The 60,948-nt window shown below is 38.4% G+C and overlaps 4 protein-coding genes and 1 long non-coding RNA gene across 8 annotated transcripts; 3 read left to right on the forward strand and 2 right to left on the reverse strand.

The window, feature by feature from the left end:
- The first annotated feature begins 7,102 nt into the window (after nucleotides 1–7,102).
- On the forward strand, nucleotides 7,103–10,426 carry LOC111343485 (transmembrane protease serine 3). The gene is made up of 4 exons (XM_088733342.1): nucleotides 7,103–7,325; nucleotides 8,200–8,397; nucleotides 9,055–9,228; nucleotides 9,523–10,426. Exons 1-4 carry the CDS (start codon nucleotides 7,271–7,273, stop codon nucleotides 9,972–9,974), a joined length of 879 nt encoding a protein of 292 aa, XP_088589468.1. The 5' UTR covers nucleotides 7,103–7,270; the 3' UTR covers nucleotides 9,975–10,426.
- Nucleotides 10,427–10,840: 414 nt separating this feature from the next.
- Nucleotides 10,841–26,980, reverse strand: LOC111343887 (beta-mannosidase). 4 transcript variants are annotated; one of them, XR_002696115.2, is made up of 23 exons: nucleotides 26,664–26,977; nucleotides 25,193–25,506; nucleotides 24,720–24,754; nucleotides 23,015–23,082; nucleotides 22,643–22,881; nucleotides 21,557–21,659; nucleotides 21,103–21,171; nucleotides 20,055–20,196; nucleotides 19,470–19,563; nucleotides 18,927–19,006; nucleotides 18,258–18,306; nucleotides 17,209–17,350; nucleotides 16,448–16,627; nucleotides 16,169–16,266; nucleotides 15,545–15,613; nucleotides 15,437–15,471; nucleotides 14,434–14,494; nucleotides 13,920–14,021; nucleotides 13,441–13,542; nucleotides 12,722–12,904; nucleotides 12,420–12,569; nucleotides 11,515–12,073; nucleotides 10,841–11,435 (listed from the first exon to the last, which is right to left on the reverse strand). XR_002696115.2 is itself a non-coding variant. In XM_022951088.2 (22 exons), the coding sequence occupies exons 1-22, from the start codon at nucleotides 26,941–26,943 to the stop codon at nucleotides 11,987–11,989; spliced, it is 2,682 nt and encodes an 893-aa protein (XP_022806823.2). In that variant the 5' UTR covers nucleotides 26,944–26,977; the 3' UTR covers nucleotides 10,841–11,986. The 4 variants fall into 4 exon arrangements, 2 of the variants coding, with proteins under 2 accessions (XP_022806823.2, XP_022806834.2); XM_022951088.2 differs by having other exon boundaries at nucleotides 10,841–12,073; XR_015991756.1 differs by lacking the exons at nucleotides 10,841–11,435; nucleotides 11,515–12,073 and having other exon boundaries at nucleotides 12,560–12,569; nucleotides 12,722–12,860; nucleotides 26,664–26,980.
- Nucleotides 26,981–27,078: 98 nt separating this feature from the next.
- LOC111343476 (telomerase reverse transcriptase) lies at nucleotides 27,079–40,883 on the forward strand. Its single transcript, XM_088732511.1, has 6 exons — nucleotides 27,079–29,197; nucleotides 29,841–30,706; nucleotides 32,256–32,470; nucleotides 33,762–34,124; nucleotides 35,317–35,529; nucleotides 39,037–40,883. Exons 1-6 carry the CDS (start codon nucleotides 27,101–27,103, stop codon nucleotides 39,387–39,389), a joined length of 4,107 nt encoding a protein of 1,368 aa, XP_088588637.1. The 5' UTR covers nucleotides 27,079–27,100; the 3' UTR covers nucleotides 39,390–40,883.
- Nucleotides 38,753–40,435, reverse strand: LOC148723381 (uncharacterized). Its single transcript, XR_015991486.1, has 2 exons — nucleotides 39,996–40,435; nucleotides 38,753–39,538 (listed from the first exon to the last, which is right to left on the reverse strand). It is a non-coding gene; the product is annotated as an uncharacterized LOC148723381 (long non-coding RNA).
- Nucleotides 40,884–44,886: 4,003 nt separating the features above from the next.
- LOC111343192 (guanine nucleotide-binding protein G(i) subunit alpha) lies at nucleotides 44,887–60,738 on the forward strand. Its single transcript, XM_022950351.2, has 9 exons — nucleotides 44,887–45,181; nucleotides 50,901–50,943; nucleotides 51,388–51,529; nucleotides 52,604–52,761; nucleotides 53,904–54,032; nucleotides 56,954–57,083; nucleotides 57,839–57,992; nucleotides 58,492–58,704; nucleotides 59,857–60,738. The coding sequence occupies exons 1-8, from the start codon at nucleotides 45,064–45,066 to the stop codon at nucleotides 58,680–58,682; spliced, it is 1,065 nt and encodes a 354-aa protein (XP_022806086.1). The 5' UTR covers nucleotides 44,887–45,063; the 3' UTR covers nucleotides 58,683–58,704; nucleotides 59,857–60,738.
- The last annotated feature ends 210 nt before the right edge of the window (nucleotides 60,739–60,948 follow it).

A 60,948-nucleotide genomic window follows, 5' to 3' on the forward strand; every position in this document is an offset into this window, starting at 1 on the left:
CATGCATAAACGTTCAACAAGTTTCTGAGTTTTTGAAAGCGATCTCTACTGAGTAAGCCCCTTTGTCATGATGTCTGCCAACATATCATTTGAAGGACAATAAACAACTTTAACTTCATTTGAGGCTATTCTCTCACGAATAAAGTGAAATGCGACATCAATGTGCTTTGTTCTGTTATGAAATCTTGGATTCCGTGATAGCTCTATGGCACCTTGATTGTCTTCCTTTAACACTGTGGGTGAGATAGCTTTACAACCTAGATCAGCCAATAGCTTTCGTAAGTAGATGGCTTCCTGTGTTGCTCGACTTAGGGCAACATATCAGTCTGCTTCGGTAGTGGATTTAGCGACTGTAGCCTGTTTCTTGCTGCACCAACTGACTGCGGTTCTTCGTTCTCGGCAGTTAAAGATTCTGACATGGAACATTCTTCTGGATGAAATCTGTCTGGTGCTTTTCTCTGTCTGGTTGGACCAAGGCTTCTCACTTGTTGCGTAAAAGTATCTTCATAGGTTGTCCTAGTGAAGGTAAATACTCTGGAGACTCTGTGATAGTGATTGGAATGGTAGGAACAGTGGAGACTTGTGGCTCATCTCCGACGTCATCGGGTTCTACATTGCTTTTTTAGAAGAATGTGCTGTTGGTAACTTCGTCAAATATGTGAAACTTGTTCTCATGAAAAATGACGTCTCTGCATCTTGTGAAACGTTTAACATCCACTTCATACACTTTGTAGCCTTTACTCTCCGATGGATATCCGACAAATACTGCTTTGCGGCTCTTGGGCCGGATCAAGCTTCTCTCGTAAGGGATCTGGGGTGTGGACGAAACAGACACTTCCAAAAACTTTCAAATTTGACACAGTTGGTTTCTTCCTAAACCAACATTCAAATGGCGTTTTGTCCTTTAGTGCATTTGTGGGACTCTGGTTGTGTAGATATACAGCCGTGTTTACAGTTTCTGCCCAAGACTTCAATGGCATCTTTGCATGAATGAGCATGGATCTTGCAGATTCAATTAGTGCGCGATTCAGCCTCTCTGAAACGCTGTTAAATGCTCTGGTGTGTACGGGTCGGTGAGCTAATGTGCAATCCCCTTGTCGGCACAAAACCTATTAAAGTTCTGGGATGTATACTCTCCACCATTATCGGTTCTAACGGCTCGTACTCGCAAATCAGTTTTATTTCCCATCGTTGCCACATATTCCACAAATTTTGATAACACTTCAGACTTGCTCTTGATGAAATACGCTGTGACATATCTGGTGTAGTCGTCAGTAAATGTAAGGACATATTTGCTTCCACCAACAGAATCAACATTCATTGGGCCACAGAGGTCACTGTGTACGAGTTGGAGGGGCTGATGTGTTTCCTTTTCACTTTTCTTGGGGAAAGGAATTCTGTGCATGTTCCCTCTTGCACATGCTTCACATTCTTTGTTCACTTCACCACTTGAGCAGCTCATGCCTTCAACAAGTTTTCCTTTTATAAAGCGATCAATATAGGAGTAATTCAAATGATCAAACCAAGAAAACCATTGCTCCAGCAATTGTGATGGCGCACTGGCGATGTGAGCCTCTCCATCTGTGTTTACCATGTTGAGTTTACTGTCGACCAAGTGTCTAATGGTGACTCTTCTTTCATTCTTGGATATGATACACTTTCCTTCATCGAATAAAACTTCTGCTCCCATTTGCGTCCTAGCAGGAACAGACAACAAGTTCTTTGATAAATTGGGCACATACAGTACTTTGTTTAAAGTTAATCTAACTGCATTTGATTCATCATAGCATGAAAGGTTCACTTTTCCTTCTCCAAGGGCTTCAATTGCTCTGTTGTCGCCAAGGTAGATCTTTGAGGGCTGCTCATACTCGTAGAAATCGACGATTAAATCTCTCTCAAAGGTCATATGCTTTGTAGCACCACTGCCAATGTACCAACGAATATCTCTATTCCGACGAGTCGTGCTGGAATTCAAGGCTATACTGTCATCTTGCTGCTTGCAATCATGTTCTGCAATGCTCGAGTGACCTTGTCTTCGATTGAGTGGACAGTTCTTAACGAAATGACCGATTGCAGCTACACTACTCAACAGACACTAATATAGTGAACTATTAGGTTTATTTTGCATGTTTCGGCCGAGCACCAGCGTACAATAATGAAGAAACACATAGAAGCCAAAGAAAGGGCTTGAAGAAGTAGACAGTTGCCTAGGAGCTAAAAGCCTAAGAATTTAGAGACTGAAATTCTAGATGCAATATCATTTTTAACATAGCCGTCCTTGGTTGAAACACTCTTCCCTCGCCCATGCCTCTGAAAAACGCGATCACCCACTCCACTATTGGCAGCCTTGGAAACCCCACCTGACCTAAACGAGTGGGTGCCATAAACAGAAGGGTCAGTTACTACACTACGTAAACTCTTTGATAAATGATCTCTGAACTTAGAATAACTAATTGGCTTGTCTTTGCTAACCATCTTATAAGACGACTTGGTCTTGACCAACTGCCTGAAAATTAATTCATCCGAATGAGGATCGATGTTCAACCTACTCAAATACTGTTGAAGAATGGAAGCTGGACAAGCGCTGCCCCTGAACTCGCGATAACAACTTCATCTCCTTGCCTAAGCTGATCAGTTTTACTCTTCTCAACCTTAATTATCATGTGGTCTTCAAGAAACTTAATATGACTTCTTCGTATTCTTGTGATTTCCTCCGACCTAAAAAATCCTGCATAACAAAGCACATAAAGACATACATTTCTAAGTTAAAGGGTATTGGACAAATCAGAACTATCGATTACATCCATGAGAATTTCAATGGAAAGAGGTTCTTTTCTATTACCCCTTTTAGTGCCTAAAATTCTCTTGGCGGCATCCCGCACCCTGTTAACCAAAGGGTTATCCGTTGGGGATACGAGACCCACTGACTCGTGAGCCCACTTGATAGTATAAATATATCTTATTAACCAAGCGCGAGGGCCGTACTGGGAGAATGTCGGCCCGAGGTCTTGACAGTACGGACCGAGCGCAGCGAGGTCCGTACAAAAAAGACCGAGGACCGATATTCTTCCAGTACGGTCCCGAGCAAGCTTGGTTAATAAGAGATTTATTACACGACTGAAGTTCAAAGGGACACAAGTGCGGTATCATTCGGGACCATTCGGGACAGTGCCCAGTCCAATACTGAGAGAATATTGACCGGCAATAGAGCATTTTGATTGGTTGATTTTAGTTATTGGCCCTCTGACTTCTCGAGTCGTGTAATAAAAAGCAGTATCAACAGAGGCACTCGATCTGGTGGATTCTAAAACATGTTTTAAATGAATAGCAACGTACATAGGATTAGCAGGGAAATACGACAGCTCCTGCTTGCGCAAGGCGAATTCCTCCCACTTCCTGAAGGCTCTGTCATACATGTTTACCGTCCCAGGAGCTCTCGCTAACAAAATGGTCGTCTGGAGCCTGGAGCTAAGGGACTGTAAATCTGGATCCTTAAACGAAGTATCTTTCCAGAGGCCCTCTTGGAAAATCTCTATACAGAAAAAAGAAAACACAAAACAAAGGAGAAATCAGAAGCAAAAAGATAACTTTATTGTGAGTACTAAAGTAACTAACAAATCTGAAAATAATGCTGCCTCCCATTTAATACAATTCCGAGGAACTCTTGCAAATAATAACAAACAAATAATGCGGGCAAACGTGAATTCAGACCGTGGAGTAACAAAAGACTCCGACTAACTGTGTACAAAAGATGCTAGCCGTTGCGACATATAGAGCAACAGCCACTGTCATGAGTGCAAAATCCTTCTTGATTTCTCCTCTCAGGCAACTTGAAACTAACACGCAGTGCGACAACTGCAAAAGACAACTCTCTTGCACCAAACATGTCATTCTTAGCTTTACCTCTCACAAAGAGTTGCTTAAATTTGGGCAGCACAACCCAATCATGAACAAACCAGTTCCAGTGTCTTCCATCCTTACACAGTAATACCCAAAAATACGAAGACTTCCACATAGAAATAACAAGTGTACCCTCTGCATTACACAACTTTAAATGATCAACCACTCTCGCAATTTGCGAAACTGGAGGGAGTAACCAATTGTTTTCAAACTCCCAGTCTTGTAAAAAAGCATCCACAGCCTCAGTACCTGGCTGGTAAAATCTGGAATTGAAGCGGGAAAGCTTAGCATTATAACTACATGCGAATCTGTCAATGGTATGCGGTCCCCGTGCATCGAACATCCAAAGTTTGGAAAACATCATCATTAATTGTATAATCATCAATATCAATAATCCTACTTAAATGGTCAGCAAAAGAATTAAAATCCCTGGGAATCCTCTTCATCTCGAGTGAAATTCCAAAACTAACGCAAACGTGAAAAATTCGAACCGCTAAACCCTGAAGCTCTGTAACCTTACTGCCAGAATGAACGATGCTAACAACATTTGTGTTATCGGTAAACCATGCAACCTGCTTACCTAAAAGACTAGGAGCAAAACTGATCAAAGCTAACTCGATCTACAGCTTTAAGCTCCCTCCATGTGGAGCTGTTATTGCTTTCAATTGTAGACCAATTTTGTTGAAAAATTTTGCCTTCACTATGAATGAAGGATCCACAAACGTAATCAGAAGTATCCGAGTAAACTAATTTAGCTGGCTGAGACAAAGGCAGCCAAGGACAACGGCGAATAAGAGAGTCGACATTCTGACTCCAAAATATTAATTCGTTACAAGCTTTCTTCGTCAATTCCACAGTAGAATTCCACGACACTTTGGTATTTACAGCAGCACATAATGATCTAGTCAGGATTCTTGTCACACTGCCCACACAAGGCGTTAATGATATATTATTACACGACTCGGGCAGTCAGAGGGCCAATAACTAAATCAACCAATCAAAATGCTCTATTTGCTGTCCAACATTCTCTAAGTATTGGACCGGGCACTGTCCCGAATGGTCCCGAATGATACCGCACTTGTGTCCCTTTGAACTTCAGTCGTATAATAAATCTCATATTAACCAAGCTTGCTCGGGACCGTAATGGAAGAATATCGGCCCTCGGTCTTTTTTGCACGGACCTCGCTGCGCTCGGTCCGTACTGTCAAGACCTCGGGCCGATATTCTCCCAGTACGGCCCTCGCGCTTGGTTAATAAGATATATATCTGGCCTACAACAGTTGCCAAATTTCTCACATTCACAATCATAGAGTCTCCCTTGAGGACAGAATCAATATTCGCCTTCAACTTTGAAATTCTCTGTTCGGTAGCAGAAATAAAACCTTGATTACTGTCCAAGACAGTACCTAGCCAGGCAATAATCTGCACTGGCTCCCATATGAACTTCTCTTCATTAATAACAAAGCCAAATTTTAACGAATCAGTTCGTAACAGGCGCTCAGTACGTTTTTTTAATTAGATTTGGTATAAAATGTCCACAAAATCTATACGAAATGCCATACTCCTCTTATCGAAAAAAACCGAGTGTTCTCACCTTATGGGAAAACTTTCTGACAGTTATTACCCAACTTTTATTTTGAAAGAGCTGCATTCATTGCGTAAAACAATGGAAAATCGGTAGTTTAGGGGAAACCATATTTTTCGAATACGGATACAGGCCGACGAAAAAACTTTTGTTCATAGGTTTGTACGTGTGAGTGTGTTTCTGGCTCGATTCGGGAGAATAGCAATTGATTTTATTGAAATTTTTGTCTCCCGCCGTCGGTAAAAGTTTGACCTCTACAACTGAAAAAAAGGCAGATGTATGATTTATTCACGATATGATTGAAAATATTCACTTTATTAAACCTGCGGCACTTCTAGTATTCATAATATCGTTGGAGATGTTTTCACATTCTCTTAATAACACGTGACAGTGATATGATCTGTTGTGAAATCAATTTTAGAGAATTTTGTATTTATGAAAAAGATAAAAAAGAGAGGGAGAGAGATATATATCCTCGTCCTTTACGCTCATACAAAATCATTTAAAAATCATTTACCTAAATCATTTACCTAAATCATTTAGGTAAATGAAAACTTCCTATCTAATCTGTGCAATGTATCGTTGTTCATTTATTGCCCAAAACCGTGCGGCCGCAGATAAGTACTACTAATCACCTTATTTCCAATCAACTACTTTTAGTCCAAACGCTCTCGGTTGGATTCAACCTCATCTATTTTTAGCCTCAATTTCGATGTAATTGATCTCATAAAGTTGTAAATTTTGCAAGGGTTGGGGTAAGAAACATTAAGTACGAGGTCAGGCTTCTCACGGGACGAGTTATGGTCCCTTCCACCGTGCTCAGCAGTTCAGTGAAAAGTCAGTCCTTACCAATCTATATCCATAGTACCAGGTGTTTGTTATCCAATCCAAAACAAACAAATAGGCAAGTTTGAAGCCCTCGACACTTTCAATACCGAAAATTGTACATTGAGCTTTCGAAGAGATTTCAAAGTTATTTCTCGATAGTTTGGGTCAAGGCACGATATGAAAGGAAGAGCTTATTTCTTCAATTCAGTAAACAAACATTTCATTCAAATAGGAATTAGGTACAAATTAAAATCAAACATGGATGAGTGCTACCTTTATTAAGTTCAAATGGGAAAGTCTAACAATAACTGCTTTTATGATATTTTCGTTGCATATTCTGCTCCGCTTTTCAAGCTGCGTCTTAATACAAACCTAGGCTTCTTTTCAGTATCAACCAAAAGTCACAAGAGAGTTTTAATTGATCAATGCCTTTGCTATATGCTCGCTCCTGGTGGGTCGAGTAAAAAAAAAATTCGGTCATTAACAATATCTGAAAAGAACTTACACACGGAAGATCTGTCATGAAAAGAGCTGTAAATTTAAAAGGAAATGGGGTGTATTTCTCATTAGTATATCTAAGAAGGCCAAACACCGCCAGGAAGGAAAAAAGGACAAAAGCTGTTCGGCTTAATGAAAATTGCCAGATAATGTTTAGCAGTAATTGTTAACGTGGACGGTCTGTAAATTAAAAATCTTTTATATTTACTCGGTTAATTGATGGAAATTATCTCAGATTATTCAATGTTTTTGGATTGGTAATTGCTCCACACTATAATCGCTCCTGAAATTACTTTTTTTTATCATTTACATGGTTCTGCTTGCAGCTGTTAAGTTCATTGTTGACTCAGTATATTAAAGCTTCAATCGCAAAAAGGGAACTGGCAGATTTCCTCGATTGCAACTGGAAACCACAAGATTTTACCGGCTGAGGTCATTTCTGCAACAATCACCCTTGTCATGAAACAAGTTTTTCCTCTCTTATTTTCCTTCTTCTTTTGCGAAATCTCCGATGGTGAGTAATCTACTTTTTTCTTTTTCAGGACTCCGACATAAATTTCTTCCTGAGGGTGAATAATAATACACGGTGAAGTTGATTTTACGAGCAGATGGCCCAACATGACATTAATTTTCGACATTCATATTACTGACCCCTACGATCATTTCTGGGACAAGGACTTTAATTCCAAACTATTGTCACTTTAAAATGATTTAACCCGTCGAGGAGTTCCGCTCTTTACAGATGCAACTCAATAGTTCAGTTTATCCAAACATACAGGGGTTACGGTAACTTTTTCATAGTCTCGAGGACATGCCGCATAACTGTTGTATATCATGTCACAGAAAATTCAGTTGCCGACACAATCAATGCCACAATCTTAAAATGGCACCGCTTACAAAATTTCGGCAGTAATTGGGTGTAATACCGGTACCACTGCTTTCCTGTATTTTTTAACAAAATAAGGCTCGATGGACGGGTCTGTTAGAAAATTTTATACATAGATTAATACTTTTCTTAGGAGTCGTAAAACCAGTGGGATGCTGTTGGCAAACCACCGGCACTATTTCTACTGAACAGATGCAAGATCTTTTCCCTTTTTGAAGTTTAAACGAATGGTTCCTTTTGAAAAAAGATAAGAAAAAAAAACATGATAGAGCCCAGATCAAATATCTGAAATACTCAGATCAAACCCGTTCATCTCGTCCAGTCAGTTTCCAAAACAAACCATCCAGAAAACTGGAGCATGGTTGTACTCGATTTAATGTTGTCAGGTAACCGTTAATACCTGGCCTAAGTTTTCATATTCTAAGACATTTTTGACTTAGATCGACTTATCTTTCATGCACAAAAGATAACCCTTTTAACGTTTCGCCGTTTTCAATTCCAGGATACAGATCTTGTGGTAAAAGATTTTCTGATCTAAGGAGTGACAGTGCGAGCCTATTTCGTCGCATCGTGGGAGGTACCCAGAGTGCACAGGGCGCATGGCCCTGGCAAGTTGCTTTGCTCTTCAATCAGTCACAGTTCTGTGGAGGCTCCCTCATCTCTCCTCACTGGGTCGTATCGGCTACTCATTGTTTCCACGGTAAGTAAACTCCTGCGCATGAGGTATTTTTGTGCTCTCTAAGATAAGAGTTACTTTATTATTGGAGGTTTGAATATGTACTTTCCTTCCTTAGCCGAAAGTCATCCATAATTGCATTGGTTTTGCTTTACTTTGCTTTGTTACTGGTCCAGAAAAACTCAGGCCATTCTCTCAACCAATCAGATGCCAAACTAAAACTAATTGCGACTTGCTGACTCACGTTTTCCCGCGCTTTAGACAGATTTCTCATTTTACAGTTCGTTCTCATCGGTATTTTCCTTTCCTTCGATTGGTCGTTGTGATCACTTTGGTTTTACTTCTACGACACTCCATCGAAAAATGCTTTAATAGCTATTGTGAAATATGGACTCTCAGAGACATCAAAACGGCGAAGCCCGTCACGCAAGTAAAAAAAAATTGGAACAATGGTATTAAGGCTTACTTTTCGTGTTCCTCACTCCACAGTTGTGTATGCGCAATACAAAAATGTTGTCAGCGCGCAGCTGACAACATTTTCTTTTTCCATCTACTTTCTTTTACAACTCGCGTGAGAAACTTAGTCGAAAATCAGGGGCTGCTCGTATTGTTGGTGATGTCGGACCTGTAACTGTTTCACCATTCTCTGATTTGATTTTCTCTCAAACCTTTCCCCATTAGATTCATATACCTCTACAAAGCCATCAGACTGGAAAGCGGTCCTAGGTGAACATCATTTGGTTGACAAAGAAGTATTTGAGCAGAGCAGGGACATTGAAGCGATTTATCTTCATCCAAAATACAAGTCAATGTTCCTTGAAGGAATTTACGATACGCCACCCGATTATGATGTGGGTGAGTGACATAAGACTTAAGGCTCCCATACACTCTTAAGAACCGGAAATAAGGACGGGGGGGGGTCAGGGAATTTTGGTCGTGTCATATTAAAACTTTCCTTACACCCCTTAGGTTCTGTAGCGGTCTAATGACCCCCTCATCGACAGTTCATTTTTATAGTCGTCCCTTTATACTCCATTTGCGACAGCTTATTAACCCCTTCCGTTCACTCTGAAAACTATGTGATCCTCACAGAAACAACTGAGTTATTTTTGTTTCATATTAGTTGTTTGTTTGTTTTTACTCGGGCAGCCCTACTTCGTCTGTCAGAGCCTGCCATCTATGACCACTTCGTTTCTCCGATTTGCCTCCTTCGTCCGACGATGAAATTCCCCTGGGGAAAAGAATGTTATGTGACTGGTTGGGGCCACACCCAATGGAATAGCGCACAACCTGACATTCTGCGCGAGGCCAAGGTACGCCTGGTCCCACCGAAAATTTGCAATAGCGCCAAATCCTACAATGGAACCGTTCATAGCAGGGCTCTTTGCGCTGGATTCGAGAAAGGAGGTGTCGATGCTTGTCAGTACGACAGTGGAGGTCCTCTAGCATGCAAGCACCGCGGGCGCTTTTATCTTACAGGAATAGTTTCCTGGGGTCATGAATGCGCACGGCCGCACAAATATGGTGTGTACGCTAACATGTTTATAGTCACCAAGTGGGTGGAGGAAGTGATAGGCAATTATGGCTTCGTAGAGATCTAGATTGTTTCATGATCTTAAGATCCAAATTACTCCCGTAACGATGAAAAATTCTCCGAAAACTTATTTTAATCAAATCTGGCAGGAATCACCGTACCTTTACTCCTATATCAGCATTTTTTTAACTCAGTTATTTTTTCGATTTGCTTCATTAATCTTTTGTATAATTATGCTTAAAAGGAACATTTAAGACGAATGACCTGTTATCACCTTGTCATGGAAAAAAGTATCAGTTTCTTCAACGCTGATCGACTGTCTTAGCGTTAATTTATTTTTTCCCCTTCCGTAAGAATTATTCATCAACCATTGATTAAGTTTTATGGATTTTTACCAATGACGTTTGCTAGCGGTGGTTAGCTAAAATAAAAAGACACAGGCTGACACAACTGGCTTTCAATGACTTAGCTACTAGGGTTTTTTATTGATTCATGAAGAAATAAATGTTGATACCATAATCAACTTCATCATTATCCTTCAAATACCCCCCTCTCCGCGCGCCACATGACGGAATATTCCCGGGCAGAAACTGGGGAATACCCAGCACAAGCAGTAATCTATTAGCTTTCCATCCCAAATCCTGCAATCGAACTGCCCTCGCTACTCGCTCTCTATTCCGTGATAGACAGTGAGTCACAGACAGTGAGCGAATTGCCATACGCCCGGCGGTTACACAAAAACATGACCCTGCTTCGCCCTCATAAACAGTCACACGAAAGAATTTCGAGCTCATAATCTATTTGTTTATCAAGAAGTTACGATGGCGGAGTTACCAGTTATATTGCTTACGGTCGACGAGGGCTCCCACCGAATGTCTGCGAAGGATGGCGCGCATTGTCGAACACTAAGTACCAAAAGAGCAAATTCCGGCGTCCTGTTAGTGCTAAAACATTTATTGGCAATCATAAACCTCACAATATAAAAGTCTTTTCATTAAAAAATGCTAATTAACTAACAATGAAAGCGATGTCAGAAATATTTGTTCATTTGGCAAACACATTCCCTGAAAGAGATGGTATAATATTTAATAGATATTTTTTTTCACGTACGAAATCGACAACTGAAAGTCTGTTTTGAAACGATCAGTGCGTTCAAAATACTTGTACTGCTAATGCTTATATTAGAATCTTTTGCAGAGTCCTAAAATTCTCAGAAACAAAGGAGAATCATATGAAATATCTGCTACACGTAACATTAGCGATTTTCTACAAATTTCAATCAAAACACATCAAATTTCAATCCATATTTCAGGGATTGCTAAGCAACATAGATGCACTTCGTACAATTTTATTCAATGGTGTTATCCAATTCTGCGGGTTGAGTTTAAATTGGTTACATTCATTTAGCTAAGTGTTGTTTGAGCCGATAAAATGCACCTTTAAATTAAAAATAAAAAAAATAAAAAAATAACGATCTGTCTTAACAGGCACAAACCGCGTGGCCGTCGATCTTCCGTTAACCCCCAACCTCGTTCCCAGGGCTTTTTGAATATTTTGGCGCCAAAATATTCAAAAAGCCCTGGGAATGAGGTTGGTTAACCCTCAACGCGTTTCACAAAGATTTCGCTCCAAAAGTGCCTCTTCGCCCGAGTTCTCCGAGTGGTTTTTCTCGCACGAACGCCGCACGAAAAATGGGATGAACTAACAGCTTAAACTTTAAGAATAACTAGTGACTGCCAAGCAATTACTATTCAAGTTCCCGCTCAAGGGGAAAGAAAGTATCACAGTCTCTGCAAATCGCACGACGAATTATCGTAACATCCGACGACTTTTTTTTAAGTATGTAGCAGATGCAAGTTCAAGTGTTCGCCTTTTTTTTTACAAGTTTTGTTCAATTCCATTTTCATCCTGTTGTTTTCTTTAACTATCGATACCTGGTTGTATGGACAGCTGTTTACTTGAATGAAAAATTACAAAATTGAGTTTTCACAAAGGACGACGAGTTGAAAACTCACCGACTTTCTAGATCTAATTAATAACATCTATGTCAGGGATGGCAAAATTATATAACTAAATTATCTAAGCATATAAATCATAAAGAGACGTGATGTAAAGACTTTTCTCTAGTTCGTCTTCAGTGGTGTCTTGCCAACTGTAGAATATCACCTGAATTTGAAGACAGTGCAGCAATTGTAAGATCTGTACCACCAAAATAGTCTTGTTTGTTAGTTTGACCGTTTTTTTTTCCCCTCACACTTTTTTCGCGTTTTCTCTACGCTATCATTCAACCTCGTTCCCAGGAATAAAGAATAAAAACGTTCTGGATGCGTAAGTGCGCTGGATGATTCAATAGCAAGTAAAATAAGATTTATTCAAGTTCATACCGTCTTGGAAGGTTTGCATGGATAAATGCAAACCTCGTTCCCAGGAATAAAGAATAAAAACGTACTGGATGCGTAAGTGCGCTGGATAATTCAATAGCAAGTAAAATAAGATTTATTCAAGTTCATACCGTCTTGGAAGGCTCGATCAGAAGAAAACCGTTATTTGAGAAGCGTCCACGGACATCTTCGGCTACAAGCCACACATAACAAGCGGGAGACTGGGCCTCAATATACACACTATACTCTCCTTTTTTGGGCGTTCGCGCAACTTTTACGATCTGCCAAAAAATTAACAACAAAAATTAAAAGAATAAAAGTTTGATACTCTTTTTGGGGGCTGCGCTGTTTATCACATTGATTTTTTAAAAATAAATTATTAATAATTTATAATTCGTAAAAACTTGATTATCTATAAACATTCATCGTTTACCTTCAATCTTGGATCGCTCATACCCAGTGCTTCCGACAGACTCGTCGGATAAAAGACGTTTGTCGGTCCCAGATCTTCGCCTGTGCTTGCGTCCATAGGTTTCACAGTAAAGACGCAATGTCGAGCACTTTTACATTTGCTGGAGTGTAAGAGAGTATCCACTTTATCTTCATAAACCAATTTCTATGAACAACCAGCACGGATATGTAAGTCAGACCAGGCTGCCTCCTGAGGCTAACCCACAACTGTTCAGTTCAGCGGTCAAACGTAGGGCATGCGCGAAGGGATCAACTTTAGGCGCCCGCGCGCCAATTTCCCGCGCAAAAATTCTAAGGGAAACATAAGAAACAACCACTGAGTCGAAAAATAAGCGAAAGAAAATTGAAACGTTCATTGAAATCTGCAAGTAGGGAAAACAGGGAAAAGGAAACTCGCGACTCCTTGAGCACAACGCTTATTCAAGTACGGGTATCCTGATGATTTACCATTCTGTTTTGAGCTTTACCAAAAAAGTCATACGCTCTTAAACACCGTGATTTTCTGGTTTGTGTGATTGTTTGTAACTTGTGTGAGACAACTTGCTTCTAACAGCCTGAAAGCACGCCACTGACGCCACCTACTTGTTACAGCGTTCGCACATGCGCAAACGTTTGACTGCCACGTTCAACTATTCTCTTTCACCAAACACCACAAGAATGGAAACAGCCAACCGAACTTACCGAAGTTTGTTGATCAATGTTAAATGCGACCTCTTTGACGTACAGTGGTGTGAAGGAAGACCATGACCACGCCTTCAGAGACACAGCACCTTGCGAGATTGGCTGAAACCACAGAAGGCATCGACTAAAACTTCACAATTCAACAGCAATAAAGAGACACTTCAAACAGATCCCTGTGGAGGATAGAAAAACTTGAACGACCCGATCCAAATCACATGACCTTTAACCCAACACGCATGAATATCGACTTTTTTTGGTACCGAGCAAATACTGTTTAAAAGTTAGGACGGTCATTCAAACGGCAGCAAACAAGATTTTGGATGCTCATTTGCGATTCCATTAATTGGGTTGCAGTATTTCAATCAGAGAACGTCACAATTGGCCCAGATTTCTCTTGGGATTGACTGAGTGCAAAACTACACAGGTGTTCTTTACACATATTAAGATACTGTGACGACAAAACATTTGCGCATTTTTACCTTCATAAGGTCGGATACTACATAGAGCCTGAACTTGCCACCCTCCTGGTATGGCGACGCCATAACTGGCGCAAAGAAATCTTTCACAAAGTAATGAAGCATCTATAAACAACAACAAAAAACATATTGGGTATTTTATCGAAACGAGGTCTTATCTGAGCCGCGATAAAAACTTCGAAAATTCCTCATATATGTTTTTATTAATAATTAGATCCTTCTATAAGCCCTTTTCACAGTTTCGCAGAAAGTTGACGTTTAGTTGATATATTTTCTTGATTCAAGACTGTATAGAGCGCGGTTTGGATGGACAAAGGTTAATTCTTGTTTAAACAACCGGCCCATAGGCTTTAACCCTTTTACAACCTATGGGGAAACCGCACAGCTGCTCAGTTATAACTTAAGCCTGTATGGTTCCAATCTTAAAATTTCCGTTGATATCAAAATGACTAGCGGTGCGCACACGACGACAGTCATGGATAATGGTGAAAATGAAAGTGCATGATGTTTGTTGTACCTTCCAACGACCTCCATATTCCAGAGATGACCAAGTGGGAGCCTGCCAAATACTGTTCAACCTGAAACCGTCAATAGAAAGTAAAAAATTAGTTGTTGGTGAAGTCTCTTTACCATGCCGACTTCAGATGTTTTCTTACAACAAGAAATAATAAACAAAGGTAGGCTAAAGGGAAGACAAACTGCCTTATCCCCCCCCCCCCCACAATAAGATATTACTCATCCTATTCACCTAGCCGCTTGCAAAGCAAGAAACCTTGCGGTTTGGATGACAGCATAAAACAACCCACCCGCAAAATTTATCTTTTACAGGCAGTGCGAAACAATGCAGATTCATCACGTTCCTATTCATACAGCGTTAGTGTTTTAAAATGTTCCCCGAAAAAAGGAGAAAAAAAACAAGAGAGAGAGAGAGAAACAAAAGGAAGTCTTCATGTTATTTGCCGTCATTGGGTATCACCCAAAATTAAAGCTAAAAAAAAAGCGCATTTCCTTTGATTTTAGCAACATTGCTTCTAGTGAAATTATTTCAATAGTTAGGGGGGCAGGGTTGGCGTAGTGGTGAGAGCGCTCGCCTTCCACCAATGTGTCCTGGGTTCGATTCCCGAACCCGGCGTCATGAGTGGATTGAGTTTGTTGGTTCTCTACTCTGCTCCGAGAGGTTTTTCTCCGGGTACTCCGGTTTTCCCCTCTCCTCAAAAACTAACATCATTTGAATTTATCTAATTTAGAGTTTATTTGCATTTACACACGACCCCACAAGCTGTTCAGCTTTAAACATTATCGTGTCTAAATAAAGGTGTTATCATTATTATTATTATTGTAACTTTGGCCACGTGTCTTAGGAAAAGCCATTTTGTACATAAGTATTCTCATCGTGTCAAATTTTTTTACGTTGTGGATCTTCTACAAAAAACAGTTGACTTAAAATTAATGTCTCTTACATTCTTTTCTATCAACTTTTAATTCAAAAAGGCGATCAAATTAATAAAGCAATCACTTACTGCCAATATATTGTGCCCATTGTTCTTCCTTCACCCTGATGAGAAAATCAAAGGGCCAATTATCCAAACAAAGTTCCGTCAAATAACATAACTGCGATTCAAACCCACCTTCACTAATTCACTCTGTAAACGTCTGTAATGTTCAGTCTCTGTCTTCATGCACTGAGCTTGAGCCACCTTGAAAAAAAAAATGCAAAAGTAACCAGTGTGTCATTTATTATGAGGGATTAGGTGAGGGTGAGTGTGTCACGTCATTTTTTCTCATTTCCACCCGTTTCACGGTGCCCGTCACATAATGCTATTCTTGAAGAATAGAGGGATGTAGAGCAAAGTTAATTGACAGTTGTATGAGACACGTGGTGGATTAGCGGTAATAGTGCTGGACGCTGAGGCAAGAGGTTTGGGTTCGAGCTCTGCCCGAGTCAAGGCGTTGAGTTCCTGGAGAAAAGACCTTATTCTTACTGTCCTTCTCCATCCAGGATTGTGAGGACTAGCGAACTGTCAGTAAAACCAAACGACATTTCTTGGCGTAGAGGGGGGGGGGGGGGGGGACTTAGACGATATAGACATAATCTCGGTCGATTCACGCAACAAAACGGGGTTAGTACTTCACAATTATGCCCCCTCCTGACCCCAAAGACTAAACCCCAGGGGCGCGTGCGCCAACGATAGCTTTCGATAAAAATTATGTAAACTGACTATGTCCAATGGCAAGAAATGGGATTATTTTACCTGGATAATAAAAAGAGTGTCCAAAAATCTTTTCAAAGGCTCTGTTGAGTTGGGAAGTTTATAATGCTTCTTAGCTTGGCTCAACATCTGCTCATTACCTGAAACAAAACATAAAATTAAATCATAATAGCAATCACGATAATGATTATGATAATGCTAGCGCGTTTATGTCGTACACACGTCCATTAACTTAACTTCTCATAAAACTTCACAAAAACTTCGTGTTTTGTGACGAACGACAAGAGTCAGAGGAAAGCCTCTTCACGGAAAGATACAAACCGTCTGCATGATGTTGCCTATGATCCATGAACGAACTATTGTAGGCCCAGTCCTCTTCCACTGACACCTGCGCTAGAGTCTCAAAAGACGGGTAGGACTGGAAACCATACTCAGATGCAAAACGGGGCTTAGGGTAGCCGCTGACATTCCAACAGTCCATCTCGTAGTCGTAGAAGTGCACTGAAACAAAACGGTTACGTAACTAATGATTGTTCGTTTGGTAAGTAAGAAAAAAATCCAAAAAGGAAAAACCACTGCATCACAACAACATGAGCTTGCGAGACAATCAGAGATCCAAATGACAAGTTATTCAGTTTTTAATAAAATCGCGTAAGGCTGGAGAATAGTTTTTGATTGGCTTTCAAGCCCAGCCCCTAACATTTCAAAAAGTTGTTCTAAGTTGACAAATGTCACTTTCAAATATAAACTGCGCACTTTAAAAAGGTATTTGTGAAAAAATTTAATTGAAATACTTACGAGCCAGAAACTCATAAATAAAAGACACAAATAGCGCAAAACATCAGATGTCGCCCATAAAGACAACATTCGGTCTGACGAAGGGCTAACGCTCAAAACGTCAGATTTTAAACCCATTATGGTGACTAATTTACGTTATCAACTCAGTTGATAAAACCAAATGACCTTGTTACCCCCACCGACACAACACCACAGTTTCTTTAGAAACTGACCCCCTTTATTCATAAACACAACCCGGCATTTGTCAAAAACATGTTTTACGAGTTTCAATAAAAAATACTTACCATCTCCCCAATAGGGGCTCCCTGGATTCTTCGCCACCCATCCCTCCTTCTCGGTATCTACTCCATTCGAAGGAGACGATGAGAGAAAAGGTCGGCTCTTGTCTTCGTTTTCCAGCGTCTCCATAATAGTATCTATATACAACTATTAAGAAAGTATCTTTGGTCAGCTTGACGGCTTTCTCAAGTCACACCTCCCCTCCCTACAGGAGACGATAAGTGACACCTGATCTCTTGTATGCACAACAAAAAATAGACACGGAATTTATACGTTGACAATGGTCTTTTGCTTAGCACAACACAGAGGGCTATATATGCCCTTGGGAAGTTTAAGGCATGCAAAATACGCCTAATAATAAAACAGCAACTTTGGGTTCTTGATTGCTCCCTTCACCTCCCATGCGCATGATGATACACAGCTAACGGCAAAAACGAATTATTTCATAACATACCGGCGACTAATTGGATAAATCTGGATAACACGCATGTTCGGTTTCGTTGTCATTGCCCTTTCTTGCTAGTTAAAAAGATCAATACCAAAAGAAAATTTGAACGGTCTTCCCTAGACTTTTCCCATCGTTGTGCATACTATTCAGATACGATTCAACATGCACACGAGCCATGTTTAGCAAATCATTAAACAATAATATTTTCGTGTTTAAAACTGTTTTTTTTTTTACTCAATAGTTTGATTGAATAACTACTTTCGCATGTCCTAAATAACATTTGTTGAAAATTAGCTGCCTGAGCCAGAAATATGTATAAGAAAGGGGGAGAATATTAGTCATTACCTGAGTCAAATACCCCAAGGTTACCTTTAAGCCCTCTACTGAGTACCTCTCTCCCTTCCCCCCTCCCCCCTCCCCCCATCCCGTTAGAGGGGTTGGTAAAAGTAAGTTCTTCTAAGTGCTTATAAGATAGGTACTCTCAAAAGTTACACTACGATCGTCACTCATACTTCACATCATAATTTACCGTAGATACCAGATAACTTTTTGTAGAACACTTATGTGTGGTCATTTGCACCCAACCCACAGACACCAAAAACTTACCTTCCTATAATCATTGGAGTACCTCGTGAACGAGGAGCTGGTGTTGTACCTATTTAAGTGAAGACAACAAAAAATTTTGACTGCCAAGATATCTGAAGTTGGTATTAAATAGTCTTAGTGTCTTTTAATTTCATTTAAAGACATCATCCATATCCTCCGTAAAAAGATTAAAAAGAATCGCAAATGTTTCAGGTTATTCAGGCGTTAAAGAAATCGGCATTTTTCCGATGATGTGTTAACGATTCCTTTATCAAAGAAGAAACCAAAGAAAACCAAAGCTAAAAACTCGTTGACCAATCACAGTGAACTGAAAACACGATATCCAATGAAAATAATGTAAAGCAAATACACGTGACCTGCGTAAGGCGCGGAAAGACTTGTAAGAAAAACAAGAGTCGACGACGAATTAGAGTAAACCTACACAACACAACGACCGATGAGAATGCAAACGAAAGATAAATGACCGAGGTGTAGCGCAGAAAACCGTGACCTCTTGACACCAAAACCACTTGACATCTTGATCTGTATCCGACATGTCCAATTTTTGATGCTATGTTTATACACAAACTTCTAAGATCGTCACAAAACACAACAAACAAAATCAATCATTTCACGATAAAAATGACTTAATTAAATCCATGACCCAATCAAAGCTAATATAGAGCTTACCAGTTGTCGGCCAGAGCTGCTTCATTTTCATTGTTACCACTCCATAGTATAACGGACGGATGGTGCTGAAGCCGACGCACCTTAAAAAACATAAACGTACTAATGTTTTATGAACTTTTCAAAATTTGATAATCCGACAATCGTCCGTTCAGTCGAGTTTACATTTGTTCGTAATATTTTTCGGCTATGTTATCAGAAAAAAAATTTTTGCTTTTGACGCAGGATAAAACTCTAGAGATTGAGCGAGAAGGCATAACGTGGTTTAAACAAAATCAATTAAAAAGAAAAGTTTTTTTCACCCTGTTGCATTGGCAACCGGTGCGTTTTTTTTTTCCGTTCATTTTAAAACAATCCCCTTATCGGTGGTGGTACATCCCCTTCCCGAACAAAAATTCTCTCTCCCTTCCTTGAATGCCCCCTTCTCTCCATCTATAACTCTGGGCTTCTGAAAACCCCTTAGCAAGTTATCTTCAGCCTAAGGCTTACAGCTTGGATTCTGCGAGATTGGAGGAGACTACATTATGCCTAAGCTGGAGAAATTACCTGATATTGTACTTCTTCTTTGACTGACTTCAAGAAATCTTTATCAACCGGGTACATAGCACAGGCAAACATAAATTCTTCCCATATAAGTAATCTAAACAGTAATGAAAAAAATATATTATGTTTTTTAATCAAAGTCTGCTGGGTAAATGATAAGTGCTGTGTGAAAAGAGGAAGATGACGAATAACGACAGTCTCTAATATAATAATAATAATAATAATGATGATGATATACTCAATTTATAATATATATTGCTCATTGCAAGCCTCTAAGCAATTAGCGCTCTAGAAATCTAGACTGCCGCTTTTTGTTTTGCTTTACTTTGCTTTGTCCAGAAAACTCGCGCCACTCTCTCAACCAATCAGAAGCAAAACTAATCACGACTTGGTCGGCCGTGTTTTCCCGCGCTTTAGGCAGTTTGGTTGATTTGTCTCTGAGTTCTCATTTGTTTTTAAGGCTATCTTCCCTTCTCGTCCCTTCCTCTGACTCGCCGTTAGGACTAATTTGGTTTTGGTTTTGACACTCAAATAAAAAGCGCTCTATCTGGTTGATTACACGTTTACTTTTATTTACTAATTCAATACCCTAATTCGTCCGCTATGTCGTAAAATTCATCATGTTGATAGACTCCTCCTCCCCAGTTCCTCACGACGTTCATGTTCGCATCAGCTGCAGACTTGAGAAGATTCCAAAGAACTGAGCTCGTCACACGGTCCTCAAAGGCATCTGGAAAGAAAATGAGATAAGGTCGGCTTTACACCGTCTATTTTCAAAGAAAACAATTTTTAGTGTAGAGAAAGTTTACAGAATCGCCAGAAAAGTGGATTCCATCGCATGCCACACCCTTTCCCTCAGTTACTTAATTCTGTTATTCCCCTTTGTATTGACACATAACAAGCTCTGTTTTACATAAAAGAATGCGCGTCGACCCTTAACAGCCTAACATCAGCGTCCATGTTCTCCATACTCTATATACTTCCTTTCATACTGACAAAGGGAGTTTGTTTAACAATCAAAGCTTCTCAGGTTGGCAATCATTTCGTTGAACTTCATGATCTTATGATTTAGCAGTTTTATTGTTATAAGAAATTAAATGCTGGTCACTCTAAGGGTTAAAGAGTAATGTCTACTTTTCATTTGTCAATGATAATATATAAAAAATAGTGGAATCAACGTCCAATTTTGCACTTCTTAAGTCAAATCTAGGTCACTAATTAGTGGATTAAAGGTTTGTTTTAATTTGCTCTGTTGTGGCTAATATTGTGAACATGGTATCACATCCCAGCATGGCATGGCAGGTCAATGAATGGCAGAGTTTTTCTTACTCAGTCCCACACATGCTAAAATGTGGTTAGTTTTTATTTTTTGCAACACAGAAACTGCCAATATACACTCTACAGGTATCAAAAATTTGTCAGCGGGTAAAACTACAATAGCTCATAATTTTATGCTAAGTGAGAGACATTGGTTGACAGGTAGAAATTGACACGAGATGGGAGGTGTCATTTCACAGGCATAAGAATCACACCCAAGGCACAAGGGTTAAGGGTTGTTATGTAAAATTGTGCTGCTGTTTAAGATTACTGACAACTGATACATTATTACATTAATTTTGAAATTTTAGTTGCATACCTGCAGGAATCCAGTTTGCTCCTTTAAGAAATATTGGTAAATCATTGATCTCAAAGTGAAATCCCCGTCCTGAAACAGACAGAACACAGCTACTAGTGAATCCAATGAAATTTAAGTTATGCAAAGAAAAGTGTGATTGAAGTGTGATTCTTGCAGTCACACTTTTTCACACCAATGAAAATAACACTCAGTGTGATTGTACAGAGGATTGTTGAAATCATAAGATATACTCAGCAGTGCACAGAAGAATGGCAATCATTGGAGATTTTAAAGGTAAACATTATACATAACCATGCGGTTGCAAAAGAAATAAGCTTTCATGTGACTCAATTAAAATTTAGGAATAGTAGTAGTTGACTTAAAATAACAAAGATTATATAATGTATGTTGAAGTAATGTGAAGAGAAATGTATAATTAAAATTGTCTCTTCATTTTCATTTCTGATTTACTAACCTGGAGCACAAGCAATTGGTTCCTGTACAAGTTTCACTTTCCTGAAACCAATGTTACGACTAATACTTGATTGTTCATCACCAGAGGAGCTCAAAAACACAACCTGTTCAACGTTAATGATCATTCCTGACTTCAAGCTGCCTGGTAATCAATTTCAGTATCTGAGTGACTAGACACCCACCCCTCCCCTAACAAAAAAAGTTAACCCCACCTTGTTATCTGTTCACTGTTGTTGGGTCATGGGGTGGGGGTGGGTGGGTGCTCAATTGCTCAGATATTGGGATTGGTCCAAAACTTCTATGCAGCAGTTGTCCATGTGACACCACCCGCATTGAATGACCCAGTTGACTTGATTATCTTCACGAGTTTGATCAGGTTGACCTGAGAAATGCACAGTTTTTCCATGCCTCCAAGCAAGAAAATGCATGAATGTTAAGAGACCATAACATACTTCACTCATGTTTTCTCACCTTGTACTGAAGCTGATCTCAAGTGCAGGGAAGGGAGGGGGGGTGCAACAGTTGCTTTGTTGTTCCTCAAAGCCAACCAATTTGAGTAAATTTGATATTTTGTTAACTAGCTACAAGTAGATAGCCAGCAAATTACAGGCTGGTAGAGTTACCTGCTGTGTGAAAGACAGGGTGGCCTTATTATGGTTAGGGTGGTGGATGTCCGAGTTTGAGACTTGGCCAGGTCATTGTGTTGCTGGACAAAAAAACTTAACTTTCAAACTTGGTCTACCTCTCCACCTGGGAGTGGTTATCAGCAAGGGAAGCCTAATGACATGCTGGGGGGAGTAGCCTTATGATTGAGTGGCTTACCATCCTGGGGAGGGAGCTTCATGCTATGGAAACCATGATAAGCTCTAGCTGAATGGGTCACTAGGCATGAGAAAACACTCTCCCTTAGATCTACCTGCTGCCGGCTGCTGCAACTGAAACCAAAATCAATGATTCTGATCTGCCCTCCTTCACCCCCTCAGCTCTCACTCTGCCCATGAATCCCATCCCTTATTATGCTTCAACTTGCCGTCAATCTGCACATTAAGCATACACATCTTATTTTATTTTTTTGAAGGTTAAGTACCTTAACTGTGTAGAGATTTGGTTTGCCATATCCTTGAGGCCACCAAGGCTTAATGTCATCTTTTTCTGTAAACAGCATCTCTGGGAAAGAAATTTTATGGATACCATGTGACAGTTTGATGACCAGCTTCTGAGAGCGTGACAGCTGAGGAAGGCTGAAGATTATTGTACCTGTCACACCATCCTCAGCAGAATCCATAAAAAGTGTCATGGACAACTCCCACGTGATATTAGTTGAACCTGAAAGGGAGTGCATCATGAAAGCAAGAAAAATATTTTTTTTTTAAATCAAAGTGTGGCACTTCCTTCAGATTCAAATGTTTGAAGGATTATTACTTATCAAATAAATATATCTAAATTCTGTCAGAATAACCTTTTTTAGGTGTTACTGTGATGTCCCTTATAACAGCTGAGTTGTAAGCTTGCAGAGATACATTTCTCCTGCAGAGTAAATAAGATGAGGATGAGTGAAAAAAATTACTTTAATTATAAGTACCAGTAACCCAAAAAAGTTGTTAGAAGGGCGTGGCTCTTCCTACATTTTACAGTACAGGCACAGTATCATAGATAGAAACACATGACAACTACAGATCGCAAATGATTATTATTATTATTATTACTGTAAACACTAAGAGACAAGCCCCACTCACAGATAAGCTGTACCCTGAGTTTGGCAACTCAAATTTTGAAAAAAAGATTTTTGAAAAGAAATCATATGTGGAGTCTTGAAAATATTGCTTTATATTGTTTGCTTCACTGAACATGAATGCTGGTAAACTTACTAGCACTGAAAACAGAGAATACTTTATTCCTTATGTATAATTTTAGCTGTAAGAGAATGGATAACATAACTAACAACTTAAACTACTATTTGATCTTTCTCTGGTATTATTCAACGAACACTTATTTCATTCCTATGAGATTTTCAATTAAATGTTACATAAAACAACAGAAAATCATGACTTTGTTGGTTGAGGTTGGGTTGTTCATAGCTTAGTACATGTAGCAGGCACTTGATCAGGGGAGGGGGTACTGGAAACAAACTCTGAAAATGAAAAGCAATCCCTAAAAGGCTCCTAACCCTTTAACACCTAGGATTGATACACATGTAACTTCTCCTTATAATATCCATACATTATCCAGCAAAATGGTAATGAGAATATTCAAACTTATCAAGTAGATATATCTTATGTATATATGCACGATCCTTCGCAGTAAAGCACTATTTGAGCAATAGTGAAAATCAGACCTGAAAAAAATTTCAGGCCTGTACGGGATTCGAACCACTGACCTCTGCGATACTAGTGCAGCGCTGCACTAGTATCGCAGAGGTCAGTGGTTCGAATCCCGTACAGGCCTGAAATTTTTTTCAGGTCTGATTTTCACTATTGCTCAAATAGTGCTTTACTGCGAAGGATCGTGCATATATACGTTTCATAACCGCAGTTCATACATATGTTTCATATGTTTGTTGTTGTTAGATATATCTTATTAGACGTTTTATTGTGTAGTATCGCTGAGTATTTTTACAAGTTGTGCCGTATTTTGACGAGCCCGTAGGGTGAGTCAAAATATAAACAACATGTAAAGATACTCAGCAATACTACACAACAAAACGTCTAATAAGAGATTTATTATCCAACATGCCAAATTGTTATTTCAGTGCAGGCAAATTTCGCGGATATTTCTGGAGTACAAATATCACGTGATATTTGTACTTGTCTCGTGCGTTATTTGTACTCTACGAAGCAAAGTTGGATAAAAAAAGTTGTTATCCTGATTTAATACCAAACTTTCATAACTGATTTACAAGGAAATGTGTAGCAACAAGAGGGGAGAATTAACAATTAGATCTTGGGAGTTGACAGGTTAAGGGGTGTAAGATTGAGAATTGAATCTGACTGTTTAGTTTTTTTCTCTCTGTAACTCCTTGGTAATTTGGCAATTTTAACTTCTAAAAAAAGGATCATCAATCTCATCATTGCTGCATGGTATTCCCTTACCCCCTTGCAAAGAAAAGAACTACCAACTAAGTTATTCACATATCTTAATTTTAAATAGAAGAAAAAAAAAATCACCAAATCCCTTGAGGAACAAAGGCTGGTCCCCAGTCCTAAAAAAGGAACAGGAGCAAATCATAGTTGATTTCAATAACACATGCAGGACAGTAGGAGTTCACCAGGTACCCAAGTCAAGTCTAACATACATCCCTTTACAGCCAATTGCAATTCAAATGTTCAATCCAAAACTTCTGATATCTTTGTCATTATCAGAGTCATTAATGTGCACAAATTCAAAGGTGACTCAGTTTTTGAGGTTTTAAGATTATGGTAACTAGATTGGAACTCCCATAATAATTAAAAGCTGCTTCATAAGCCAGCATACTTTCATTGAGATATAAAGCACACCCAAACTTTGGAGAATCACTGCACTGACTGAGTCCTTAAAATAGATTATTTGTATTTCATAATTACTTAATATCATAAATGTATTGGCTATGTTATGATGAAAATAAAATCTATTGATAACTTGACTTATAACAATGGCTTACCCAACTAAATGAACACTGTTCTTTTCTGATAAAGTTTCCATGGCACTCACCACGCTGAACTGGGACTGGACATTCAGGGGGTACACGATATGGATACACTTTGGCTTGCCCTTTAGCATAGAGCACTGCAGAAGTGAAGCGCACTTCAATCTTGTTCAAACCAGTTTTTAGAGCCTCCTTAATATTGAAGATGTATCTGTGGAACATGTTTGTTGAGTGGCCAACTTCAATATTATTAACCAGAACTGCAGCAACTGTGTCCAGGCCCTCGAAAACCAACAGAATGTTCCCTTTTGATGTGACATCTTCAGAAACTGGGAGCAAAAAGATCATCATAGGAAGATAAGAACACATTGCATGAAAGGTTAAGAATACGTTAAAGTAAACAGCCAATCTATTTTGTACGAAGAATTTTTAATACAATAAATTCTTTGCAACAGCACATTTCATGGTCTCCCAAATCCAATATGTGCCAATTTTGAAAATGCACTTTTAAGAATTTTCAAAATCTATCTTGACTGAGGAGCAAGAAACATTTAACAAAGTTTTAATCTGAATTGAAAAAGCTTGGTGTACATGCTTGCTTTAAACTATAAATTTTAAGTACAAAAAGGAAAAAAGGATAGAAAATCCAGCTGATTTACCAACTGAAGGTTTTACTTTTTACAAAAGAACACATATAAGCAATTTCACATTTACTAAACCACATATCCTAGTTCAAGCCCCTAGATGGGTCATGGCTTTGTATTCATGGGCAAGACACTTAACTTTCAAAGGGTCTGTCCATCCTGGAGTACAAATGGATACTTGGGGACTGTCAAACTTGAAAAAAAAACTGGTAGAACCAGGATTGGACTAGCATGTACACTTGGTCACTTCTGATGGGGCAAGCCCTGACCAGATAGGCCACTACCCTCCTAAGGTCCCTAGTCTTCTGAAAAGTTTACTAAATCTAGCTCTAAAACAAATCTCTAAAAAACAAATTTGGTGAAATTTAAAAAAAAAGTGAAATCTAGTAACAAAACATTCAGGAATAGCTGCTGGATTATTATTCAAACGCAGCAATGTTTTTGTAATATCTAAGATTTTGGATGGATGGGGTCCATTTAGGAAACACCCCTGACTTTGTGCCACAAGAGGCTAGGATCATAGTTAGATGAAAGAGGGGGGGAAGGGGGGGGAAAGGTGATTCAAAATCAAACATCTCAAGAACTTGAATTTTGAAATCTTTGGCATTGAGTTTAATTCGGTGTATTATGGCTACAAAGTCGAAAGCATACGACTATTACGGACTGTTTACTACTCTAAGCTGAAGCAACATTCCCCGGGGTATATACAAGAGCCAGTCGAAAGGTCTGCTGGTGCTCAAATTTTGACAGATAAGTTCTCTGTGTTTAGCAATGTTAACGACATTCACAACGACAAGTACCGGTAAGTCAAATAAAATGAAAGAAAAGAACTTTATTCAAACCTTCCAACGACCTTGTGTACGTCCAATTATCATACGCTATCCAGCGATACTTAACATCATTAAACCGGAAGTACGGATCCGAAATTTGTCCATTCCTGTACAAAGCTGTGTGAACATTTCCGGGAACAATTCCGGGCACAGAAATACTGTTATTTGCATTCGAAACAATCCAGGTGCCTCCGAGATTGACTTCTACAATGCCACAATGTATCAGGATGACATTATAGAGCATTATTGTTATTCTAAATACGATCACTTTTCCTTTGACTATGATCGCCATTTTGATTGCTTCAATAAATATTTCACTGACAGGCGACTGGTGAGGACTGGTCACGGGTCGAGCACTGACGAGCCACGGCATATTACAACATACAATGTAGTCAGCGGTTCCAGTAGAAGAATATATTATCGCGGCGGGAAAAGTGAGGCCTCATGTGATGGCGACCAAACAGGCAAAGAAGAGGAATAAAATCCAAATTTGCAAAATCCCACAGATTATTGGATCGTTTTACGCTAAGCATTTTGTGTTGATTCGCTATATACGTGAGGTCCAACAAGATAAAGCTCTCAAGCTCATCCAAGATGGCGATCCTGACGAGTATCGACTTCTTCTGAAAACGACTTTGATCGCGGTTCCGCGGGATCAGCCAGTCACGCCGCCATTTAAGCCAAGTAAAACACAATGGTTTACCCTTAAGGAAATAACTGTTAGAGTTATTGAACACTTTTGCCGTGGGAACAAGACAAATGTTTTAGCATACGGCTTTGAGTCGTTGACTGGATATGGAAAGAAGGGAATAGTGGCTGGGACGGTTGGAATCCAGAACAGCTATCCCAACACTGTTGTAAGTTATTTGCGAACAGCGAGAGCCTGGAAGCTGCTTCACGAGCGTATAGGAGACGACTTGATGATCCATTTGTTACAAAATTTGTCCATATTTGCCAAGGTGAACTCGTGTTATTTCCAAGTCGCTGGTTATCCCATAACGCGATTGAGTAGAATGACATCAGCAGATGTGTTCACTCCACTTCCCGTAAAAAAAGCAGAAGAAACAGTAGAAGATAGAGGTACTTTGAATGCGATATTAAATCGAAAATCGAGAAGAGGTGGCAAGCGAGCTCGGAGATATCGTGAAAATGTCAGAGCCAAAGTAAACTGCTCTGAATTAGCTGATGCAATTTCAACTACGGATCACCCGCCTGTATTCTCAAGAGCTCCTGTCCAAATGAACGCAAACAGTAGCAGTGTTGTTACTCATCTCGCTGAAGTACCCCAGAGCAGTGGAAAACGAAAGCGTGACAGTTTGGACAGCGATGATGTTTCAAGAGATAATCCAAATCCATCTAAAAAGCAGTCAAGCACAAATTCTAACGTCCTCAAAAGTACCTCGCCCTTGTTGTCGGAAGACGGTCTGATCAATGTTGAAATTACAGCAAAGTCATTCTTGGAGAGTGCGACAGCTGTTACAGTTGCTGATGCAGATCAGGCTAAAGTTGGGAAAGAATATTCCGATGTAGTAATGTCAAATACCACTGACCTTGTAGATTCATCTGAAACTCAGGGTAGCGTTATCAGCAAAACCTCTCGAGAACAACCAAAGGAGCCGAGATTGAAGTATCAGGGTGGTCTGGTTTTCCCACAGCCTGTCGGTGTTGAGGAACAAACACAGGTTCAAACTTTGAAAAGAAAGAAATCTGTTTCTATTGCAGTGAGGGTCGAGAACGAGAAGAATGAAGCGACGGGTGGAAGTAAACCGTGGAAATATCTGATCAAGTTTCTTCCCAAGTCTACTAGACGAAGTGAACTTGCAGGGAAAGGAAAACAAAAGGGGACTGCTCAGAGTAACAGCCAGCTTAAAGAGGCAAGTAAACAGCAGATCGATGACAGCAGAGGAAGCTCAAGTTTGAAGAAAAACAGAAAGAGTATCTGTTTGAACGAGATGTTAATACCTCGCTCAAAAATGTTTTATACCTCGAATCTTTCCCAAACGTTCCCAAAGAACCATATTGTGGAGTCATTACCTGTGAGTATGGCTGGAGCGCGCAAGCTGGCTCAACATATTTTTCTGCAAGGTACGTTTTTAGGCGCCTGTGGCGATCGGGGAGGGATGAAGAAAGATGAAAGAAAAGAGCCAAATGTCAACATCGTGAATCAGGCAGCTGTTGAAAAACCTGATGGGTCTAATACTCTGAAGCTTACCCCACGGAGGAAACAGAAGCCTTTTCGTCTGCCAAAGAGGCTGAAGACTATAGTGCCAATGTTACACAAGTTCCTGGCAAGGCACCACAAGTGTCCATTCAGAACCTTGGTAAAGCTGTATTGCCGTTACGATTTTGGAAGACAGGTGATCAAAGGTGGAAAAAAGAAAAGGATGCTGGAAAGAATTCCTTTTGGTGTAAAGATGGTTTATCACAAGCTATGTCTAAAGAGTCGGGCGAAGTCTACTCAAAGGAAGCGTCGCGCCCAGAGAAAAGTAAAGGTTGACGTAGTGAGGTATCGTCGAGCTGTTAGTATGTTTACAGAACATCATCAGGTAGATTTTACACTATGAAAGTCTGAACTTGCTTTACGTTATAAGGCAGGACACGATGGGTGACAAGTCACAGCGACTGTTGTGCGCAGAGAACCGCCCCGTGTTTACTGCTCTGTAACGAGAGGGTGTAGGTCCAGGCGACAAATCGCTGCATGCGGAAAGACGAATTTCGTGAAAATCTTAGTCCATGCAACAGAATGTTGGTACGAATTCAAATCAGTTTTGAATTCGTGCGAGGTATCATTTTGACAAAATCTGCTGCAGAGATTTCATAAATATTCTTTTATCGCACGAGATGATGTGTCAATGCAGCTTTCATCCACTGTGACACGGCCAAGCCCCCTGTATCAGAAATTTTGTGACATTTAAATATCTGGATGTTCGCAATGTTTTGAATAAATTTTCAAATTTGATAGGTTCGACAGGAAGAGCAACGTGTCGGGACTTAAATACGACGCGAAAATTATCCGATAGTATTCCACTGCGTTGAGAGAAACGCCTCGACGGAATTTCGTGTTATGTTACCAAAGTTTCTTTGCTAAGAAACTTTTCCCTCGGTGTATAATAATGCAGTGAGAACTTAGCTCGAAAAATCTCCATTCCTCGACGACCAACTCTGAATCTCATGATTTATTTGTTTCAGGTGGTTGGCTTCCTGAAGGGCATATGTAAGAAAGTAGTTCCAAAAGAAATTTGGGGGTCTCCAGGAAACAAAGAAACATTCTTTCGAAATCTGGGGAAGTTCATCCGCCTCTATCGAGCGGAAAAGTTCTCTCTTGCTCAGATGATGTCAGGAATCAAGGTTTCTAGCTGCAAGTGGCTTCAATTGAGGAAGAGCGGAAGTGGAAAGCGCGTTGCATTGTCTGACTCTGTGAAGCAGTTGGAACTTTTAGCGCAGTTCATGTGGTGGTTGGTGAACAGTTATCTTATGACTGTGCTGAAAACCTTCTTCTACATCACAGAGACTGGCATTCACCGTCAGAGGGTTTTTTATTATAGAAAGCCTATCTGGGAAACGATCCAACAGTTTAGTCTTCGTACATTTTGTGATGAATTCTTCAAGCCGTTGAAAACCGCAACAGCAGAGAACCTACTTCGCGCGCAAAATTCACTGGGGTTCTCTCTGCTTAGGTTTTTGCCGAAAACGTCAACTGTCCGCCCTATTACCAACATGCGTCACTGTCCTACAAGCAAGGAGCTGTCAGTGAATTCAAAACTGAAGAATTTGTTTGAAGTTGTTAAGTTCGAGAAAGAGCGCAACCCAGAAAAGATGGGCACTACATTGTTTGGGACTGATGATCTTTACCGGGCACTAAAGCCGTTTTCCACTCGCGCACGCACTCGTTTGGAGGGGAAACCGCTGTACTTTGTACACGTTGACGTAAGCCATTGCTACGAGTCTATCCTCCATCAGAAACTTTTTGACATCATGAAGGAAGTGCTGGAGGAGGAGGAATACCTCATTCGACGGTTTGCTTTGTTGCGCATGTCTGGTGGAAAGGTATACAGGTGAGGAAGGTGTAGATCCACATTTCACGAATTTCCCCCCCCCCCCCCCCACCCCAATCGATTATGACTAATTCTTCACCTGGCTGTCTTTATGTATAAGTGCTTTAAGGGGGCCAGGAATAAACTGATACCGGTGAATACCGTAGACAATCTTATAATGATTTAAAAAAAAAGATACTTTGTGAGTGTCGTTTGTTTACAAGCACGATTGGAATCTATTTTTTTTAGTTTAAAATTATGTATTGTTCACCCAACACCGCATACAGTAAACCTCGACAAAGCTTTGAGATTTAGTGCATGTGATAGTGATAAGATCGGCTCTTAACCTGCGGAGTTCCTAAGGGTTTATTCTAGGAATTTGGCAAAGAGGGCCCTTTTTTATATTAATTTTTGGGACCTTTTTCAAGAAAGGAGGCCTATGGAATGGAGTGTCCTTAAAGGTTTTTTGAACTTATTCATATGTAATCAAAGAGAAAACGAAAAGTAGATGGGCAATGGAAACAGTGAGAGGTTATAAAGTTCGAAGTGAGTTTTATCTACGACTTGTTACATCAATCTTGTTGTCAGTTATGCTTTCGAGTACTTCATTTCGAAAAACAGAAACTTGCAATACTACTTATCCTTGGGCGCAATTATTTGCTCCCCGTTTGACGCTTAGATTAGTTTTATGCTTGTTTTCAAACTTTGGAAATCCTGATTTTTTTTCAGGCCTTATTTCCACTACTACAGAAGTATGGTTCATTACTCCGCGGAACGCTTTCATACATTTTATGAAACCGCAGTATCAATCAATCAATCAATCAATCTTTATTTAGCCACGGAATCCTTATCACTAATAAGTGGTCTTCAAAAGAGCCGTGCACATTAAACTAAGACTTAAAAATTAACCTATAATAAATACTTAGATAGAAGAATCTTAATGTACAATGTATTAACCTATAATAAAATCCTAGACAGAAGAAACTTAATGTACAATAGCGGAATAAAAACATTTCAAAGTTGTGGCCAGCTAATATAAGCCTCAGCTGACAGGCTGTTCCATGTTACTGCGCCCCTATAACTAAAGCTTTTCTTTAGGGCCTCAGTGTTCGGTCGCGGAATAAAGAGTACACGTATATGATTTTCATATATTCAAATTCATCGTTCGGAAACCCCGTAAAGCCGCGCTTTGGGGTAAACCCTGGTTCCTCAAGGTAGTCATGAAGCCAAGCGCATCCTCTCAAACTCTGACCCCTAAGGGTCACAAGAGTCTAATTTTTCTTTAAAATATCACATTTGAATAAACATTAAGGTCATTAACAATAAAGGAGATGATCACCAACTAAAGAAGCTCTTGATTGTTCTACAAATTCTCCTTTTCAGCATTTTAGGAGATGTATCGAGAACTGTGTGGAGAATATGCATTCTGATTTTAGGGCGGAGAGGGTTAATAGGAACGTTAGTATTTCTTGCTGAACAACGTGGAGTCGCGTTTTCACTTTCAGAATAAATAAATATTAGACAGTCTCCAGTAGCGATGTGCTTAAAATTGCTGTCTTTAAAATTGCAGAGAGTTTTCTAAGCACGTCAGTACCGCAGATGATTGCCGTCTGTTCCCAGATTTCTTTCGCTCACTTGTGGTCGAGTGGAAACTGAGGCAAGTGGTCGTTGTGGATAACGTTTGGTATGCAACAGAGGACCGCGACAAGTTGATTAAATTATTGGAAGAACATATATTTAATAACTTCGTCAAGATTGGTAACAAATATTACCAGCAGAAGAGGGGTAGGTGAATTATGCGGGGGGTAACAAATATTACCAGCAGAAGAGGGGTAGGTGAATTATGCGGGGGTAACAAATATTACCAGCAGAGGAGGGGTAGGTGAATTATGCGGGGGTAACAAATATTACCAGCAGAGGAGGGGTAGGTGAATTATGCGGGGGTAACAAATATTACCAGCAGAGGAGGGGTAGGTGAATTATGCGGGGGTAACAAATATTACCAGCAGAGGAGGGGTAGGTGAATTATGCGGGGGTAACAAATATTACCAGCAGAGGAGGGGTAGGTGAATTATGCGGGGGTAACAAATATTACCAGCAGAGGAGGGGTAGGTGAATTATGCGGGGGTAACAAATATTACCAGCAGAGGAGGGGTAGGTGAATTATGCGGGGGTAACAAATATTACCAGCAGAAGAGGGGTAGGTGAATTATGCGGGGGTAACAAATATTACCAGCAGAGGAGGGGTAGGTGAATTATGCGGGGGTAATCTTCTGATCTAATAATATCTTTTTTAGGAACCCTAGAATTAAGAATGACTGTGAGATTATCCAAGAAGGGAACAGTGTGCCCACGTGCACAAGTGTTGAGGTCACTGTATTGTGTTTGGGTATCAGCGCCTTCGAGTTAAAAAACGGTCATCATCATGTTCTGTCGCATTTTGCAACAATCGTCACACTTTGTAATACCTTTCGCACTTTGTGGTAAAATTGTCGCACTCCGAAAAAGCTGTCGTTCTATGCAATAACAGAAAACAAAAATATTACAAAGAGCGACAACTGTTATTACAAGGCACGACAGCTTACAATTATGAAGTGCGATGGTCTGAAATTACCGCAAGATGCGACAGCTATTTTTGTCAACTGTCATTATAAAGTATTACATAGTGCAACAGAACACATAATAGTTAGCTGGCGCAGGCGCAGTGGCTTAATGGTTCGCCCGCTGAGATCCAAATCAGCGAGGCAACCATGTCCGAGCGGTGGCCGGGTCATTCACGAATGTGTTGTGTTCTTGACCAAGGTTCTTTACTCTCAGTGCCTCTGATCAGGGCGGAGGAAGGGAGAGGGCCCTGGAAGGTCCAAGATGCCCATGAACCCCCCTCTCTTTGTTAGATACTTTTCTTGTTAAGAGGTAGAGCAATGCTGTAAGCCAGGTCACGTAAGATGCGCGGAAATCATGCAGCCCTATTGATTTGGTAACAAACAGCAAAAGGTCTCAAAACCATTCGCTTCTCCGTAAATGTTACCAGCATCACTTTGAATTCTTACCTTATATGATTTTCTCCTTCATGTAGGAATCGCACAAGGTTCCATCCTATCCACAATGCTTTGCGGTTACTATTATAGTCAGATGGAGAGGACCCACCTGTCTGAAATAGCCCAGGATACAGACTCCCTCCTGCTAAGATGGGTGGACGACTTTCTGTTTGTCACTCCACACCGTCGGCTGGCTGACAAGTTCCTGAATACAATGCGTGCTGGTATTCCTGAGTATGGGTGTGTCATTAATCATGACAAAACGCTGACCAACTATACTGCAGTCACAGCTGATGGCCACAAGGTGACAAGGATTGGAGTGAGCGATCGTTTTCCTTGGTGCGGCTTTCTTTTGGATACAGTCACACTTGAAGTTTCACCGGACTTGTCCCGGTATACAGGTAAGTTTTAGTGGAAGATTCATTGTTCTCTTAATCCCTTTTCCTTTATGTGAAGTGAAGTTGATTTAACAAAGAGAGAAGCCTTGACTGTGGTCTGTTCTGTTGTAAACCGAGCATAGGGAGAAACAAGAGACGTAGTGGAGTATTTCTCCCCACTTCTCGAGTGCTCTAGCCGCTCCCAAAGTGCTTTACAAGAGAACAGAGTACAGTCAAGGCTTCTCTATTTGTTTTGTCAAAGTGTTATTTTGAGCTTAATATGTTATGGTTTTGGCGAACGCTAAGCAAAACCGGACAATGTATCATACACATTTTGGTTCTCGTCAATATCTCTATCACTGTCACTGTTCAGGGCTCGAAGCTAACTTGTTGGTCCACCTACAAAATTTTGCGAGTCAGATTTTTTTTCCATTGGCAAACTGGTGAGAGCACTAGCAAATTCTTAAATTAGAAATTTCAATGACCATATCTGATATAAAGATTATGATTCATATTTCGCACAGTCTTTCAATGAGCTGAAAAGTTTAATAAAAAAAGGTATGAAGTATTTGGTCTCCTATCTCGTTGTCCTGACAGCTACCGCCTATCTAATCGCAAACATTTGCTAGTGGATCTTTTTCTCATTCGCAGATTCTCAAAGTCACTCGCACTTTGCGAGTTTGCGAGCGTTAATTTCGAGTTCTGCTGTTACCATCTCAATCATTATCATAATTGTAATTATTATTATTATTATTATTACTTTGATTATCGTTATTGTCATAATAATTGTCTGGTCAGTGACAAGGATGATGTTTATTATTGGATCTACTCGCCCTCCGACCATCTATATCAAGTTTATTACAAAGTGCGACAGCTTAACTTATCAGAAACTGCGATGGTGTGATATTAAAAAGCGCGACAGCCTTTTTATTACAAACTGCGACATTTTTTTTATAACAAAGTGAGGCGATTCGTAGTATTAAAAAGTGCGACAGAACACCTTGCTCCGACAGTACCAGCTGTTTATTTACCCTAATAACCTCTTAGCTTGTAATCAAAATGAGCTTTAACAACAAAGACAGGAAAATACAACACTTGAAAAAAAAAGTTTGAAAGCCGAGGAACGAAGTTAAACTGAAAATTGAAAAAGGCAAAAATTTATTGAGTGTGGCGGGTAAACATATTTACTGCACTAAACTGCAACTTGCTTTCCTAGGGTCCCTCTTAAGGGACTCGTTGACTGTGTCCCTGGATGCACATCCTGGTGAAGCCCTTAGTAAGAAGCTCCGGTACTCCGTACGCCCAAAGTGCCATCCATTGCTCCTGGACCCAAATATGAACACGCGCGAGAACACCCTGTTGAACGTGTTCCATGTGTTCCTGTTAACAGCGTACAAGTTCCACACTTACGTCAAAGAGCTACCACGAGGTGAATTCTTAGCCTTTTTATTTTCAGAAAATTTTAACGAATCGTAGAACGCGCGCTGATTGGTTTCGGAGAAAAGATTTTGTCGCCTTTAATTTAGCTAATAAAACCTTTTTTTCTTCGGGGTACTGTTTGGGGAAACCTTATTCCTTTCATTCCAAGGACTGATCAATAAATAATTTCTCGTAGCTTTATTAACGCAATGTCGAGCAATAAGGTGACGCGAAGAAACAAACAGATCAATTTTTTGATATGACTTGATTGAAAACTAAATTCACAGAGCTACAATTATATGAAATGTTTGTTAGACAGCGAGGAGAAAATATTTTGAGACCTTGAGAGTGAAATAGTCATGACTTCTGTAATCTTTCGTTTTGCGGGGCCTGAATTCTCTGCAGTTGCAGATGCCATCAAGCAACAAGCGCAATTAATTAAACTAGTTTTCTTTCAAAAGGATGTTGTAAATGAAAGGTAGGCAGGAAATATGTTTTTAATTGTTATTGGTATTTGCGGGAAAGAAAATTCTAAATGGACCACAGAGGTAAGTGGGACTTAATTTGGCGCACAATTCTGACTTTGAGTGAACAAAGCAGGTCTCCGGAAAATTTTGACGATCAATACTCGAATATTACCTCAGGCTGTTATACAAATAAAGAGATGGGTTGCTTTCACAGAGTGATTAAATAGGAACAAAATTAAAATTAAATTCGATTTTCAGGCAGCAATAATCATTTCTTTGCAATAACGACGCGAGTAAATTCAATGTACTCTCGTTGTTGTTAGAGGGGTGTTGTCTAGACACCGTGTATTATAACGTTAGGACCGTCGAGAATGAAAATTTTATGGGGATTAGGTGTGAAAAAGTACACTTCTTTCACCAATGGAAAGTTCGTTTTTTCTTGCAGATTGTCACAATATTCTAAATATTGATTTGATTGCACTTTGTAAATCAATTGATTCAATTTTGAGATGTGATTATTATTATCGACACCTGTGTCCTTGACAGTAAATGTATATTGCCTCAATAACGTGAAGAGGAAGTCCTTATGTGGAGCTTATCCTCTTTTGTAGCCTGATATCTCGAATTCAATTCGTCCCCGATTAAAATGCGTTAGTTAGATTGCAGGCGTTAGCTTAAAACCCGTGACATAAACATGACTGCCTTCCAATTTAGAAGTTAGAAAAAAAAAAAAAACGCAGCTCCCAGAAATCTGTCTGCAAGTTGAAGTTAACTTGGCTGTGTATCCAGCATTTGGCTTGCTCGGATATCAAACTGACGGAGGAACCAGATGCGCTGAGTCATTGAGTCCGATGTTGATGTTGAGTTTGATGATGATGCATTTTCCATCACAGAAAATTGAGACCGTCATTTACTGATGATGGACAACTGAAAAGTTGCTAATGGCTTCACTGTTCTTATACATCTAAAATCAATCAAACCCACTTAATTTGCCAAAACTGTTTTCTCCATTGATGCGAAATTTTCCTTTTTTTTTAAGGACGGTTGGAAAAACTGCAAGTTGTTATTATGTTTTAAGAGCAAAAACTCTCTCGCGTTTTATCCTATTGTTTATAGTTTCCTTCTTTTTTTTTTTGCCTCTTTGTCTGGACAAAATGAGTTACACCAACCCATCAGCAGTTGGTGAATAATTATGAAACATTTTGCTTGATGTTCGGAAAAATTATCTTTCTACGTTTATCTTTTTTGTGAAAGAAAATGTTCGAATTTCCCTCTGTCGATTCGACCATGTGTTTGTTTTCCATTTTCCTGTTGGGAAGTGAAGACGGCCCTCTGGTGACTTGCATCCGTGAGATATTCGTCATAAATTAAACTGAATTATTTGGAAGTGTTGTAACAGTATGCCTGAGGTTGCCGAGAATAAAGTGGGTTTTGCAGATACGAACACTATGTCGATTTTTTTTCAAGCGGTTATTAAAAGTACCTTCGCCAAAGAATGGATTTTAAAAGAAAAAGTGTTCCCTGTGTTTTGGTAGAATTGCGGTCGCATAAACTGAATGTTCGTTGAATATTTGTCACAAAAGACGTTCTATTAATTATCCACAATGGCTTTTAAATCGAGAGAGAAACTTGAGAAACAGCATATGGGTGATAAAAACAAATTTGTATTTATGCGGCTGGGCACAGAAAGACAAAATATTATTCAAGAGTTCTTTGACGCAAATTTCTTTCTAAAGCGATAACGAACGTCAAAGTAACAGCTTCCGGAACTCTATATGGTTACCAACATTACGATGAGCGAGATCTCAGAGGCTTTAGTACCCTTCAGATATTGGGTCTGATCTTAATTGTGAATGGCTTTCACTCACGGTAATAAGACAAGACAGAAACCTATTCTTGTGGTTCCTTGACCGGACAAATATCTCCCTTATGGTCAATTATGTGAGTACGTTTCCGTTTTCAGGTTTAAGTTGTTTTCACAGCTTAAAGCAGGGAAGCAAGGAACTCATTCTTATTGTTTCTTTAAATAAAAAGTTTAGAAAATTGATGTCGGGATATTTGACCTTATAATATTTCCGATGTTCACTTTGGGGTACTTCCCCTCAAAATTTTAAACTATAAATAGTGCAGTGATTAAAATTCCGGGCACAGGCAGCCCAAGCTCACTACAAGAAAAGCGGACGTGAATCTTACCGTGTTGCGCAACGTTTTATATTTATAAAGGTTTGTATGGGATGTTATCGGTTTGCCTTAAAAGAGAGAAAAAAATGTCTTGTTTTGAAATAAAATGGGCCTACCTTATTGCTTTGTTGTTTTCTTTGTTGATTCCGAGCGTCTCAGGCCATTTTGAAGCGTTTTCGGCGGGTTAGCGCTATGTTGGTGTTCAACTGCTAAAAGAAAGAAGTTAGCAGTTGAACACCAACATAGCGCTAACTCGCCGAAAACGCTTCAAAATGGCCTGAGACGCTCGGAATAAACAAAGAAAACAACAAAGCAATAAGGTAAGCCCATTTTGTTTCAAAACAAGACATTTTTTTCTCTCTTTTAAGGCAAACCGATAACATCCCATACAAACCTTTCTAAATATAAAACGTTGCGCAACACGTTAAGAGTTACGTCCGCTTTTCTAGTAGTGAGCTTGGGCTGCCTGTGTTCCGAGGTGTCTATTTTTGTACGGCCAGTTTCAGATTTTTCTAATCAAGGACTGTTTATTAGAGATATGGCGACCTCGTTATATTTGATTAAATTCATCTAGTTCAAACAAAGTTGACGTTTCTTTTCTAATGCACTTTAATTTCCGTTTGTAATGAAAACTCGTTCTTTCAAAAAAGAAAACTTGATGCGTGGAAATACAATGTTGTTGAAAAGGTGGAGGAGATAATTCTTTGATTCTTCGCGATTATTTAGCCCGATAGGTGTAACTAAAGAGCATTTAAAATTTCATCTTGAGTCTCTAATAAGTGTAGTATGTGGTAAAAGGGGTTTCCATAAGGTATCCATAAATATAAGTTGAGTCAGTTCGGCATTTTAGTTCCGTTCTATTGTTACAGGTAGCAAACCAAAGGATAACCCATCTTTCTTCGCCCGAATGATTCTGGATTTGGCGCAGTATTTCTACTCAACCAGTGCTCGTAAGTGCCTCCAGCTGTCTCCAAATGAAAGTGCGTTCTCATTGGACGAGCACGAAGTCACGTGGCTTTGTTTGTACGCCTTTCAGATGTGTCTTCGCAGAACGCAGTCTCGATATCGCGAAATTCTGACATTTCTGAGGAAAAGCTTGTCACAGATACATTTGTCTGATCGGATTAAACTGCCAACCACTCCTTGGAATGCAGCTTTGACTAAGCTCGTGCGAATGAAGAAGAGGTCTCACAGTGCTCTTCTCGAGGAATCTTGCCAGTGAAATTCAAGAGAGAACAAAAAGTCATGGAGGATCTTAAAATGTCTGAGGCTTTCAGGAACGATGTTTTATTATATATTTGCCTGGACGCTGTGGGGCGTGTACATGATTTAGAATCTGTCATGCATCAGTGACCAATCCAATTTGTAAACCTAACACAATGAAAAGAAGCCAAAGGGGATTTCTTAAATTTTGTGATAATTCTCTCCGCGTGGTTTTAGCGTCGCGTTTCTGTTTTTCATGAAATACGGCAACAAAGAAACGTTATTAGTTTTTCATTCAGAACATGAAAAATTACCACTGCTGGTTTTTAAATTCTTAGTTTTTCGCCGCAAATTTATCAGCATTTTTGTTGAAACCCTGAAAGTTTTTACGAAGATTTTCAGCTGTGTCTCGTGATTTTCAGTTGCGAATGGTAATTGTATCTACCGTGGTGCAAGATGATCCGTTCGTTCGGCTGTCATTCTCCCTGCATGTGGCATTTTACTGTTTCCTTTGAGGGATTTTACATCTGCCCTTGTCAGTTTGTTTGCTGTATATATTCACTTTCGGTGACATTTGAAGTACTTTTAGTGCTGATTATTTGAGGAAATAATTAGTCAGGCCTACCTTTTTAATCATTAGTGTAAAAGGTAGCTGTCTTTCCACTGTCTTTCTTGGCGAGTCATCCATAATTTACTGAGGCCTGTCAGAAATTAGCAACGATAAGGATTTATTTCTTCCTCAAAAGCAGCACTAAGTTCACGGGCTAAATTAAAATGAGTCTCTGGTTTGTAACTACAATTGTTTTCTTTTTTCGTTAAGTTGCCGTATGGTAAAAGCTTAATCTTGTCTCAGGATGGATTAAGTTCTTGGATATCCTATTCATGAATGAAACTGTCACAAAATTACCTTTTTTCCGTGCAGTACAATAATGAAATTATTAAAGATGTTCGCTATCCTTCTGAATCAGGGCCAAATTTTTTTCTTTTGACAACGCAAGTCAAAGCTTTTATGTCTAGACAATTACTTCGATCTAAATCTTTTCTTTTTCATTGCCAACATTATATTGTTCTAAGCCAGTTAGGAACTTAGCTATATTTAGCTTTCAATTCGCCATTACTGTCTTTAATATCAATACCTTTGCAGTGGATTATTCTAATGCTCAATTTAATTTATCAACCCGTTTTGATCTTGAGACATTACCGTCCTTCGCCTTTGTTTCTTTCAGTTTCGATGTTCTGAAATTTTTCATCGGGGTTGAGTAGCCGGCTTGCGTGATGGTTCACGACAGTAAGTTACTATCTCGCACACTGCGATGGGGCACTAAAATATGTCAACCGCTAAAGCCATTACGGTTTTATCTTTGAGGTCATTTTTTCTTTATTTTGTTCACGTAATTCTGTGTCCGCCAATATTTTTCATTAGATTTTTAAAAAGGATGAATCTAAAGCTAGGCAAATCCGGTTCGTGTGTAAAGATCATTGTGCCAAATAAACTATCTTTGGTTTTGTGTGATCGTTCATCCAATTACGTCAAGAAAGTATGCACGTATTTGTTTCATTCAAGGACTGAATTGACAGCAAGAATTCACCGATTGCGTGAAAGGTTTTTGCGAAAAATCCGAATTAAATTTATACATTTTGTCTAATAGTGCCTGATTTTAGCTGAAGCAACTGGGGACTTCAATAAAACCAGACCAACCCCTCTCCCGTCTCCCCCGCCCTTACAAGCCTTATCCCAGGAGACCTAGACTGACCAATCAGAATTCGACGTGTATGGGTGTCATGTGAGAACCAACTGACGTCATCATGAGTCACTCATGGGATCAACACGGGGAGTTTTAATATCATCATACTCAAAGTAATCAATCATAATACATAAAATGTCGACTTAAATCATCAAGATATTTGATAACCGCTTAATAAGCTCCGTAACGGAGTGAAAATGAGATTTGTACATTTTACTCATTGTTTTCTTGAATTGTTTAAAAGGTGCCTCCTGTTGGAGATTTTCTTATCTGACAAAACAATATTTTCAATGTTTTCTGCATTACAACAACAACTTTGTAACCCTTCCTTCAGTGCCAAGTCAATATCCTAAATATCGCATCAGTTGGAAAAATCAGTATCTAATTGTGAGTCATGACTGGGTTGCATAACAGTGATGGAGAGCTAGTTCACAAATAAGCGCTCTTGGAAATACTTAAAATTCTTGGCATTTTGCTTCATAATATACAGGAAATGTGCGAAGCAGTCGACTTAAAGAAGTTTATCGTATTAAGTAGATTTCCGCCACAATGAAAAATACTGCTGCACATCTATTTATGCAAATGACACTCTAAGTTTTATAAATAACACCAAACAGCAATAAAAATATAAATATTGATTTATACGACATTACGCACGTACCAGTCGTATTAACCGCTAACCTATGCTGTCAGGAGAGCTGGGTATTTTAATCATCGTTGTCAACATCACTCTTATTAAAAAACGTCAAGATCTTAGTCTTTCGTGGTAGTCTAGGTGAGATGTTTCATTGATGAGTGCAAAGATTCTTTGTGATCATCGAAAATTAAAACCATCTTTATACTGAAAAGATTGTTGCTTCCTGTTCCCTTCTGAATTCATATTCTCCCTTAAAGCTAAGATGGGGTCGAGTAGAAAATTCAATCTTTTTAAGTGAAAGAAATTCAAATGTATTTAAAATACGCGAAAAAAATAAATGAATAGTAAGTTTGAATATTGCCAAGTGATATCCTCTTCTTGTTCTAATATTATAGCGAAATGAGCGGACCTCTTGACCATTAATCAATACTTCTTACTAGAAGTGTGCACGGAAGAAAAATTGCGTATTGACTTATACTATGATTAAAACAGAATTTAGGAGTATGTAAAATGGTATACGCCAGACGTACAGCTCTCACTGAACTGGAACTAATAAAATATGTTAAATAATTGGATTCGGTTTGTCCCCTATGGTTGCAGCTGTTCTTAGTCTTTATTTAGTGTGACGTAAGGCTTTAACTGAGCTATTCCACTCCAAGACAAACGGAATTCCCTAATATCATAAAAGCTATCATGTACCTTTATGATATAAACGGATTATTCCCTTCGAAAATGGCGCTCTTTGAACCTGAAATTAAGGAGTTTGTTGTTAGTTTTGGTTTTCAATGGGTTAAGCAACGATTTTTATAACGGTCAGTTAACGAACTGTCGTTAAATTTACCAGTTGCAGTCAGTCACGTTTTTGCGAGAAATAACCAATCACCTTAGCACATGCAGTGAAAGGCTAGGCCACTGTCAAATTTTTAAGCAAAACCAACTAATAACTATGTATATTACGTCTGCAAATACGTGTTAAAATTCGTCAAACATCTAAATAAAACGAAGGACGTGTAATGATTTCTAGCAGTTTCAGTTTTCCTTATTTATATTCCCCGAGTAGTCTCCATGGTAACACGCAGCAATTCCGAATGGTAATTTTCCATTTAAGTTCTTATGCGCAACATTCCTTTGAGCGGTCGATCGAGTTTTTCTTTCTGAGTTTTAGATAAGCTAGTAGCCTCAATCAATTAGGGATCGATACGGCTCAGGACAGCTTCACACCGTGGAGGTTGATTTTTCTGAATTAATTCATTCATATTCAGGGACCAAGTCCAGAATACTTTATGATTTTCTCTTCGATTCATCTGTGAAAAACTCCCGCTTAATTCAAGAAGTTTCCGTGCATGGTGAAAACTCAAAGATAATTAAACTAAATTTAAGGCAAAGGAGAGTCAAAAATAAGGAGTGAAGGAGTGCTGTGCTTGATTTTGACAACAAATATGCTATTGCATAATATCCAAATCATTTGGGGTTTTTCTAGTCACCTAAACGACACAGAAATGTTATGTTGATATTCTTGCATTGTGTTTATTCAGACAAAAAATACCCATTGTTCTCATCCAAAAATTGTTGTCACAATAAATTACATAGTTAATAAGTCAAAACTATTTCAAAGAACGAAATATGTTGGAACCAAGTAAAGAACAATAAAATAATTTGATTGGCTGTGTCTCTTAAATGGAAAGTATGTTCGTGTTTCTAAGATACCAGTCCTTGAGAAAACAATTTTTACTAAAAAACGAATGCAATTCAACAGGAAAACTTTGTGAATTCGCGTTTATTGTCCGAAAACAAAAGTAAGCAAATTGCGGGATTATTTACAAATTTTAGACATTATTTTACCAACGTTATTCTAGAAAAAGACATTTTAGCATTGATTAGCTTAACATCACTTTAAGTTTGCAAGTTTGATATCAAGCTTAGAGCTCCAGTACTTGGTTATATTAGCAATGAGCTATGTATAGTTTTTATAATATCAATAGGTCGTAAAAATTCTGACTAAGTAAACAGATGCTTTTTAGTGTTTATTCTATGGCTTAAAAACACGCTTTCGAAAGGAAGTAGATTTTAATTCGTGACTGTTATAAATGAAACCTGCAAAATTCATGCGCAGTTCAGTCAAATGTCCAGTTCGAAAGTATTAAAACGCTGCGGGTTCATTTGATGACGCACGAAATGCGAAATAGTTAAAAAAATTACCATACATCTGATGTGAACTGCCATTCACTTTCTCTACTACGGTTCAAGAATTTTTTTAGCATTTTAATGGCCGGGAATATCTGATGGTCTAAAAATTCACTTGAGAGCCTTTCGATAATTCTTTTGATTTGCCAAACGTGGTGAGGTTGTTGATGGCTCCCGATAGCTCACATCAGACCGGAGATCTCTAAACAAGCCATAAGGCACTTAACTGTTTAAAAATAGGCTTACTTTAACACAAGCGTGTACACTTCTGTCGCTTGTGATTTAGCTCCTGCATTCTCGAACTTCATAATGTATTCGTCTGACTATAGATGTGGTAAAACTGAACATTTTTTGATCAATCTCTGGCCCAGAAAGATGCCGCTAATCCGCATTTCATACTTTCCTTACTGAAAAGAATAACTATCTGAGATTAGTGTACCTTTGCCACTGAAAACATGATCGCGCGAGTTTTGTATAATTATTTTGTCTTTGATTTCAAAGTTAATATTACATACAAGCGCCTTACTGATGTCGGTTTCTGATGACCTGGTGAATCAAATATTTCGATCACGTGACCTTTCTTTTTTTTTTTGTTTTTGTTTTTTGTTTTCTTTTTTTCGACGCTGTATTTAAATCCATTGCCGGTTGTCCTTTGAACGAAACCTCGTCAGATAAAAATTAAAATTGATTTTGAAACAATGAAACTTGAGATAAAACGTGAATCCTAGGCGCATGGATAAGGCTAAGTAATGGAAAACTTGAGATGCTTCGATATGGGATCAGGCAGATTGCAGCCCTCGGCTGTAAATCCGGGATATTTCGTTCCCAGCGGTCGTGTCGCGCATGGTTTGTTCAGTGTGCGGGCGTGGTTGTGGTTGGTTGTTGCATTAAAAGCGAAGTCGAACGCTGTAACTTATTCGGAAAACCGGACAACGACCTTCATGGCGAAGTCGTAAGACATTTCAACACATGCTCCTTGGGTGAGAATCCTCCCAAGCATTCAGACGTGATTGTAAGGCTACTGTTTGTGGTTTGACGCAATTGCCGGACTTCGAGAGTTCCCACGAACGGTCGTGTCTTGTTGAGTGAAGCTTGAGCTAAAATTTTCGGAACTCTAGAATATCAACATGGGTTGCACTTTGAGTGCCGAGGACAAGGCTGCTGTGGAGAGGAGTAAGATGATCGACAAAAATCTTCGGGCAGATGGGGAAAAGGCCGCCCGAGAGGTCAAACTTCTTCTGTTAGGTTAGTGATAGATTGTTCGGAAGTCGATCGAAGCGCACGGCTGATGAATTATATTTGGTTCCAACATGTCGAATGCGTGCGGTAGCCAATCTTTCCAACACGTTCTTGTGGTCGATGTATATGTTGTGTCGACTATCTGCCGTGTAGTTCGGTCGTCTTACAATTTTATCTCTTATAAGGAAAAGTTTCGTACGTGGAAATGAAATGGTTTGGGGTGGCAGTTTCAATACTAGCACTTCGACTTTTGAGCTGAAAGATACTGAATGTGCTGTTAGTCAGCTGTTTTTTTTTTTGTCCCTAGCAACATTTTTTGATCGCATTTCTGTCTATGAATCATTACGTACCAAGGTTTTTGGCTTTTCTGGTTTTCCTATCGAAGAGGAATCGTAGTTGAGGCTTGTCCGCCATTGCAAACGAACTTGAGGGTCATATTATTAATTTTCCATCCAGAGTGAGAAATAAATTTGCTAGCATTATAGAACGTTCTCTTGCTGTTGTAGAAAGATTTCCATACATTTGTATAAAGCAAACGCTTCGTTTCTTGCCTCATAGTTGGGTTGAAATAACGGGGAAAAAAACCTTTTTAATGTTTTTTCGCCCGTCACTTATTGATCGTTCGTTTGAGCGCACTTAAGAAATAGCACCTTTATATTGCTGTCGCAAATAATGAAAAGAAACTGAAAATTTGCGAGACTCCCTTTTCTATTTCGCTGTATTTGTGATCCTGTTTAGCTAAGGGTTTTTGTGGGATTCAATGCCGAATGTGACTTAGAGTTCAATTTATGTAATCGTGTGTACTTTACAGGACCAAGAATATTGGATCATGTGAATCTCAAATCGAATAGATCGGCGGGTAGATGGAACGTGTTCTTTTCCATCTCTAACGAAAGCCAAAGGCAAAATACCGTCTCGTTTATTGAATATAGCTGTCATTTGTTACGAAGTCATCAACACTTTTCCACGTATCCATAATTTCTTGTCAGTGATATATTGCTTTTTTTTTCAAGAAGTATAACGGTAGTGTCTCCTTTGGGGTTTCTTCACCTCTAGAAATATAAACGGTTCTAATTTAGTCCTTTTTAAACTACATCGTCGCTTAGGAAATTTCAACATTTTGTTCTTTTTTCTTTTTCAAGTCCTTAAAATTATGAAATGGCAAAGAAGTGCTGCTCTTGTTAGTTTGGTCACCATGGATAGTTGAATGTTTTCCTAAACAGGTGGTGCCTGCTGTATGAAGCCCTATTTTTAAAGGCATTTACCCATCCAGATCTTGAAATTACCTTGTATCACTTTCTCCTTTATTTCTTTAGTAATTTCCCCTGTTACAACTGGCTTTTATGCATACAAAAATTTTATTTCTGATACAAACAAGATAGACGTTGATGTATTGGCAATAAGAAAAACCAATAGTGTAAATTTGTGATCCATTTATTGTGGCATTGTTGTTTGCAAGTGTTATAATGTACCTGTGATGTTTCTTATTCACTTGATGTTTTGGTTCAACTCTACTTAAGTCAGCCAAAACCAGATGTGTAATGGCATGACCACAGCACCATACTCATTTGGGTTTTGCAAAAAATTTTTCTGCACAAGAGTAAAGACTGGTATTCTATACAAGGTTTAATGTTGTTCAAATCTCAGGGCTAAAAAAGCTGCTAGTTTCTTAGAAGTAATTGAGCTGTGCGCAAACTATTTCTGTGATCAATATTACCAGTGAGAGGAAACAAAGAAGTTTCTGTTTTCTTATTGGAATAATATTAATAAATACAATTTTGGTCTCTAGAAACATTTTACATGGGTGAGATTTGTCAGTTAGTTCCCTGTTATCAAAGATCATTATTATAATTATTATTTGTATTAACTTTTATTTGTATTCTTTTTGCTCAAAAGAATAAATATATTATTCCAAATTGGACAGTGGTGTAAGTGGGTCTAGTAGTACAATTACCACAGAAATTGCTGTTGCTGTATTAAGATTTTCTCTTTTTGTTGCACTTTCATGAAACTAACATTGTGCTGCTTAATTCTGTGGTATGGGGAGGCTTTTAACATTCACTCTAGTAGGGCACAATGTTCTCCATTCTTCAAAGAGTAAATAGTCTGCATAAAGAGCAAAGCCTGAGCACATTGTTGTAAAATAAAATGAGACCTTAATTTACAAAATGTTTGTTTTTTTGTCGGGGTTTGTTGATAAACGTGATGTATGGACTTTCTCCTCCATTTTGGGAGCTTGTTTATCAAACTTACAGAGTATTTACAATTTCACTTTAACTGGTTAGTTAGCCAGCATACTCCAACTGCTGTGCAATCTTTTTTTTTTCTCCCTCTGCAGGAAATGTGAGTACTATATATTCTACCACTTGCTTTTTTATGGGTAAAGCTGATTTTTTTGTTTATTGGCATAAGTTCCCCTGACCTTTTCTTAATTTTGTGTTTTATTTGATGTGGACAGTGAAATGTTTTTAGATTTAATTGTTAAATTTTATTTGCATTTTTCTGTGAGGTGTTTTGCATAAACAAGGAAAAGGTATTATTTAAAATAAACAAAGCAATATGTTTAGTCTCCGGTTACTGCTTCCTTCCCTGATCGGTATGCCAATTTGATATGCACAGTGTAAATTGTACGGACCTACTCTGGATCTTTGATATCAAAAAGTTTCGGGATTGGAGCTCAATTTAAGTCTGTAGTTTTATATGGGTACCAAAGGAGCTTCTTTTTGTACAGTAACACTGTAGAATTATCTTATTGTTTGATATTCCACAGTCATGGATAACATTTTATTTTATTCAATTGTTAAAACCACCACGTGTGGTGTGTCCTGGACTGCCATGGGAAAGGGTGAGGATTACCTAAATGGGACAAACACTCTGGGTCTTAAAGAAACTTGAGAGAACATCCTTCTTTTCCTGTGTAAATCAGTAAATGGTTAATCATTGTAGTCTTTCTGGATAAGGACTCAATACTATAGGCCATATCTCTTGCATCTTTTCTATCATTAGCAAGGGATGTAGAAGAACCCACTTGCCAGTATCACTGGCATGTGGGTTCCTACCCTAATTGTTTGGTTGTGAGTACCATGTATGAGAAAAACTACAATAAGATTATGGTCATTTCCATGAATGTACATTGGCAGTAGATTTCAGGGATAGACCACAGGTGCCATGACGAGACAGTGAGGTGTGGTTGGAGTCACATTTGGGAAAGATTTCGCGAACGAAAATTCCCCATGCCGTTTACCTTACCTGGATATCTTAGCAAGTAGGCTGTAGTTGTATGAATGGAGCTTGGTCAAACAGAATCAGCCAGAAATTGCAACCAGGTGTGCACCAAGTAGAAATTTTAGACCAGGCCCTAGAAGGTGATGAACTTGATGGCTTGTCAATTTTTCAGGCCTGCACTCAAGATATATTTTAAAAGCTGTGCACTAAAAACTGTGTACATCTTCAAGTGCAGCTTTTCTGGGAGGTTTCTTGTCTTTTGTTTGGCTGAAATTTTTAACCTCTTTGCAGTTTATTTAGGTTGAAGGCAAAGAAAAGATCAACATGAATTGACGTCTAGAACATTTGTGCTCTTATGAGTGGCCATGTTTTTGGAGATTTTATATGGTAACTGTAAGATGGACTGAGAGCACAAATTTTTGCAGGAGCTCTAGTTGGCACAGGTTTTGTGCATGATCTCCAGATGTCCATTTAAAATTTTCAGTTGGAAGATGAAGAAAATGTAGAATGGATAGATCATGGCCTTCCAAACCATAAGCAGCCAATCATCATATGGTGACAAAGGATCATCTTTAGTGCTAGTTGACACCACCATGAACAAGAATGCATCTTTATTCTTTTCCTTTCTTGCTCCGGGCACTCTACTAACGATTGTTGATGAGTTTTGATATATCTCAAAGAAAGAAACATCTCTAAAACCTCATGTTCAGTATTCTTCAGAAGCACCAAGAGTTGGTTTATGGATAATTTTCTTGTTTTCAAACAGCAAGCTACTTTGTTAAGACAAAACAGCAAAATACCAATGTTGATCTGAAATAAATTCTAACCCAAACCTTTTTTCTTCACATACTTGTACATTTTACCCGAATAGATTGACTAAAACTGGAAAGAAAACAATGGGTGAGAAATAGAGGAATAGACGTCCATGCCCTCTGAGAACTCATTTGTTTTTTTGGCCATCTGTCTTGTTATGGCTGACCATGAAAATCTCTGAAAAGTACAGTTGTCTTTGAATTCCACTTCGAAAAAGTCTTGAAAATCAAGCCTTTCGGCAATCAAAGTTTTCATCTGGCGGCTGAGGAAAGGTGCTCAGGCACCAACTGGAACTTCTACAGAAGGTGATATCAAAACCCAAGAATGTAAACCTGTATGAGGCATTTAATCACATCAATGTTCTTTTTTTATATATTCAACATAATCATGTAATAAACAATTTTTTGCTATTATTAGTTACACCCGTGATTGTTGCGATTTTTGGTGTGATCCATACATGACTGTGCTTTTGTACATCCTCGCATATTTTAGGTTGTTTTCCTTCTGTCTTGTGACAGCAGCATGATTGCGATTTTTTTTTTTTTTTTTTTTTTCAGGTAACATTTTTTAAACTTTAGAGACAGTCATAGTACCACTTCTGTAGCTTTTCCAGCGTAAAATAGTGTCCTTTCATGCTCTCTTAAAATTGTCATGTTCATTCAAAAATGCATCATGTTATTTCTTTTAGTTCTTTTGCTTTAACAAGAGATGATTATATTTGATAATAAAAATTAACGGTAAAAAACTACGACGTTTCCGTTAATTTTTATTATCAAATGTATTTCTAAACATTCTCTGATTAGATGATTATATTGCCCATTTATTTAATGGTGTATTTATCCACCCATATCTTTCAACCAAAAGCTCTTAGCAAATGCATGAAACATAATCTGCCTTCTGGCTTACATCCATCATGTAAGGAAAACCCAAAATCTAATTGGCTATACATTATATCTGTTATCCAATAGTGGTGACTGTGTTTTTGTTAGGTGGACATCAATCAAGGTTGTTTTATAAAAGGAGTACCAGAGATGCTGGCTAAAGAGTTACTGTGTTGTAATGAATTTTTTGTAAAATATTTATAGCTTAAAACTGCAAAACCATCTATTTATAAAATGTGATGTGTTTTAGAACTTCTCTGTGATATTTTTCTCTAAGGATATTTATGGCTATTTGATCCAATTCAGTGATAATTGAATTATCTCATGCAAAGTTTTCTCATTGTTCTGGTATAGAAAGAAAAGCCAATAAGCCAGAAGAAGAAAGAGGGACATTATTATAATTCAGAGTGACTAACAGCTGTATATGTTGATTTTACAGCTTTGTGTATTTATTTTTTCTTGCATTCTTGTCTTTAATTGGTGGAGTGTTTGGTTATAAGCTGTGTTTCTAGAGAAACCATCAGTTATTATATCATGCAGAAGTAATCATAACTGTTCTAGGAGAACTTTGAGTGGAAATGAATGAAATTTTTACAAATCTTCTTGGGGAATTAGTCTGACAGCAGTGAAATTTATTCCTCAGTTCAAAAATCTACACTTAATTAACATGTCATTACATTGCCCTTAAACCAGAAATAGCTTCTGATGTAGCAGGTGGTCAAAACCAAGAGAGAGTCCCAGTTAGGGAAAATAGGAGGAAGCAAAATGAAACACTTTACCTAGAGGGTTGATTTTTTATTTTCTAGGTGCTGGTGAATCTGGAAAAAGTACCATAGTGAAACAGATGAAGTGAGTAAAATTTGACAATTTTATTCAGTGAATGACACATGCATACTCAGAAAAAAAAAAAAAGAACAGTCAGTGCTCCACATAGGAGTCAAACCTACAACCTTCCGATTAGTACTGTGAATTCTCTATCACTGAGCTAGACAAGACCAATGGCAGGTTAGGCCATTAAACTTCACTGGAGGTCCATGGTTATAAACTTTGAGCTTGCTGCTTGGACAGGAATGTCAATATGTTATGCTTTTGTGCAACGGTGGTGTAAATGAGGATGGTAAATTTTAAGCCTTGTGATTAAAGTAATGGGACATGGGAAATGCATATTATGCAAAGAGAGTCAGTGAAAGAGGTTTTGTTTAACAGTAAAATGATAATTTATTTATCATAAGTGATGGTATTTAGGTAACTTATTAAAAAGGTTACTCATAAAGACCTTTTTACTTCTGATAGGATTATTCATGAACATGGCTATACTCAAGAAGAATGTGCACAATACAGACAAGTGGTGTATAGCAACACAATACAATCCATGATTGCCATTATCAGAGCGTTAGGGACACTCAAAATTGAGTTTGGTCATGGGGACAGAGCAGTAAGTTTATTTTTCACATGGTAAATGTTTTATTTAATATGTAACTTCAAAACCACAAATGCAGCAGGAAAGAAGTGAAAAGTTGTTGAGGTGCAAAGACATCGCAAGATTTATCTGTTCATCATTAGGAGCAGTTAAGAAAGAAATTCTTCCTTACTATTTCAATACACTTTAAAGCAGAACTACACTGGGAACAAATCAAAATAGGAGCTAAGAGACACTGTTTGAGTAGAAATAGAGTTCTCAGGGCTAAGAGAATGTAGAGCATGTTAACTGTAATGAATTATCCTGTCATATTTCACTAAATGCTACCAAGGGACAGGAAAATGTGCACAAGTGAACCAAAACTGTATCCAGTGACTTTTTTGTGGCAAAAATGAAACCTAGAATCACTTTTGGATTCCCATCATTGCCAACACCAGAATCTCAACCTTTACCCTTTGTGAAATTCCAAGCATTGTTTTTTGTTACAAATCATTTGCACCTATGTCAATGTATCACTTAAATGTTGCCCGGGATGCCCTAAGCCTGCTGGAAACCACCTAGCTGGTCTCAAGTAGGCATGTAACAGCCGCACTGGCCAATGGTCAAGCAGTCTCCCAATTGTTCTCAGTAAACAGATAGTGATCAGCACTGGTTTCAATAACCTTTTTTGTAATTGGCTGCTGGTGGTGTAGCAGGCAGTTTGTGCCAGGAAATGGGCAGCAATGCAAAACCCAACACAAGAGCCTGCTAGCAAGCAAACAGACTGTGATAAGAGGTCTATCTGGTGGCAGTAGTCTGCTCGTAACCCCCTTTTTACCCTCAAAAGAGAATACTCAGACTTGTCAGGTAGAAGTTGATGTCTTGATCTAGCACCAAATTCTCTTAACTAATTGACAAGGAATTCTGTCATAGCTACAGGGGAGAATCAACAATCAGATCTAGTGATCTTTGGATTTAACGAAACCACTGATGAACAGCACCGCTAAGTTTTCATTAACACCTCAGATTTGGGAGAGCCTTGAGGTACCTTAAGAGAGCTTTGGCTGTGTTTATGCTGATGACTTAAATTTCTTCTTCTGTTTGTTGTAGGATGATGCCAGAGAGCTTTTTGCATTGGCAGGAAGCATGGAGGATGTAAAGTTCTCACCTGAACTTGTATCAATCATGAAGAGATTATGGAATGACTCTGGAGTTCAAAACTGTTTTGCAAGATCAAGAGAATATCAGCTAAATGATTCTGCAGCATAGTATGTACAATGCAATCTTTTTGTCATTGAATAAAGGCTGATAGTTTCTAAAGAAACTGTTAGGGGCTGCGTCGGTGGGGGTAACTAGATTATTTGGATATATCAACAAAGTTGAAATGGTAAATTGGCCACCATAACAACTCGGCAGTCTAAATCCCACAGGGATCAACAAACGCTTTTCATTCCACCAATTTGTTCGTGTTTTTCTTGTTGCCATGCTCCCACCAATAATTTAGCTCCATTTTCTGCCTTTAAAAGCACACACAACCCACAATTCCTGTATTCGCTCCGATGAAGGACTGATGCTCGAAATGTCAGCTTTTGTAATCATTACGGTGGCCAATTTACCATTTCAACTTTGTTGATATATCCAAATTATTTTTGTCATTGATTTGTTTTTAAAATTTCAGTCATTGCTAACAGTAAACATCAGCTTTAAGCTGCACCTTTTCCTAAAATTTTTGCAAGCAATCAAGGGTGTGGCTTATCCGGGAGAACACCTGGAAATTTGCAGGAACTATAACTATTCTTTGAAAATTCTTAAGTCTGTATCAAATTCTTAGCTACTATGAATTATCCAGTGAACAAACTGAAGATTTTGCATTGTTTTATGTAGAATTTTAGGAATGCAACTAAAAGTATAGGTAAGGTTTCAAAGGGTCCTAGGTAGTGAGTTTACATGGATGTACATTTGATTAGCCATATTAAAGCAACTTTCTCAAGACTCCCTTTGTGATTTCTTTGGATTACTTTTGAAACCTTTTTTCAAAATCTGAGTAACAGAACTTGGTGCACGGCTTATTTGTGATTGTGGCTCATCTGCTGGTGTTTATGGCAATAAGTAAAGGTTCTTAGAAATGGATCATGTTGGATCTGGAATCAAATGAAACTTATTCGCATTTAAAGGGACTTTCCAAAAGCTGTTATGTAATGAGATTGTTCTTTGTTGTCATTTATCTGCAACAATTAATAAAACTTATTTGTAATGATTATATTTTGAGATGTTTTTATTGATTTTCTACATTCTTTATTTACTGTGCACAGTAATTTCTTTCTTCTTAGTTTTTGTCTTTTGTTTGGACTGATATTCAACAACACACACCCAGGTTTATAGATTTCTTTTTTAATTTATTTTTTTTCAGTTACCTGAATGCACTTGACAGACTAGGGTCCCCAGATTATGTCCCAACAGAGCAGGATGTCTTAAGAACAAGAGTCAAAACTACTGGTATAGTGGAGACTCATTTCACATTCAAAGATCTCCACTTCAAGTAAGTAAAAGTGAATTAATCACACCTTGAAGGATATGGTAGACCTTAGCAAGTGTCCTTCGCAAATAGAAATTGCCATGCAATATGAAGCACTACCACCATTAATTATTGAATAATATTAACAATTGTCAATAGAGAGGTTGCATGTCTGTAATGCACTCTCCAGCAAGACTTTTTCCTAGCTTGATCTAATCATAAACTGAGGCGCAACAATGTAAAGGGGGCAATGTTTTGTTTTTTTGTTTTGTTTTTTTTTTTGAGCTAATTAATTCAGTGTCAAATTTGGCTAAACTGCAGAATACCCTGTCACTCATTTACATGTCATTGGATAAGAATAGCGTCTATTTTGTTATGCCTCATTCTTCAAAGTCTCCCAAGATATGTAAATGAGGTGGACCAAAGTGTCTGGGTATTCTGAAGTTGCTCCTTAAGTTTGACAGCACAATTGAACCTTCTGTGCAATTTCAATCTTGAGGGGTTGGTTGTCAAGTTTGCTTTTCAAAATTTTACTGATATACGATATATCAAGAGGTCATTGCAATTTGTATCTTGGGATCCTTTGAACCCAATTTCGAGCCAATCCATTTAATTTTCATACCCTATTAATTTTTTAATGAAATCCCATTTGTCAAAAAACCAAGTAGGTTTTTTTGCTTCCAAAGTTTTGCAAACATTTCACACCTGTGGGTTAGCGCATGTCAAGTTATGTCAACACTCTGAAAAGGGGAATGCCGACAGACCACCATAGGCGTCCTGCAATCTCATTAGACTCGGTTTGTTTTAACTTAAAAGCAGCTTGAGCATGCCACAGCAGATTGCAAAGATTGCCTAAACCACAAGTCCTCATCCACATTGGTGAAATTTTTTCGCCATTCCACAACTAATTCCTCTAATTTCTTGGACTCACAATCGGGCTTTATTTTATAACTGTCATCCAAGGACTCTTATCCCAGTCATCTTTCTCCATTTACATTCTAATTTAATATGCAGACAGGCAGCAAAGATCATTATGTGCAACTGTAATCAGGAGATGTTTGCATGATTGAGATTTAAGAACTACAGCTGTTGGGTGTTTTTCTGAGTAAAACACTCCAGGAGTCAGTTATGGTGACACGTTATAATTGGCTAATCACACTTAGAATTCAGTTTGAAAATAGGTTGTTGTAAACAACTTGCACATATTTCAGTATTTTAAAAAACAGTTACTTTTTGGAAAGTTTAGAAGATGATGTTAAGTTTGAGGTGCAGAAAAAAAAATGGCACTTGAAGGTTTTCGCAAAGTTCCAAATGTTGCTCCACGTAATTTCAGACATAGCACAGACGCAGTGTGCACTCTAATTGGTCAAAAATTTATTGTATATTTGCCTTTAAGCACATACAAAACTGAAACATCTTCATGTCTGGTGAAACGGACACTGAATCCTAAAGACAACAAGAAAGATTTTATTTTTCCAACGTTATTAAAGTTTTATTTAAAATGTTCAACTAGCTAGTTACTCCATTTTAAACCTTTATTTTTCACTGTGCAGTTTAAGTGAAAGAACTTAGGAATCCCTGACTAGAATTCCCCCGACTGCTTACCAAGGAGAAAAAGTTTCCATGTTTTTACTTCAAGAAAATTGTAGCAACAAAACTCACTGGATCTTCATCTAGATAGTTACTGAAAGTCCTATTTACTTGAGAACAAAAACCACTTGCAAAGTGCATATGCACTTAAAATTTTATGGAAATTCTGTTTGTTGTTCCCAGTTTCAGCTTTCAGTTTTTGCTTGCTTCAAGCACTCTCTGTAAATTTTAATGAGGACTACATGAAAACTTTAATGTAAGCTGAGGCAATAGAAGCAAATTTGCTTAAAGGAAAATAGTGTACCGTGAGGAAGCAAAAATAGCTGGACAGCATTTGAATCAGTGCACATGGCTCAATTTTGTTGTCTTCTGATTTTGCTCTTTTTGTCATGGTACAGTCCAATAATGTGATCAAAGAAATTAAAGTTAAGTCTTCACAATAGAAATTAATGTCACCAGTTTAAATTCTACAGCTGATCTTTATTTCCCTGAAAAAGCTGTGGGAAATATTACAACTACTTCCTAGGCTTGCAAACTTCAGAAACTCTTTGTACTCATATTTATGTTATAAAAGCAACAAATCACACTTTTTATACCTGCTAATAAACCCAGCAGAATGTTGGAAGAATGCTCAAAGTTTGTTAACCTCTAGGAAAGAGTTTTATTTTGGGATAGTCAGGTTAAGGAAGTTTACAAACAGCAAGTGGTTGAGTTTGGCACCTGTATTAGGCACAATTTCACACCCTGTTACAGTATTTCTCAACAATTCCGTGATTTTAAAGAATTACCTTGATCAGTACATTTACAAACTGATTGCTTTTTTGGTACCAATTAACTCTCTATCCTTGTCCACAACTGGCTAGCAATTAAGTACAGTGAACAGACCATTGCATTTATATCTCTTGCTATCAACACGGAAAGTAACATCAAGTACACTTTAGAATAAAGGTGATCCAGAAGTTGTTTTGCCAGACACAATCACAAATCTCAGGGAATTCATCTTAACATAGTTGTTGGAGGTAACTGATGAAGAGTGCAGACAGGTTTCTTTAGTATTGTTTAGGTTATTTTTGGTTTGTTTGGTTACACTGACAATGCAAAATGCCCAGTAATGTTCTAAACAATGCAAACCAAGTGATCAATAGAAAAATCTCTTGATCTATCAACATTGTGAACAAAGAACTAGAGATTGTTCATGGTGCGATTTTGATGTTTGATTCATCCAATAAGATTTCTAAAGTACTTGTGGTAGTTAGTTAATAGGTCATCAAATGTATGGTCAGCAAAATTTCTTGAATTTTTCTTTCAGCAGAGTCAATGATCTCAATTTTTCTAATTTTTGTGTTGCATTGCAGAATGTTTGATGTTGGAGGACAGAGATCTGAGCGGAAGAAGTGGATTCACTGCTTTGAAGGAGTCACTGCTATCATTTTCTGTGTGGCGCTGAGTGCATATGATTTGGTTCTGGCTGAAGATGAGGAAATGGTGAGGAGATTATTTTGTGTTGTTAGTGTAGTTTATTATTCTGCTCAAACATCTGGTTGTGATAAACATGTTAACTTTGTTTAAAACTCAATACATTAGTCAACAAAGAGGCAACAAAGATGAGGAAGTGTTTCAGGTAGAGGTGTTATTTTGTTAATAATTCCAATCTCTTACCCAAGGACAAAAAAAAAAAAAAAAAAAAAAAAGAAAGAAATGGTAAGCAACTGGAGTGAAGTTTTCTTAAGTTCGGGGCTAAGATGCATATAGGTGTCCAGTTGGAGATAATCTTAAGGATGATTCTGGGAAATGTGGCTACACGTATTTCAAACCAACCTTTGCCTTGTAAAAAGTTTCTAATGACTGAAGTGAAGTGAACCATGGCTCAGCACTAACGGTAGCCAACTAGTCACAGACTAGTAGAAATTTAGTTTTGGCTAGTGGTGTTTGATTTCCACTGGCCAGTTTGGCTAGTAAACAAACTGAAATTGTTGTAACATCTAAGTTATCACCAGCCACTTAGCTAGTAAGTTGAAAAGTTAGTGTCAAGCCCTGTAGTTACAAGGGCATGTTGCAATTGAAGAACATTATGGTATCTGGTTACTGGCCAGCTTTGTGAATATGGGTCTCTTGAGCTAATCTGTAGTTTATGTAATATGTTAGTTGTAGACACATGCTTATCAAAGGATGATGCCAACAGAACTGTTGCATTACTTCTAGAGGCTTAATTTTTGAAAATACTGATCTCTGCTTTACAGAACCGTATGATGGAAAGCATGAAGCTGTTTGATTCCATCTGCAACAACAAATGGTTCACAGACACATCCATTATACTCTTCCTTAACAAGAAAGATTTGTTTGCAGAGAAAATCACCAAGTCTCCTTTGACGATCTGCTTCCCTGAATACATGGGTAAAGATTTGTTATTGTGTCTGGCAAAACAACTTTCTGAATTACCTTTCAATTCCAAAGTGTACTTGCTGTTACTTTCTGTGTTGATAGCAAGAGATATAAATGCAATGGTTTGTTCACTGCATTTAATTGTTAGTCAGCTGTGGAAAAGTATAGAGAGTTGTTTGGTAAAAAAAAGAAAAGCAATTAGTTTGTATATGTACTGGTCAAGGTAATTCTTTAAATTCATGGAATTGTTTAGAGTGCCAAGTAATAAACTTTCAATGTGTTTCATGGAAAGTCATAGTTAAAAAGGATTTTTCTATGAGAGTATAACAAAGAAAGAAATTCCAACATTTTGAACATTTCACTATCTTCTCAGAGAAAGTTTTTAAAAAAAATTCTTTGAAAAGTTTGAGAAGAGTAAGAGTACAAACTCTGTTCAACTTGTGGCCATATTTTGTCATGATTCTTCTAATATACACCTCATAATTTTACACATATCTTGAACATTTTTTAGGTTCAAACACATATGAGGAAGCTGCAGCATACATCCAACTTCAGTTTGAAAATCTGAATAAAAGAAAAGACACCAAGGAGATCTACACACATTTTACATGTGCCACTGACACAAACAACATCCAGTTTGTGTTTGATGCTGTCACTGACGTCATTATCAAAAACAACCTCAAAGACTGTGGACTGTTCTAAACTATTAAATACTATTTGAACAGTAAGTTGCTTTTTTTATGTGATATGTTTCATCTCTGCTCACAGGGTACCCACACTTTGTGGGTTTGGTCAAGAATACCCCAAAGGGAACATGACGTGAATATGTATACATTTTTAACGTACCATTGCAGCCTTTTCACAATGTTTTCAAGTTGTAGATCAAAAGTGGAAACAAATTTGTGTCCACTGGGTTCTGTACCCTTTTTCATCCTGTGGTGAACTGTTTTTGCAAAGTTGCTGTGTTTAGAGTTACTGTTTTTATGGGTCTTTTGAGGAAAACAAAAACGTTTGTGTTGAGCGTCTTTGTATGCAACGTGAACAAACTAAATTATAAAAATGTGTATTGAGTCCAGTATTAATAACATGGGAGCGCCTGCATTTTTATAAGGACAGTGTTTATACCGCCGCCTGGTTAGCTCAATTGGGAGAGCGCCGGACTGCTGTGCGGGAGGTCGAGAGTTCAATACCGGCCGGACCAACACTCAGGGTCTTAAAACTAACTGAGAAGAATATGCTTCCTTTCTTTAACATCAAGAATTGGTTAGATATTCAAGTCTTCTCGGATAGGGATGAATAAATGGAGGTCCCGTCTCCTGCAGGGTTAGGGGCAGGAGACGTTAATTTCCCATGCACGAGATTACTGTGTGATGGATGTCCTCCCCTGGGGTGGGTTGGGTGGGTAACAGGACCCCCGTTGATACCAGTGTTTACTACACTGAAGGGGCTATCCTGTATAAATATAGATGTCTGTCTGTCTGATCTCACTCACAGGAGTGCATAGTAAGAAGAGCAAGTTACCCCTTTCATTTCCAAGATATGAGTAGTAATTCTACTCACTGTCTGCCATAAAATTCTTATGAGGTTCGATTCCTCATAGGAACTCAGAACTGTTTCTTTGTCCCACGCTCATGACAAGACAAACATCTTTCTCTATTTTTTTAACAAGCTCTATCATGTCAGCTCTGAGAATTTGGTACTGCATCGACTAGTGATCCCCTGATTGATAGTTGTCTTTATTCTCATCACTTGCCTGCTTGTTATTGTTTCTATATCTTCAGGAGAAATTCTGTTATGGTCACGTATGGGAGTCGAGGGGTTAGTTACGGGGTCTAACGGATTTCTTTTGTTTGTTTGTTTGTTTTTTTTTTTATAGGTCTGAGGGATGGTGTATTTGTACAAAAGATGTCCTGAAGATTAGTTTTGTGTACAGACTGAGGCAGATGTTTTTATATAATGTCAAGTAATTTATCTCTGCTCTCCCCATTAGGTGACCTCAAACAGTAAAAAAAAGAAACTGAGTATCAATTATCGTACACGCCTAACATGGCCGTTGACAGTATTTCATGAGATCATAAAAAAAGAATCGAAAAGTCACTCAAAACTATTTCAGTGTTGTAAAAAGAAACAGTTAATAAATCTAATTTAATTTTACAGAGGCACTTTAAGGGAAAAAAAAGTTGAATTACTGGACGCTTTGTTTTGTATGTTAGTTAAGCTTGTAATTAATAATGCATTGTTATGTCAGCAGTGTGACTTGATTGACATAAAAAAGAAAAAAAAGAAGAAATATGTCTATGATGTATTACTTAATGCTTTTATGGAGGAGGCTGAAAGGAACAAACAATATTTAAAAAAAACTTGAACTTCTGCCAAAGGTTTGTTAAAAATGGGTCAGTTACAGTAATGAAACGTGCATCACATCAGATCGGATAGGTTTCTTCTTTTGAAAGAAATTATCGAACGGCAATAACTTTTGGGAGGCTGAGTTACTTCCAACAGTTTGCTTACTGTGGTGTGAAACAGTGAAAAAATAACTGAACTGAACAGCGCCAAGATCAGTGGTAGGGTGAAGGACTCATTAAAAGATATGTTTTTATGTTTCACGGTCATGCCTTGATTTATTTCACTAAGTTAATTATTAACTGATTATTGTTATTTACCAGTTGCTGTGATAATTCAAGAGGATCTTATCTGTATAATAGGGATCTTGAATGATTCTAGGAAAGACTATTATTAAAAGGATGATTTTAAAGACTGCGTTGTTGTTGTTGTTGTTCATGCCGCCCCCTTGTTGGAGCCTTTCAAGGTCGTGTCAGCTACAAATATAAACTTGCGATTTCAGAGAAAAATTATTTCCGGGTCATCTGCATCATTCATGCTTTGTTCTTCATAATTCAATCGCCGCACCCCCCCCCCCCGCCACATTTCTGCGAAGGTTCTCCCCAGAGCATTATTTTCCTCTCGT

Source organism: Stylophora pistillata, chromosome 9 (genome assembly GCF_964205215.1).
Source record: "Stylophora pistillata chromosome 9, jaStyPist1.2, whole genome shotgun sequence".
Classification (NCBI taxonomy): domain Eukaryota; kingdom Metazoa; phylum Cnidaria; class Anthozoa; order Scleractinia; family Pocilloporidae; genus Stylophora; species Stylophora pistillata.

Bases quoted from the DNA above. Each gene is read 5' to 3' on its own strand.
- LOC111343485 (XM_088733342.1), top strand. From the start codon at position 7,271: ATGAAACAAGTTTTTCCTCTCTTATTTTCCTTCTTCTTTTGCGAAATC. The intron at 7,326-8,199 runs GTGAGTAATCTA...TTTCAATTCCAG, and splicing joins CTTTTGCGAAATCTCCGATG to GATACAGATCTTGTGGTAAA. The intron at 9,229-9,522 runs GTGAGTGACATA...TTACTCGGGCAG, and splicing joins GCCACCCGATTATGATGTGG to CCCTACTTCGTCTGTCAGAG.
- LOC111343887 (XM_022951088.2), bottom strand. From the start codon at position 26,943: ATGGCGATCATAGTCAAAGGAAAAGTGATCGTATTTAGAATAACAATA. The intron at 20,197-21,102 runs GTATGCAACTAA...TTTTCTTTCCAG, and splicing joins AGCAAACTGGATTCCTGCAG to ATGCCTTTGAGGACCGTGTG. The intron at 16,267-16,447 runs GTTTGTATCTTT...GTTTTGTTTCAG, and splicing joins TAGGCAACATCATGCAGACG to GTAATGAGCAGATGTTGAGC.
- LOC111343476 (XM_088732511.1), top strand. From the start codon at position 27,101: ATGGCGACCAAACAGGCAAAGAAGAGGAATAAAATCCAAATTTGCAAA. The intron at 30,707-32,255 runs GTGAGGAAGGTG...TTAAAATTGCAG, and splicing joins TCTGGTGGAAAGGTATACAG to AGAGTTTTCTAAGCACGTCA. The intron at 34,125-35,316 runs GTAAGTTTTAGT...TTGCTTTCCTAG, and splicing joins GGACTTGTCCCGGTATACAG to GGTCCCTCTTAAGGGACTCG.
- LOC111343192 (XM_022950351.2), top strand. From the start codon at position 45,064: ATGGGTTGCACTTTGAGTGCCGAGGACAAGGCTGCTGTGGAGAGGAGT. The intron at 57,084-57,838 runs GTGAGGAGATTA...TCTGCTTTACAG, and splicing joins TGGCTGAAGATGAGGAAATG to AACCGTATGATGGAAAGCAT. The intron at 57,993-58,491 runs GTAAAGATTTGT...AACATTTTTTAG, and splicing joins CTGCTTCCCTGAATACATGG to GTTCAAACACATATGAGGAA.